At 35.2% G+C, this 72,089-nt stretch overlaps 6 protein-coding genes across 7 annotated transcripts; 4 read left to right on the top strand and 2 right to left on the bottom strand.

The window, feature by feature from the left end:
• Window positions 1-32,310: 32,310 nt before the first annotated feature.
• LOC107609918 (putative glycosyltransferase At5g20260) lies at window positions 32,311-34,017 on the top strand. The gene is made up of 4 exons (XM_016311975.3): window positions 32,311-32,641; window positions 32,766-33,001; window positions 33,238-33,328; window positions 33,432-34,017. The coding sequence occupies exons 1-4, from the start codon at window positions 32,398-32,400 to the stop codon at window positions 33,491-33,493; spliced, it is 633 nt and encodes a 210-aa protein (XP_016167461.1). The 5' UTR covers window positions 32,311-32,397; the 3' UTR covers window positions 33,494-34,017.
• An 847-nt stretch (window positions 34,018-34,864) lies between these two features.
• On the bottom strand, window positions 34,865-35,675 carry LOC148550609 (uncharacterized). The gene is made up of 2 exons (XM_088494279.1): window positions 35,484-35,675; window positions 34,865-35,404 (listed from the first exon to the last, which is right to left on the bottom strand). The coding sequence occupies exons 1-2, from the start codon at window positions 35,568-35,570 to the stop codon at window positions 34,865-34,867; spliced, it is 627 nt and encodes a 208-aa protein (XP_088350405.1). The 5' UTR covers window positions 35,571-35,675.
• A 9,919-nt stretch (window positions 35,676-45,594) lies between these two features.
• Window positions 45,595-47,574, top strand: LOC107608058 (CCT motif family protein). The gene is made up of 3 exons (XM_016309947.3): window positions 45,595-46,370; window positions 46,951-47,100; window positions 47,253-47,574. Exons 1-3 carry the CDS (start codon window positions 45,804-45,806, stop codon window positions 47,274-47,276), a joined length of 741 nt encoding a protein of 246 aa, XP_016165433.3. The 5' UTR covers window positions 45,595-45,803; the 3' UTR covers window positions 47,277-47,574.
• Window positions 47,575-49,765: 2,191 nt separating this feature from the next.
• LOC148550608 (uncharacterized) lies at window positions 49,766-50,461 on the top strand. Its single transcript, XM_088493158.1, has 2 exons — window positions 49,766-49,789; window positions 50,150-50,461. The coding sequence occupies exons 1-2, from the start codon at window positions 49,766-49,768 to the stop codon at window positions 50,459-50,461; spliced, it is 336 nt and encodes a 111-aa protein (XP_088349284.1).
• Window positions 50,462-53,215: 2,754 nt separating this feature from the next.
• LOC107609538 (UDP-glycosyltransferase 87A1) lies at window positions 53,216-56,049 on the top strand. 2 transcript variants are annotated; one of them, XM_088493625.1, is made up of 2 exons: window positions 53,216-54,032; window positions 54,944-56,049. In XM_088493625.1, exons 1-2 carry the CDS (start codon window positions 53,528-53,530, stop codon window positions 55,822-55,824), a joined length of 1,386 nt encoding a protein of 461 aa, XP_088349751.1. In that variant the 5' UTR covers window positions 53,216-53,527; the 3' UTR covers window positions 55,825-56,049. The 2 variants fall into 2 exon arrangements, with proteins under 2 accessions (XP_088349751.1, XP_088349752.1); XM_088493626.1 differs by having other exon boundaries at window positions 53,280-54,032; window positions 54,950-56,049.
• Window positions 56,050-61,130: 5,081 nt separating this feature from the next.
• LOC107607025 (uncharacterized) lies at window positions 61,131-61,763 on the bottom strand. The gene is made up of 2 exons (XM_016309017.2): window positions 61,554-61,763; window positions 61,131-61,436 (listed from the first exon to the last, which is right to left on the bottom strand). Exons 1-2 carry the CDS (start codon window positions 61,761-61,763, stop codon window positions 61,131-61,133), a joined length of 516 nt encoding a protein of 171 aa, XP_016164503.2.
• Window positions 61,764-72,089: the final 10,326 nt, after the last annotated feature.

The raw sequence follows: 72,089 nt of genomic DNA, 5'->3' as shown, positions 1-72,089 counted from the left end.
CCTTCTTGATTATTATGATCTACATTCAAATGCAATGGACTCTTTCCATGTGAATTCCAACACCAGTATCTTGGCATGAAATCATATTTATATAAATCTAGTGAAACCTCATCCGGAGTTGAGAAAACTTTATTTTTATGTTTGTTGCAAGGACATCTAAGTACACCGCCTTCAAGTACAAATTGAGGTTATTTTGTAACTGTATCAATAAAATGTCGAACACCATTGATAAATTCCTGTCGTAATCCTCCTCGGTTTGGCAAATTTCTATTGTACATCCACTTTCGATGTTTTGGAATTTCCATATCTACATATAAAGCATATTAAAAGTTTGATTAATTAAATTATACTTTTATGAGATAACCAACTATGAGTAGAATCAATTTAATTTTACAAAATTATAATATTATATTTTGATAAAAATACATCAATGGATATAAAAAACTTTAAATAAAATATCTATACAATGAACAAGAAAAATAAACTAAAAATTGATAAAAATATATCTTATTATTATTATTATTATTATTATTATTATTATTATTATTATTATTATTATTATTATTATTATTATTATTATTATTATTATTATTATTATTATTATTATTATTATTATTATTATTATTATTATTATTATTATTATTATTATTATTATTATTATTATATATATGATGAATTTTTTATTTACTTTGTCCAAAAAGAGTCTACAATTCATACATAATAATCTTATTATTCAGAGTACTTAAAAAAGTACTAAAATATGTTATTTTTAATTTAATAAATAAATATTAATTTTAAAAAAATCTCGTAATTAAATATTTTATTTACTTTGTCCAAAAAGGTATATTTACCTGAGCCTTTTATAGTACTAACATCTTTTCAGTCATTTTTTTAAATTATTTTGAATGGAATAAAATATTTTCTTGTGGTATAATATAAATAAATTTATTAAAAAATATATTTACTCAAATTTGAAATACAATACTCTTCTAATCAATAATAATTTAAAAATTAAAAAAATTATTTTATTCCATGCATTAAAAAAATAAGCTAACAAAATATTTAATTACGAGACTTTTTTAAAACTAATATTTATTTATTAAATTAAAATTAACATATAAAATAATATATTTTAGTATTTTTTTTAAGTACTCTTAATAATAAGATTATTATGTATGAATTATTGAGCCTTTTTGACAAAGTAAATAAAAAATTGATAATAATAATAATAATAATAATTTATTAATTTATTCTTATTAAAATTAAAAAATTTAATATAACTTTATATATTAATAAATATATAAATTTATTTAAAAGTTATATATTTATATTTATTATAATATTTTAAAATTAAAAAATTATTTATTAAATATAATTATCATTAGTTATGCTTATTAAAAATTATTTAGGAAGATGTTGCTTGTAAATAGAATTTATGAGTTTCGATTTTCATACACCATTAAATCGAAATAATTGGCTTCAATTTACCATGGACTACTGTTCACGTGTCTAAATCGAACTGAATTGCTTCGATTCACATACAAATAAAAATTGAATCTCATTATTTCGATTTAGTGCTTATATAGAATTCGAAGCAAATAGCTTCGATTTATAGACAATTTGTGTTTGCATGAAATTCGAATCTAATGGATTCGATTTAGTACCATTTTGCATAAATCGAATTTAATCAATTTGATTTATATAAAAATGTAACTTGGGACATTCAGATAATTTTTTTGGTTTTAGAGGATTTGGGAAATTTTGGGAGCCATTTGGTTTATTATAGTAATTTATCCTTGATTTTAACTGCATAATTAATAAGTTTTTTTTCAATTAAAAAAATATTATCTACAATACATAGAAAGGAACAATAATTCAATGTGTTGGCCTAATATTTATAGAATTTCAATTATCATAAACTGATCAATTTATTATCGGGATAAAATTTTATTTAGACACATTTGTATTTGACATAAATTTAATGGGGAATGTTAGGAAATTAAGATTTCTATTTAATATAGAAAATATGAAAATTAGATAGTAAATAGTATTAGTTTATATATAAGATTAAAATAATAAAAAAATGTTGGCCACTTAGAAATTTTTTCTTTTCAATTTTTTTATTAAAATTAAAAGTATTTCATCCTTTTAACATTTTAAAAAATATGAAAAAAATAAATATTTTTTTCAAAAGTCAATCCAAACTGACTCTTTATTCTTTTCTTCATAAAAAGGCACAAATAACAATTCATCTTAAAAATTATAAATCCAACTAAACAAGATAAATTAAATAAAGAACTAACCTTAAATTAATAATAAAATTTGTAATAATGAAAAATTATAGTAATGAACATTAAACCACATAATGATAGTTATTAAAAAAAGATTTTATCTATGTAGAATTTTTTTCAAGAGACCCCTTTAGCACACTAATATAGATACAGTAGCTCAAAAGAAGAATTCACTGCAGTCCCTACATTAAGATTTTTTATATATATATGTAAGTGTAGCTTCATATCTTAATTTATCTATTGATCAAATAATTGTGTCACGCATACAAGAATTATATAAACACTGTAAAGAAATTAGAGAAAAAATTACTTAATTAGAAGTCTCTGATACGGTTTGTGAGATGAATTGGGGACTTGTGAGTCAAAACAATTGTTAGATTATCTGACTGGAGCAATGGAGATGGGTACCTGGCAAGGACACTCCAATGCTCAAGTCAGAATAGATTTATGAAGTATATGTGTGTGGAATGAGGAACGTAACTGAGGGGTCCCTAGATTCCCTTTATATAATTCGAGGCAGTTATCTTATCTTATCCATCTTATCTATTAATATAAAAGAGATATTTAATTTCGAATGTTGATTTTACTAAATAATTATCTTTTAATCTTAATATATAACAAAGATTTAAAAACATAATTTAATTTAAATATTTTAAAATTAATATTAGATATAATTTTTTTAAATATCTATCTTTTAGATATCAATATTTCATTTCTTATTGAATATGTTTTCGTTGTAATCTTATCCTTTTTTTAATTTGTTAGTGAAAATTAGATACAATTTTAATTTTAAAATTTGTTATATGTAGTTATTTCAAAGCCACTTATTTACTTTGCGCCAAAAATTAAAACTTTGTTCAAAACCGCCTTTTAGTTGCAGGGGATTTCAGATTTTGAGTGCCTTCTCCCTCGTATCACAGCTCGCTAGGTTACCTTGCAGGGGATTTCATAACCGCGTTTTGATTTCAGGGTTAGTTCTTGATCTCCTTCTCCCTCCTTCTACGTGCTCTGCCTCTTGTCTGTGGTTGCCGCTTGTGCTTCGTACTCAATGCTACAACCCCACTCTCTCAGATCTTCGAACCTCTATTCTCATACATCCACCACTCTATCCTCCAATCTCGCACCTCAGACCACCTCCACCATCGTGACTCGCACTCCAGGTAACAGCTTTCACTTGCGAACAACCGCTCTGCCTCCTGGATGTGGGCGCCTCCACCAGTATCAAAACCCGCACCCCCGCTAGCCTCAAACACCGCACCTGAGGTGACCTCCACCCTCTAGCTTCGCTAGATTGCCCTTGCCTCCTTCTTCTCTTTGTGCGTGCTCTGCCAGGTTCTAACATTGTTACTCAGCTTTATTCATTGTTAATTTCTTTTCTTCATTGTTAATTTGATTGTTACTCAACTTTGTTCATTATTAATTTGCTTGCTAATTTTTGTGCATCCACTGTCAGCTTGAATTGTTTTTTTTCTTTTTATTTATGCATAATTTTCCTGTTTTTAATGTCAATTTCAATAATGTTTAAAAAGTTTAGTATGATAAATCTTATATCCATCAAGATTTTATGATTTTGATTTTGAAAAAGGAGCTAATTAACAACTTTAATTTGTTATTTGCTACAAGTAAAGAACTTTCACCTAGAGAATGTTAACTACTAAAAAAATGAAAATAGCTAACAACTTTGAGTATGCTTTATTTTTGTACCTCTTGGACACTAATAAATTTCCTGAAATTTGCAATAGTGGAAATCTAAGAATAATGGCTTAAAACCACTCGTATTTTCCGGTGTCATCACTCATCACCAAATCTCAATAACATAAGACCCGTGAGGTTTTACTTGTAAAGCAACCATCTTACAAATTCTAAATACTTACCATTTTCTGGCGTTGATTTAAAGCCTGCAGCTTGTGCCTTTTATACTGATAAACCCCAATTTTGTGGTTTATCTTGTGCTTAATTTGGGAGATTTTATCACCTTTTTCCACATTTATTCAATGAAATAGCATGGTTTTGCAATTCTCCCTTGATTTGTACTTAAATATGAAAACATGCTTTTTAGGCCTTAAAATAGCTAAATTCAATCCACTTTAATTCCATTCGATGCCTTGATGTGTTTGTTGAGTGATTTCAGGTTCATAGGGAAAGTATTGGATGGAAGAAGTGAGGAGAAAAGCATGCAAAGTGGGAGAACTCATGAAAAAATGAAGGAACCGCAAAGCTATCAAGCCTGACCTCTTCGCACTTAATCGACCATAACTTGAGCTACAGAGATCCAAATGAGGCGGTTTCAGTTGCATTGGAAAGCTAACATCTAGGGCTTCAAAATATTATAAAATTTGCCATATGTTGCTTCGCGTATAGGGGCGCACACGCGCTATGTACACGTGCGCGCCGATGCTGCTCGTGGCCCACTAAAGTGAAATCGCCCCCAGCGATTTCTGAAGCACTTTGGGCCCAACCCAACTCATTTCTAATGCTATTTCATGCAAAATTCAAGCTTGGGCAAAGGGGGAGCAATTGTTTGAAGTGTTAGCATCATGTAGTTTAGTTTCTAGCGAGAGAAGCTCCCTCTTCTCTCTAGAATTAGGTTAGGTTAGGTTAATCTCTCTATATCTAGGTTCAATTACATGTTTTCATCTTGTTTCTTTTATGATTTCTTACTTCTACTCTTTCATTCTCATGGTTTGTAGTGTTAATTTTACTTGTATGCCTCTTTTACGTTCATACACTCATGATGGATTTGGTTTACTTTTAATGAAATTTAATGTTTGATGTTCTTTTATTGTTGATTTGAGTCATTGATTTACTTTTATTGCACTTGGTAGTTGTTAAATTTTATTATTCTTGCATATTTACCATGCTTTCCTTTATTACCCACCAAGTGTTTGACAAAATGCTTGGTTGGGCTTTAGAGTAGATTTTGAGCATTCTTGGCTTGGAAAGAGTAATTAGGCAATCTTGAGTCATGTAAACCCAACTTATGTTGGTGATCTAGAGTTGTTAGCTAGTATTGTTTCCATTAACTCTAATCTCTTGCTAATTCACTTAGTGAGTTGATTAGGACCTTTGGATTGAGATTAGCTAGTCTTATTAGACTTTCTTCGAGTGTGAAGATAATATGATACCTTCTTCCATCTTCGGAGATGACGTAATGAGATAAATTCTTGTTTATTATTGTGATATGATTGATTAGTCTTGTTTGACTTTCTCTCATGGAAGATAACTTACACCTTCTTCCAATGTTGGAGTTGACTAGATAAGATAAATTAATCATTGTATGACTAGGATAGAAAGCCTATAATCTCAACCCTTGCCATGAATGTCTCTCTTTATTACTTGCTTTCTTTAGTTACTTGCTTGATTTACTCTTCTTGTCATTTAAATTCTTGTCCATTTACTTCCTTGTCCCTTCTTACAAATCAAACCCCCCTTTTTGCATCTTCATAGCCAATAATCATTCACTTCATTGCAATTCCTTGTGAGACGACCCGGAGTCCAAATACTCTGGTTAATTCTTATTCGGGGTTTGTTCTTTGTGACAACCTAAAATTTAATTTGAATTGAGGATTGACTATTGGTTTGGACTATACTAACAACGGGATTATTTTGTGGAATTCCGAACCAGTATAAACCCTCGTGTCACATACTCATCTCTTTTTTCTTCTTTCCTTAACTGCTTTCATAAACGTATAATGAATACAATGTGATCAATTAGCAATTTAGCACACCAATAATAAAGGAAGATAAAGCAAAATAGGCCCTGTCCCGTAACTATCTTTTATGTGTACTTTTTGCAAGCTTTAGAGAACTATAAAGCAACCATAAATTGATGTTTATTATTCTTACAAAGAAACATTCAAATGATAAAGATACAATTGCATGAGCTGATTAACAAAATGAGAATAAGGAGAAGCCTCATACCTATAACAGCTCTTTCTCTCTAGAAGCCTTCCATTGTCAGTGATTTAGTGTGTTCTTTACTTCTAGAAGTTTTTATAGGCAATAAATAACAAATAATTAATAGGAATTGAAGAAGTGGTGCCTGTGGTCTTTTTTTTTTTTTTTTAGTCATATGGTGCGTGTGGTCCTTATACAATCTCAAGAGTTGTGAACCCCTTTGTGAATTGCTTAAGTTTGTTAACCTTTTGATTGTATCCTTTGTATGGCTTCTTTTTAGGAAAGCGGGAGTCAGGAACAAGCTTCACACACACATACTTTGGTGAAGACTACGGCATAATCATGCATTCTTATGAAGAAAAGAGTAAAAAGGTATTTATGATTGGAATTTTGTTACTAAAACACCTAGCGTTGTATTATGTGATTATTTGATGTAATTGAGTTTGGTTTTTGACTATGAATCATAATTGTCTTTGATATTATTGTGTTATGGTTTAATGGTTGGAATTACTTTGATTATGTCTGTGTTGCAATTACTATTTTGGTTAAATTGAGTGCTTGTAAATGAAACATGTTGCTTTGGTTGAATTAAGTGCTTGTAAATGAATTGCCTTCTTGTTAGAATTGGTAAACGAGAAACTAGGAGGAAATTATTGACTTAGAATGATATTTAATCTCCTTCAAACTTTTATAAACCTCATAGAGTTGAATTAGAACGTGATTTAAGAATTGGAATCAATTGGGAGTGAGATTAGTCATGTAGCATACATAGTCTTTTCAACAACAGTTTGATAAGAATCTTTACCTAAACTTGATTTCTTTTGTAACTACATTGATCCCGTAGTAGAGAAGGGTAACCGTAATATAAAGGATTTTAATTTCAAAGTGAGAAAATCATTACACTTGTTACTGCTGCAAACATTTTTATTATTTTCCTTTTAACTCTTATCCGTGTGGAAACTGAAAAGTGTATATATTTGTATCAAGCATCATGATTGATTCATATTTAAAATCAAATTGAAGTACTCCTCCCACAACTGTAATGATTTAATTTTGTCAGTGTTTTTCTCTTCATCAATACAAACGTACAAATTAGGAAGGGAACATTCAATGCTTTCCACTTGCTTCATCACTTATCCTTAATTTTATCTTACTTAGTCTATTTAATTAGTGAATATATAATACAGTCTATTTATTGCTGCCATGATTTCTTTTTAAAATGAAGATTTGGTTTTAGATATATATTTCAGTTGATTGTTATCTGCTAGCTAACTAGCTTCACAGTAGTAGTAGTATAGGATTAGTACAAAATATAGTAGGCTACTAATTCCTTAATGACAAGCTCACCTAATAGTATAAAGGTCTTAACTCTTAATTAATTAATAATCTATAATTTTATATTAATGAGGGTCACGGATAATCATATATTCATTCACATGAGATAGTAATAATGTTTTTAACTAGTAGCTAGCTACTACTAAGTAGTAACATACATAAGTAATAAATTATTTACTAGTATTTTCTGTTTCCACCTTTCATACAATCTGCTCCTTTTACACATATAGTATTATCCTAGCTATGAATGATTCAAAATGCTCGTGTGTGTGTGTGTATATATATATATATATATATATATATATATATATATATATATATATATATATATATATATATATATTAGTAGTTTAGTACTAAAGCACAATAACACTTTATTTTACATCCTAATTAATTATTTTGGTAGCTAAGATTTATTTTACATTGTTAATATTTTAGTTCTTTCGATGACGTACATGTTACTGAATTTTAAATGCAATGTGTTACTAATCTTATAAATCTTTGTTGTTTTAGATGTCAGATTCTAAAAAAATAAAAACACTTGTCAATTAAAGTGCGAAAATCTGTTAATAAGGAGGTGATTAGTACACATAAAACTAAGCTTTCACACCCTAAACCTACAAAATCACAAGCTCCAGTTCCTTCACATGTATCTAAAAAGCCTTCAGCATTACCACCCTCTTCTTCGCAGCCACCACAAAAATTCAAGAGAATGCTATCATCACATGCCAATCATACACCATCACCATCACCAACTGAATCACCATACTATTCACCTATCCAAACTTAATCATTTGATGATGCTCCTAATAATGAACAAAATTTATATCATGCTCACTCATCAGATGAAAATCATCAAGATGAATCTTTTACTCAAGAAGGCGAACCTGTCACTCAAGAAGGACTCTTGAAAATAGTGCCTTTTGGAAATGAGTAAGTACAACAATCACTTTTGTGTTTTAACATCCTCTCTATATTGCTTTTATTGTGAATGCATGTGTAATTACTTATTATTTGACCTATTTATAAGTTTAATCCGTGTACTGCTGTTCGTCATGTAACAACTGCCATTAAAAGCAAATTTTCAGAATTCTGCCCTGCATGGGGACATGCCAGTATTCAAATGCGAGATTTGTGGTTTACTAAATTTAAGGTAAGTATTTATTATCATTTTTTTGCATATTTTGATATTATACATAGTGGGTAATTCATTGTATATTTTGTTTTCTTTTATAGAAATATTGTATGTGGGATCCTCAACACAATGCAAGAGTTTGTCAAATTTTTTAGATTAAAGAGAGTGCTCGATTAAGAGTGTTGATGAAACAAGAGAGAGTCAATTATTCAAAAGACTCTAATTATGTACCAAAATATATTCCTACACCAATTTGGCGTCAAATATTGCATTATTGAGCTTCAGACCCGCATTTTAAGAACTGGTCAGCAGCAAATACTTTGAATCGAGCATCAAATTCTGGAAGTTCCATGCACACTGGTGGTTCCATATCTATGGGTGAACATGCACGCACTACAAGAAAATGGAACATTTGTAACAAAAATTTTCTATCAAATTAAAAATTGTTACAAAAAACCCTTTTTTTTGTATTAATAGTTGCTGATTGTTACAAAAAAAGTATGTTTTGTAACAACATTACAAGTTGTTACAAAACATCCAGATATTTTGTAACAATACATTTTATTTTGTTACAAATGATGGTAGTTTTTGTAACGCGCCGGTGTTTTGTTACAAAATATTGAAATGTTTTGTAACAAAACATAAAGTAGTTGCAAAAATTCGTAGTATTTTGTAACAAAATAGTTTTTTTGTTTCAAAAAATCAAATGTTTTGTAACAAAATTTTTTTTTTGTCTGAAAAACTTAAATTAATTTGTAACAAAAAATTAATTTGTCACGAAATTTAATATTGTTTGTAACAAGTTTTATTTTGTGTCACAAAATATGTGTATAATTTATACATTTTTTTTTTCAAAATGTTAAAAACTTTAAGAATTAAAAAAATTGTATTTATATTTTTTTAAAATAATTTTATTTTGTTTCAGAAATAAAAAAATTTTTTTTATATAATTCTTTTAAAATATATTGTATAGATTATTTTTTACATATTCATTAATTTTTAAATGATGTAAATATTAATTTATATTCCTTTAGAAAATTAGTATATAATTTATAATAATCAGAATTTTAAGATAACTTAAAACTAATTTGTAAAATTTAAATTTTTTTTATTAATTTATAAATATAAATAACAAAGAGTTAAAAATATTCCAAGAAAATGTAAAAAACTAAATGCAATGTTAAAAAAACCAAGGGCTAATAGCTAGTGAATGTAAAATGGTAAAAAAACCCTAAGGTTCCCCCATTCCCCCACCTCACTCGAAGCCTCACACTCAGTAACTCTCAACCCATGGCGCCGTCAACAAACCCTATCTGCGAGGGAAAAAGGAGCAGCTTGCGGGAGAAAGAGTCACCGGCGTAGCCCCTCGGAGACGTCTCTGGCTGCGTCGTGGTCCTCAAGTCGCTGGTCGAATCTGGTTCGTGGGTGCCACTCCTCACCTCCGTCTCTATCGGCGTGGCTGTCTTGGCTCCGCTGCCTTCCGCCTTCTCTGCCTCTGCGTCTAGCCTCTTCTGTTTCTGCTACCACCGTATCTGTGGTCGTCTTGGTGGGTGAGTCCTCTGCTGGATGTGCGCTGTTCCTGCCGAAGCTCTGATCGTGCGGTCACATCTCCTCGCCGGTGGCCTGCGTCTTCGACGGTGGAACGGCCCCAACCCGTCGCTGAGAACTGAACTTGGATCTGCTTCTGCCATTCTTCAGTCTAGAGGTGATGATTTTTTCTAATATGTAGTTGTTGTAAATTAATTTTGTGGACGTAATTCTTGCTGTTTTATTGTAGGTTTAGAAGAGAAAAATTGATGCTAATTATGTAAAAATAAATGATTTAATATGTTGTTCTGTTTGTTCTTTTTTCTTTCTTGAGGGTTGTATACTAAAGTTGGAAAACCTAAGTTACATAATAAAGCAGAAGAAACCTCTATTAGCACTAAAAAGTTTGTCTTCTAGCTTGATAGTGAAATGATGAATTTTTAAAAAAGGGTCTTCTTCTGGTGTTGTGTTGCAGTCTTCAATTTCTTCTGGTTCAGCCGTGTTTCGTTGGTCTGCTGGCGGTCTGCTCTGCTCGTCTCCTCTGCTGAAGATAAGTCCAGTTAAAAGTAGTATTGAACCTTGATTCTGCTGATGTTGTGACTGAAAATATTAGTTTTTATATCTGTTTGACTATATTAGTGTTATTAGCTTATGCTTTCTTTTTATTCTGTTCCAATATTTTTTTTATACTTTTGTGTTTGTGAATTGAGTAAAGTAGGTAACTATTTGATCCTTAGTAACATAGAGATATTGTTTAAATTCTGTTAATAATTTTGTGTATTTTACATTGCATTAATCTAGGATAGTTTATGCTGCTCTGCTCATCCGGCGTTGTCCTTTGCCTCTGCTGGTCTGATTCGGTTGTCCTTCTTCTCCTGCTGGTCGGGTCTGGTCCTATTACGTTTCTGCTAAAGGTAACTTCAGTTTATTTGAGTATTGTTAAATATGCTGTTAGTTGATAATCTTAGCTGAAATATTGAACCTTGATTCTGCTGTTATTGTGGTTGAAAATATTGTTAGTTGATTATGCTGATGTTGTTGTGGTTGAAAGTATTGGTGTGTAACGTGGTTGATTATTTGATTATGCTGTTTGTGTAATTGTATATTAAACGATGTTGCTATTTTTTTATTTCATTTTTCTAATTTTATCTCTGTTAACTTTATTGTAGATTGCGTAACATAATGGCTACACGGAGATTGACAAGGGCTGCTGCATCTGGTTATACACCACGAGCACCTGCCACGGCCCCTGCAGCGCATGCCCCTGCCCCCGCCCCAGCCCCGGCAGCCCCTACAGCACCTATCCCAGCCCCTGCAGCCCCTGTCCCAGCCCCGGCAGCCCCTGCAGCACCTATCCCAGCTCCTGCAGCCCCTGCAGCATCTGTCCCAACCCCGGCAGCCCCTGTAGCCCCGGCAGACCCTGCCCCAGCCCTGGCAGCCCATGCAGCCCCTGCCCCAGCCCCAGCAGCATCTGTCCCAGCCCCGGCAGACACTACTTCAGCACCACCCACTGCCCCTGTTGATAGGCGTATTGGTTAAAGGGGACCTTCGCGTGGGATTGCAACAAATAGGGTTATCAAAACAAAGACAAATGGGAAATTGGAATTGCCGATCTCTTTGGAGAACTTAGCTCCTAATGGCATCCATGCTAATCTGTTTGCATCTGAAGTGGGTATCGTTACAAGACAAAATGCTCCTTTGGATGTAGAGAAATGGAGCCAAGTTGGAGATGATGTCAAGCAAAAAATATGCGACATCGTTTTGGTAATAGATATTTATATTTTCTGTTATTCAGTTTATTATAGAAGTTATTTCTGCTAACTAACTTTGACAAATCATTTGTAGGAAAAGTTTGATATAGCTGATACGCAAGTAATGCGCAATATGATTTTAGCTAAGGCTAACATATGTTATCGAAGTTGGCGCTCAAGATTGCGTGAGCACTATGAGTTGTATCAAACTGATGAGGAGCGCCTTCAAAATCCACCAAACAATGTTCTACCGGAGACATGGGAGACTTTGGTGTCCTACTTTGGAAGTCCTTCTTTTCAGGTTTAAAATTTTCATTGTGACAACCATTGAGGTTTTTTTTATGTTGTTTTGCTATTTTAGGTCAATGCAAATTATTATAGCTGACCTCCTTTTGTCTTTTGTGAGTTTGGTCTTCTATAGGAAAAAAGTTTAAGAAACAAAGATAATAGAAAGCATCATGTTGTACCCCATATTGTTGGTCGAAGGACATTTCAACTTGTTAGACGTGATCGGGTAAATAGTCTTAAAGTTTTAATTTGGTCTTCTATTTTTTGCTATATCATGTTTGCACTTAACTACATGCTATATTTTACACTTCCAAAAAATTTGCAGCGCCATCCTAGAACTGGTGTCGAGCCTGACATTCAAGAATTATGGCAAATTACTCATCAAAAGAGTAATGGAGAATGGGTGAATGAAAAAGCTAAACAAATTGATGTAACATTCTTAAGCTTTTCCTCTTTTTGTTGCATGGAAGTTAAATATTATCTCCATTTTCAAATTACAAATTGGATTGTGTAGGATGACATTAGCACTATGCTTGATGACTCCTATGATTTGGAAAATCCTCTCACTCCAAATGAAGCTTTTCTAATTGTGAGAGGTGACAAAAGTGGTGCAAGTTATGGCATAAAGGCTTCAAAGTCTAAGTTAAGGATTCAAGCACAACTTCAAGAGGCAATGCAAGACCGTGAGGAGCTAACAAAGGAAATAGATGTGCTCAAAGAAAAACTTGAAGAGCAACGAACATGGCAAGAGGAAGAATTAGCTCAAATGAAAGCTCAATTGGAAGCTCAACAAGCTGTTGTCAACTCTCTCATAGCGCGCTTTGACAATGAAACAAACTAGACCCTAAAGGTATTCCTAAAGTTGCTTATGTTTTTAATATATTTTTGTAGATGATTCCCATTTTATATTAGTATACTTTAATTTGTATATGGATCTCTTTATCACATTTTACTTGTGTCATGGTTGAAAAATGACAAATGTCCTATTGATTGCTTTGATAAATTTGGTTGGGTATGGCTGAGACATAAGTTGCATATTGGTTGTGTTTGTTGGAACCGTGAACGGTGGAAATATCCAATTTTTAGGGGAGGTTCTGCCGAATTTTTTATAAACAGTTTGGATAAAACTTAGTGGAAAAATTATAGATAGTGTTATATCTTGTTTCTAACTTTTTGGTTTCGGTTTTTCTTATTTACAGGAGTGCTGAAAGGGTGACCATATGCAACCTTGAGGGCTCAAGAATGTTTTGATGCATAGAGACACTAATCTATATTAGAACTTTTATGTTTTGGTTGAACTTTTATGTTAGAACTTTTATGTTTTGGTTGAACTAATCCATGTACTCACTAGCTAATGTTATTTTGTTTCAAGACAATTTTAGCTAGAAGGATCTTGTTTGACTTATGTATGTTTTTGACTTTTTGCATATTAAATAGATGTAAACTAGCTTATTAAAAGCGTTATTATATTAGTTAATTTAAAAACTAATTTACTAAATTATGCACGTAATTTGTAATAAAAATAAAGTTGTTACAAAATAACTTATTCGCTTTCGTAACTGAAGAAAAAAAAATGTTACCAAATCATGTTACATTTTGTAACAAATTTTTTTGATAGGAAAAAAATTTACTGTCACGAAAAATACCTTCAAGATCAAAATTTGTTACCAGTTTTGTAACGGCTTCTGGTTTTTTGTATCAGAAAAAATTGTTACAAAATATGGTATTGAATTGTAACAGTTCCATTTTTCGTTACAAAAACTTTTTGTAACGGGACTTACTGCAATTGACCCTTTTTTTGTTACAAAAAACTTTTGTGTCAAAATATCGACGTTTTGTAACAATATTTTTTGTTACAAATACGCCTTTTTCTTGTAGTGACGCAGAATGGTAAGATAAAAATAGTTTAATTTTGTCTTGTTCTTATTATTTGCAATATTTTTTTATTCTTTTTTCTTTTCTGTGGATTAAAACTATAATATTATAGGAGAAAGCTACAGGAGTAAAACCTTCTCTAGAGGAGGTTTATACTAAATGCCACACCAAAAATGACAAAAGTTGGATTGATGAAAGATTTGAGAAAGTCAGTGTATGTGATGCTAATTTGTTCTTCTTCTTTTGTCTTTTTCAAAAATAATTTTCACTATATGTTAGTATTTGTTCATGAAATATTTAGCTACGATTAAAATGAATTGATTTTGTAGGGTCAATTCAAAAAGCGAAAGACAGAACTTTCTCAAGTAGCTTTATCCTTGGATAATGAGGGAGATGTTGAGGCATCTAAGGAAGGCCTAGATATACCAGATGATTATACTATTTGGAACGAAGTTGTGACAAAGGAAAAAAAGAAAGCTGCTTTTGGTTTAGGTTCTTTTGGTTTAGATCTCTCTTCAAAGTTGGATTCCAGAAATTGTTCAAAGACATCCAAAGACAATCTAAATATTGAGCTAGAACTTCACATGTGGAAAGAAAAGGCAAAGGAGCAAGAAATGATCAATGAAGAGCAAAAGGTTAAGTTGAATGATGCTGAGCACAAGTTAAAAGATCAAGGACGTCAACTAAAAGTTCAACAGAAAAGAATTGGTTCTACTGAAAAGACAATTCATGCTTTGTATAAAAAGTTGAATCTCCCACTTCCTTCAACCTTGTCTGATCCTGCGGAAGATGAGCTAGGGACAGGCGCGGCTCTAGTGATGATGAGGATGATAACATGAGTAATTGATGTCTGGAGTATATGTTTTTTCTAATTTAGATTAAGGAATTTTTAGGTGAATTAGTTAGTACATTTTATTTTATTCATGATATTTGACCTTTTTAAAGGCTTTCGTTGTTTCAGTTTAAGTATTTTTTTTCTTATTTTTTCTTATTTTTTTCTTATTTTAATAATAAATATTTTTTAACTCTTTTATGGTAATTAACTTTTTCATGACTTTATTATGTGTTTATAATTTTGATGATGTAATATAAAAAAAATTATTATGATGGTCTTAATATAGAAAGCAGACCGAATACAATTTATTTTCTAAAATATTTATATATTAAATAGCAAATTATTTTGTATGAAAATTGTTTGAAATATTATATTAAATTTGTAGAAAATTTTTGCGAAAATAATTTTTTGTTTTGTACGAAATTTGTTTCTAATACGTAAATTCTTTTAAATTAAATTTATTTGAAATTTAATTGAAAAGAAATATTTGATTTGTCTAAAATTTGTTCGAAAAAATTTTGTTATATTTGACTAAATTCGTTAGAAATTTGTCTGAAATAAAGTATATTTTTGTTTGAAATTTGTTTAAAATGAAATATTTTTACGTTTGAAATTTGTCTGAAATACATTGTCTTTATGTTGGCTAATCTGTCTAAAATTCGTCTAAAATACATCATAATAGTTAAAAATCTAACAGATAAATGCCTATTCAAAATATGTCACAAAATCGTCTGAAAAAAAATTCGGACGAAATTTCAGACAAAATGTAAATTAGCAACAAGGCTTTTTGGGACAAAAAAATCCATCCTAATTTTGTTTGAAAGAAAAATTGTCTCTAGTTTGTTCGAAATTTATTTCAATTTCGTCTCAAAATCCGTCCGAAAAAGCCCTATTTCTAGTAGTGAGCTCATTCTCTCTTGTGTTACTGTGTATTTGGCTGTTTTTGATCCATCTATTTATCTCTTCAATTTTTCAATTTCAGGTAATTCTAATATTATATTCCTTTTGAATTTAATATATGCTTTATTATTTTATAATTTTAACATGTTTATTTAGTTATATTAAATTTTCTTGTTTGTTTTAGTTAGTTTGATAATTATTAAGTTTGATAATTAAATGATATAATTAGTTTAGATTACTATCTATTGTTAGTTTAGATAATGTCAAAAGATCATGTAATTATGGTAGGAGATTAATAGATGTTATATAATGAAAAATTTTATTTAGATTATTGTTTCATTTGAACTGATTATGGTTTAAAGTAAAATCATAGTTTATGGTTTAGGTATTTAAATTGTTAATTTTAAATTATTTTATTCTAATTTATTATATTATGGTGTAGTTTGATGGTTCAAAACATGTTAGGCTACGAGGATACCCTTTATAGATGAGATCGGATTGACCATATTGTTGGCAGACTTTGCCAAGTGGTATACTTTATAAGTTATGTCTTTTATATGTTTATAATTTGTCTTATTACTTGTGGCCTCCGTTTTGTTTAACTCATTGGTTTTTTTTGGTAGGGTCCTTGGGTCTTGTGTACGAGAAGGAATTTACTACAATTTCCACCCGAGCATATCAGAACACACCTTAGACGAGCAGAATTTTAGCATGATATGCTAGAGTGGGACCATAATTGGGCATTGGTCTCTGCTTTGATCGAGAGATGGTGTCCTGAGTCCTATACTTTTCACCTATCCTGTAGGATATGACTATCACCCTGCAAGATATGGCATATTAGTTGGGACTCAACATTGATGGAGATCCAATCAGTGATTACATCGGTGGGTGGGAGCAGTTCTATGATGGATGCTTTGTTAAGGAGCTCTGTCAGCAGCTGTTGGGTGTTGTTCTGGACCCTATAATATACAGTCACAGAGTAAGTTGACTATCAATCTTACTTGGTTTTGCAATAATATTTGCAGGCAGTTGAAGGATCATCAGACAAAGGAGTTCCTTCTGCGTTACACCAGAGGACACATCATGCAGATCATCAGGAGCATTCTGTTTTTGGATGCCTTAGACTCTCGCGTGCACATGCGATGATTGCCTCAATTGAATGACCTTGGTCGATGTGGCCAGTTGTCCTGGGGGTCAGCTGTGTTGGCGTGGTTGTACTACCAGATGTGTCACACCACGGATTACCCTCAGCAAAATCTAGGTGGATGTGGTGGATTACTTCTTTCTTGGGCATATCATCATATACCTTTGTATCGATCAGAGGGATTTGATCAGCGTCAGTTTTCCCTGATTAAGAGGTATTGCTATTATTTTTGTATTTTTGCATATTATTTATTAAGTGAATGGAATAATTTTGTCATTTCTAATGTTATAGGTGGGTGGGCTTGGAGCCACTTAATGATAGAGCTAAGATGAGGCTTCAATAGTGGAGGTATGTCTTCAATGGGATCAGTATTTACAATGTAAGTAATAAATATGTAAGACTTAGTTGAATCATAAATAAGTTAATTGTGTATATCATATTTTTTGGTATTTGTCAACAGGTTGACTGAGCGCCATATTCTGACCCACTCATCCAGGATATAGTTTCACATAAGACCGCTAAGGCTGAAGCCTCTACTACAGTAGTATGCCTGCTGTTGTGCTTTGCCATCATCAAGTGGCACCAGGTAGACCACGTGGTACGACAGTTTGGTGGCCTCCACCAGCACATTCCAACCAGGCCACTGAGCATCGACGAGATGAATGGGCACGATGGGAGATTCGGCAGGGGCAAGTGGTACCCTGACTTCTTGGGGGGGTTAGTATAAGATGTGGGAAACTCGAGCAACCATGGACTCCATATACACCATGCGTTTGACTTGCGCCCATCACAGTCATATTTAATATGGTACTTCTAGTGGTCACTCTCTAATATCTTATATTCCACATCCCTCCTAATACTATTCATCTTAATTGCTATCATAACTTCCTCCTTATTTTTATACTATTGACCAATTTCAAACTCATTTCCTCGGGGCCTCCTTGACAAAATAAACAATCTGAAGTCATTTCCTCGAGATTCAATGTTGAAAAGTGATCCGGCCGATCATATGGTTGGGAAATGGAAAGCTATGTCAGCGCGATTTGTGTGTCACTGAAGTAGTTCATCTCTTCCTCTTCCACATCCAAAATTTTCGTTGGTTTAGCGTCAGCATCTACATCGCCATTAGGATTAACTTGTTAGGAATCCATCGTTTGGTCTCTATTAACAGAATTTTCATGACTTTCAACATCAACTTGTATCATACTATCATTAGAATCCTCGACATTTGACCCCTCTTGACTACCTTCGGGTGGTATATTTAGGTCAACCATCATCCTTCTAATATTTGTTCTAATTGCCCCACTTAAATGGGTATCATCAATAGTATCCGCAGAAGTTTCTCCACCCATGTCGACTAGAAAAACAAATAATTCCAACAGATGAACATTTGTCCAACGGTTGTGCCAGACCCTAATAAGACGTATGTCCTCGTCATCACGTAACTGATACCTAATTCACAAAAATATAAAACCTTATCAAAACCATCATCAAATAACAAAATAATAAAATAATAATAAACAATTGTAATATATGATATACCTTTTGTAAAACAAGTTGTTATCAACTTTGGACAGATATCTGTAGTAGATTTTTTTTTTACTCTTTTCGTGTGTTATTGACCAATGGCATACATCATCAAATTCTTCAATGTTGTTAGACATTCGACTTCAGGTGGCATATATGCAAATACTAGTTGAGCAGAACTAAACACGATAGATTTTTCTTGATCATATACTATTTCACCATCATAATAAATGGATAACCATGGAATTTCAGACATTGTATAGAGTAAACAGAAAATAAAATAAAAGGAAATGGATGAGTTACTAGTAGTGATTTTGGTGACCAACCAGCCTCAATGGGATTTTATTGAGGATGCACCTTGAAGTTCGCCCAAGGGGGCGGCGAACCTTGTGAAAATAATATGGTCTGCTGAGGGGTGCAGCAAACTTGGGCCAGATGCCAAAAAAAATTGGATCTTTGAAATTAAAGTTTGTTTTAAAGGTTCTAGAATGCTTAGAGAATGAGGGGTTGAATCTATGCCCTTCTTTAACTTTGACTAATTTACCCTTAAAACCAAAAATTATAACTTGGCTTCTGATTTGTCTGTGTAAGACCCGGTTAATTAATGGCTAATTAACCCATAAATGAGAATTTATTCTAGAAAGCCAAAAATATTATTTTTATGGCTAAATGTGATAGAGGAAATTGAGACGAGAATTTCGGTACCAATTTTATAGAAATCGGACCAAGATTGGACCGAACGGGCCAAACCGGACCAACCGGATCCAAAGTGGGCCCTTGGCCCAACATAACTAAACCAAAACCCTAGTTTTCAGCACTCTCTCTCCTCACACAACACCAAAACACGCTGAAAATTGAGATGGAAGGGGGAAGAACACTCTCTCAACTTCCTTCTCTCACTTGATCTTCAAACCACCATAACTTTTGATCTAGAGCTCCGATTGCCGCTCCGTTTGCGGCCACGCGTTCACCGCGGAGAGCTCTACAAAACCCATACAATCAATCTTGAGGTAAGCCACGTTTTACTGTTCGAAATTCCAGCCCTTGATTTCGAGTTTCATGAGCAAAAATGTTGAGATTTTGGGTTCTTTGATGTTATAGGACCCAACTCTCTTGAAGGAGAAGGTTAATCTTGTCTCCTTAGACCTTGGGTGTGGTAAGATTCTCAACCCTAGTATAATTTGTTGTTCTATGATGTTTGGGTATTGAGATGGTGTATGGGTATGATGATTGTGGCTTAGGTTGTGTATATGTGAATATTGGAGCTTGATCGGTGATTTTGGAAAGCTTGGAAGAGGGTTTTGTGTGATAAAATCTGTTCTTGGAGGTGTTGATACCTTGAGAGCTTGTGGACAAGTGGTTTGGAAGTGCTCCGGTTGAGCTTGGGGAATCGGCTAAGGTATGGTTTTAGTTTCCCGTATCTAATATGTAATGTGGTAGGAAATACTTAGGCTAGAGGCCCTAAGATAGGCATTGAATTGTTGGTGTTGTTGAATGGTTGAAATATATGATGTGTTCATATATGTGATTATGAATATTGATGCCTTGATTGTGTGAAATATGAGAAATGCATGTTGTGATATATGCTTGATGGATGATTGAGGTTGAATTGATGGGTGGTACCATGTTGATGGTGAGTATGATGTTGATTATGTATAATGATGGTTAATTGGAAATGGTATTATTGGAAATTGGGATGAGGAAGGATGTATGACATGATATTGTGTTTGTCCTTTAGCCATTTGATTGAGAAGTGTTAAAATGGTTGGATGTGGTTTTGGAAACCTTGGTAAAGTGTCAATGTGTGAGTTGAGGATGGCTTGTTGTTGATTTTGGTACATTTTGAATGATTTCAAAGAGAAGGATTGAAATTGGCATGTTTGATTGATTTTGAAAAGAGTTGAAAGTGGCTTGTTTTGAAAATGGCACCTTGTGGTTTTGTATAAAAACATGGTTTTTGGGCATACTTTGACGGGACATAACTTGGACTACGGATCTTTGATTTGTGCCAAATCTGTTTAGAAATGAAATTGGATCCGGGATGTCCATGCCGTTCGAAGAACGAGTGAAAAACGATTTAAAATGAGGAAGTTATGTCCGTCGGAAGATTGGGGTTTGAATCTGTAAATTTTGCAGCTTTTAACTTAGAAAATTTTTAGCAGAATGACCCCTCGCGCGTAGGCGCACTTGGTGCGTACGCGCCGTTCTTCGAGAAAGCGCCATCCACGCGTGCGCGTGGAGTGCGCGTACGCGTGGACCTGTTTTCATCCCAAAGTTGATTTTTGAGTTTTAAAAGCCAAATTTCATACTTCTAAGCCTCCGATCTCACCACTTATGTCTTAAATCATTATGATATGCCTAGCATGAGAAAAAGGGCTAGTGAATGTGGTAACTTGCGAGTGAAGCAAGGGAAAAATGAATGATCATTGAGGATCAAAGATGATTATGTGAGATGCGGATAATGGCGGTGGAAGTGCTTGTTGTGCCATGGGCCGAAGGGCCGTAATTGTTAATGAATTGACTGGTTATGGATTTAACCGTGAGCCGGATGGCTAGATTATTGCCGTGTTACGGCGGAGCCATGTTTATGGCCAAGTATAAATGCATATATGATGTTGATTGAATTGTGAAGGTTTGCACTTCCACCATTGGAGATGAGGGTTTCCCTGGGTAGTAGCAATGGCTAGCCACCATGTGCTCCAGGTTGAGACTCGAAGCTCTTTTGACCCTATGTCGTAAGTGTGGCCGGGCACTGTGAAAGGCCCGGATGAGCTCGCCCCCATAAATATTCACCAGTGATGGTGATGGATAAATATTCACCAGTGAGGGTGATGGATATGGATCATGATTATGATCAAGTTTATGATGAGTATAACTCGAGTTGGGGATGCACGACAGAGGGACAGTCCAATGGCTAGCTACCAGGACTTGTCGGGTTGGCTCTATAACCGACAGATGATATCATCAGCCACTAGGGACAGGCATGCATCATAAGCATACTACATGAATTGTTTGAGATTGCCTATTTGACTGCATATTACTTGCTAATTGCCTAAATGCCTTATTTGTTCCTATTTGTAAATCTCTTGTCTGATATAACTGTGTTTGCTATATTATACTCCTGCTGGTTGTTGGGAGGTCTGAAGGAAGTAGAAAGGGAAGTATTAGTTAGACTGAAGGATCTTTAGTTAGTTGCCGCTTACGGTTTAGCTTGTTTATAAGCTTTGATATTTCCTGGAGGAAGTTCTAGGATTGCCTTCGGCTTTCCTCTATTATTATGTATTATATATGTGGAAGCTGTTACCGTACTGGGGACCTCTGGTTCTCACCCATGCGGATTTTGTGGTTTTCAGATGCAGGACGCGAGGCTTCTCGTTGAGGCATGCTGGGGACTTCGGGATTAGCGAAGATTCTTGTTCTCGGGACTCTATCTTGATTTATATATCTTGTTTAGATACTTTTATCTCCATTAAATAATACAAACTGTGATGACTCCTTCTAGAGGGGATTTTGGAGATTAGGTTTTCGGTATTTATGTCCCTTTGGGTTTTCCTTGGGGTTTTCCTTATTTTATTATATGTATATATTGCTATGCTCGAACCGGTTACCTTCGCAGCCGGATTTTGAGTCTTGATATTCCTGTTTTTGATACTCTTTATATATATGATCTTGCGTTAGCTTATCCTTTGCTCGTTGTGTTAGTGATCGGAGTGTTGCGCTTTCGAGTTGCGGTTTTTGTTTATCCCTTTTTTCTACAAGGCTCCTAGTTATAATCAATCATTCATACTACTATACGTACTAAATTTTTGTTTTAGAGGTCGTAATACCTTGCCATCTCTGAATTATGACTTAAGCATAAGTCTCTGTATGGTAGGGTGTTACATTATGGTATCAGAGCAGTTCGTTCCTGTAGAGCCTGAGGAATGGACTGACTATGCTTCTGTGCATTCTCTGTATGTGTGTTATGTGCTGTTAGTATATCTACTTGATATAGTTGGCATAAACATTCATGAGCATGCATTTGGGACTTTAAAGTACTAAACTTCCGATATTGAGACTGATCAACTTAATATCGATTGTTTGGTGTGTATAGGAACCAGATGGCGCCTCGTGGACGCGGTAGAGGCCGTGGGAGAGGTCGTACTAATGCTCGTGCGCCGGACACTAACCCTAATGACCCGTTGAACTTTATGACTGCGTTGGAGAATATGGCTGCTGCTATGCAAGCCACTGCTGAGGCTCTTGGTCAACAGATGAACAACCATGGTAATGACGGAGGTGGAGTTCAAGGCCCGATGACACTGGCGAACTTTTTGAAGGTTAATCCACCTAAGTTCAAGGGAACTACTAGCCCGACTGAGGCCGATACAGGGTTTCAGGCTATAGAGCGAGCACTGCAAGCACAAGTGGTACCTGAAGGACAGCGTGTCGAGTTCGCTACCTATATGCTCACAGGTGAAGCGTCGCATTGGTGGCAAGGTATCCGTCGTCTTCTGCAGCAGGGTGATGATTATATCACCTGGGATGTCTTCCAAGAGAAGTTCTATAAGAAGTACTTTCCGACTTCTGCTAGGACGGCCAAGGAGCTTGAATTGTTGCAGCTGAAGCAGGGTACTATGTCCGTATCTGAGTATACTGACAAGTTTGAGGAGTTGTTCAGATTCTCTCGTATGTGTCAAGGGACTCCGGTGGAATATGAGGAATGGAAGTGTGTTAAGTACGAGGGAGGACTCCGGAGTGATATTTTCGGTTCGGTGGGGCCAATGGAGATTAGGACTTTCTCCGAATTGGCGAACAAGTGTAGGGTTGCTGAAGAGTGTGTGAAGAGGGCAGCCGCTGAGAAAGGAAGTCACAAAGGATCATTTCCACAGAACCGAGGGAAGAGCTTTGCACCTAGAGGTCTGTCTTTCAAGAGGGGAGGTTCTTTTAGGAGGCCCAACAACAACTACTCCCAAGGGAAAAGGTTTGGGAAGCAGCCTCAGAATGATCAAGCTTGTACTAGGTGTGGGAGTCACCATCCGGGAGTACCATGCAAGGCCGGATGGGGTTTGTGCTACAATTGTGGAAAGGCGGGGCATAAAGCCGCAAGTTGTCCAGAGAAGCAAAAGCAAGGTGCTAGGAAAGCACAACAGACTGGTCGGGTGTTCACCACCTCAGCTGTGGGTGCAGAAGGATCTGAGACACTCATTCGAGGTAATTGTGAAATGGCTGGTCAAACTTTAAATGCTTTATTTGATTCGGGAGCATCGCATTCATTTATTGCATTTGAGAAAGCCCATGAGTTAGGATTGAAGATCGTAACCTTAGGTTATGACCTAAAGGTACATAATGCTACCCATGAAGCCATGGTAACTAGGCTAGGATGCCCGAAAGTTTTGTTCAGGTTCAAGCAGCGTGATTTTGTCCATAATTTAATCTGCTTGCCGATGATCGGTCTTGATCTTATCTTGGGATTGGACTGGTTATCTGAGAACCATGTCCTGCTTGATTGTTCTACAAAGTCGGTGTACTTTATGCCGGAAGATACAGAAGGGCCGGTCGTGGTGAATAATTATTACTTGAATTCGATGATGGTGAACTGTTCTGGAATCGAATGTCAGGGTATCCTGTTGTTAACCGCTGGTGTTTCGGGTGATGATCAAAAGTTGGATCAGATTCCGGTAGTGTGTGAGTTTCCGGAAGTGTTTCCCGATGATATTGAGGAATTTCCACCTAACCGAGAGGTCGAGTTTGCTATTGAGTTGGTGCCTGGGGCGGGACCAATCTCAAGTGCTCCTTATAGGATGTCACCGTTAGAGATGGCCGAGCTAAAGTCTCAGTTAGAGGAATTGTTGGGTAAGAACTTTATCCGACCAAGTGTTTCCCCGTGGGGTGCTCCAGTATTACTGGTAAAGAAGAAAGATGGAAGTATGCGGCTCTGTGTGGATTACAGGCAGCTGAACAAGGTCACCATAAAGAATAAATACCCATTGCCGAGGATTGATGATCTCATGGATCAATTACAAGGAGCTGGGGTTTTCTCCAAGATCGATTTGCGATCCGGTTATCACCAGATAAGGGTGAGGGGTGAGGATATCCCTAAGACTGCTTTCAGGACTCGTTATGGTCATTTCGAGTATACTGTAATGTCTTTTGGGTTGACGAACGCTCCTGCAGTGTTTATGGATTACATGAATAGAGTGTTCCGTCCGTTTCTGGATAAATTCGTTGTTGTCTTCATTGACGACATACTAATTTACTCCAAGACCGAAGAAGAGCATGCGGAACACTTGCGGACCGTGTTGCAAATTTTAAAGGAGAAGAAACTCTATGCGAAATTGTCTAAGTGTGAGTTTTGGAAGGATGAGGTAAAGTTTTTGGGTCACGTGGTGAGTAAGAGGGGAATAGCCGTAGATCCAACTAAGGTGGAGGCTGTGATGGAATGGAAGCAACCAACCACAGTAACTGAGATAAGGAGTTTTCTGGGTTTAGCTGGCTATTACCGAAGGTTCATCAAAGGCTTTTCGCAATTAGCTTTGCCGTTGACAAAGTTAACTCGCAAAGACACTCTGTTTGTTTGGACTCCTGAGTGTGAGGAGAGCTTTCAGGCATTGAAGAAAAAGTTGACCACTGCACCTGTGTTAGTGTTACCTGAGCCGAACGAGTCTTTTGAGGTGTACTGTGATGCATCGTTGAAGGGTCTAGGGTGCGTGCTGATGCAGCATCATAATGTGGTGGCGTATGCCTCACGACAGTTGAGACCTCATGAAGTTAGTTACCCTACGCACGATCTGGAACTCGCTGCGGTCGTATTTGCCTTGAAGGTGTGGAGGCATTATCTCTATGGGGTTAAGTTCCAAGTCTTTTCCGATCACAAGAGTTTGAAATACCTCTTTGATCAGAAAGAGCTTAATATGAGGCAAAGGAGGTGGATGGAATTATTGAAGGACTACGACTTTGAGTTGAATTACCATCCGGGAAAAGCGAATATAGTGGCGGATGCGTTAAGTCGGAAGTCGTTATATGCGTCTTGGATGATGCTTCAAGAGGAGAAGTTGCTCAAGGGATTCGAGAGTCTAAAAATTGGTGCTCGAGAAGTATCTGGAAACTTGTGTTTGAGCCGATTAGAAATCTCAAGTGACTTTAAGTCCGAACTCCTAAAGGCTCATGAAAATGATGAAGCATTATGGAAGGTGTTACCGGCTATCGAGCAAGGAAAACAGTGGAGAGTGTCGGAAGAAAAAGATGGGTTATGGAGATTCAAGGGTAGGATCATTGTGCCGGATGTTGGTACTTTGAGACAAGATATCTTAAGGGAGGCACACAAAAGTGGATTCTCCATTCACCCGGGAAGTACTAAGATGTACCATGATTTAAAGGTGATGTTTTGGTGGCCGGGTATGAAGAATGATGTGGCGGAATATGTTTCAAAGTGCTTAACTTGTCAAAAGGTAAAGATTGAACATCAAAGACCTTCCGGGATGTTGCAACCTTTAGAGGTTCCGCAATGGAAGTGGGAAAGTATTGCAATGGACTTTGTGTCGGGATTGCCAAGGACTAGGACTGGTTTTGATGCTATCTGGGTGATTGTGGACCGACTGACGAAGTCAGCTCACTTTTTGCCCATTCGGATGGCTTACACCCTTGAGGAGCTAGCTCGGTTATACATAAAGGAGATTGTGAGACTCCATGGTGTACCTGCTACTATAATCTCTGATAAAGATCCTCGTTTCACTTCGAGGTTCTGGGGTGCATTTCAGAAAGCTTTTGGAACCCGATTAAGCTTGAGTACAGCTTACCATCCTCAAACAGATGGTCAATCTGAGAGGACGATCCAAACACTAGAGGATATGTTGAGAGCTTGTGTTTTGGACCAACCGACGAGTTGGGATCGGTATATGCCGTTAGTGGAGTTTGCATACAATAATAGTTACCATGCGAGCATCGGAATGGCTCCGTATGAGGCATTGTATGGGAGGAAATGTCAATCTCCACTATGTTGGTATGAAGCTGGAGAGAAAGGCTTGTTGGGGCCAGAAATGATAGCTGAAACCACTGAACAAGTCAAGAAAATCCGAGACAGGATGCTTACGGCGCAGAGTCGCCAAAAGAGTTACGCCGATCAGAGGCGGAAGCCCTTGGAATTTGAGGAAGGAGATCATGTTTTCCTGAAGGTTACTCCGACCACAGGAGTAGGTAGAGCGATTAAAGCAAAGAAGTTGAATCCTCGATACATTGGTCCATTTCAGATCCTGGAGAGGATTGGGCCGGTGGCGTATCGGGTGGCTCTACCACCTCATCTTTCGAACCTGCACGATGTGTTTCACGTGTCACAGCTTCGGAAGTACACTCCTGATGCTAGCCATGTGTTAGAAACTGAATCAGTTCAGTTAAGAGAAGATTTGACGCTTCCAGTGGCTCCAGTTAGAATTGACGATACTAGTATCAAACGATTGCGTGGAAAAGAGGTTTCATTAGTCAAAGTGGCTTGGAGTCGAGGCGGTGTTGAAGAACACACTTGGGAACTTGAGTCGGAGATACGAACGGATTACCCGCACTTATTCTCAGGTAATTGAATTTGAATTTTGTGGGCAAAATTTCCAATTAGGTGGGTAGAATGTAAGACCCGGTTAATTAATGGCTAATTAACCCATAAATGAGAATTTATTCTAGAAAGCCAAAAATATTATTTTTATGGCTAAATGTGATAGAGGAAATTGAGACGAGAATTTCGGTACCAATTTTATAGAAATCGGACCAAGATTGGACCGAACGGGCCAAACCGGACCAACCGGACCCAAAGTGGGCCCTTGGCCCAACATAACTAAACCAAAACCCTAGTTTTCAGCACTCTCTCTCCTCACACAACACCAAAACACGCTGAAAATTGAGATGGAAGGGGGAAGAACACTCTCTCAACTTCCTTCTCTCACTTGATCTTCAAACCACCATAACTTTTGATCTAGAGCTCCGATTGCCGCTCCGTTTACGGCCACGCGTTCACCGCGGAGAGCTCTACAAAACCCATACAATCAATCTTGAGGTAAGCCACGTTTTACTGTTCGAAATTCCAGCCCTTGATTTCGAGTTTCATGAGCAAAAATGTTGAGATTTTGGGTTCTTTGATGTTATAGGACCCAACTCTCTTGAAGGAGAAGGTTAATCTTGTCTCCTTGGACCTTGGGTGTGGTAAGATTCTCAACCCTAGTATAATTTGTTGTTCTATGATGTTTGGGTATTGAGATGGTGTATGGGTATGATGATTGCGGCTTAGGTTGTGTATATGTGAATATTGGAGCTTGATCGGTGATTTTGGAAAGCTTGGAAGAGGGTTTTGTGTGATAAAATCTGTTCTTGGAGGTGTTGATACCTTGAGAGCTTGTGGACAAGTGGTTTGGAAGTGCTCCGGTTGAGCTTGGGGAATCGGCTAAGGTATGGTTTTAGTTTCCCGTATCTAATATGTAATGTGGTAGGAAATACTTAGGCTAGAGGCCCTAAGATAGGCATTGAATTGTTGGTGTTGTTGAATGGTTGAAATATATGATGTGTTCATATATGTGATTATGAATATTGATGCCTTGATTGTGTGAAATATGAGAAATGCATGTTGTGATATATGCTTGATGGATGATTGAGGTTGAATTGATGGGTGGTACCATGTTGATGGTGAGTATGATGTTGATTATGTATAATGATGGTTAATTGGAAATGGTATTATTGGAAATTGGGATGAGGAAGGATGTATGACATGATATTGTGTTTGTCCTTTAGCCATTTGATTGAGAAGTGTTAAAATGGTTGGATGTGGTTTTGGAAACCTTGGTAAAGTGTCAATGTGTGAGTTGAGGATGGCTTGTTGTTGATTTTGGTACATTTTGAATGATTTCAAAGAGAAGGATTGAAATTGGCATGTTTGATTGATTTTGAAAAGAGTTGAAAGTGGCTTGTTTTGAAAATGGCACCTTGTGGTTTTGTATAAAAACATGGTTTTTGGGCATACTTTGACGGGACATAACTTGGACTACGGATCTTTGATTTGTGCCAAATCTGTTTAGAAATGAAATTGGATCCGGGATGTCCATGCCGTTCGAAGAACGAGTGAAAAACGATTTAAAATGAGGAAGTTATGTCCGTCGGAAGATTGGGGTTTGAATCTGTAAATTCTGCAGCTTTTAACTTAGAAAATTTTTAGCAGAATGACCCCTCGCGCGTAGGCGCACTTGGTGCGTACGCGCCGTTCTTCGAGAAAGCGCCATCCACGCGTGCGCGTGGAGTGCGCGTACGCGTGGACCTGTTTTCATCCCAAAGTTGATTTTTGAGTTTTAAAAGCCAAATTTCATACTTCTAAGCCTCCGATCTCACCACTTATGTCTTAAATCATTATGATATGCCTAGCATGAGAAAAAGGGCTAGTGAATGTGGTAACTTGCGAGTGAAGCAAGGGAAAAATGAATGATCATTGAGGATCAAAGATGATTATGTGAGATGCGGATAATGGCGGTGGAAGTGCTTGTTGTGCCATGGGCCGAAGGGCCGTAATTGTTAATGAATTGGCTGGTTATGGATTTAACCGTGAGCCGGATGGCTAGATTATTGCCGTGTTACGGCGGAGCCATGTTTATGGCCAAGTATAAATGCATATATGATGTTGATTGAATTGTGAAGGTTTGCACTTCCACCATTGGAGATGAGGGTTTCCCTGGGTAGTAGCAATGGCTAGCCACCATGTGCTCCAGGTTGAGACTCGAAGCTCTTTTGACCCTATGTCGTAAGTGTGGCCGGGCACTGTGAAAGGCCCGGATGAGCTCGCCCCCATAAATATTCACCAGTGATGGTGATGGATAAATATTCACCAGTGAGGGTGATGGATATGGATCATGATTATGATCAAGTTTATGATGAGTATAACTCGAGTTGGGGATGCACGACAGAGGGACAGTCCAATGGCTAGCTACCAGGACTTGTCGGGTTGGCTCTATAACCGACAGATGATATCATCAGCCACTAGGGACAGGCATGCATCATAAGCATACTACATGAATTGTTTGAGATTGCCTATTTGACTGCATATTACTTGCTAATTGCCTAAATGCCTTATTTGTTCCTATTTGTAAATCTCTTGTCTGATATAACTGTGTTTGCTATATTATACTCCTGCTGGTTGTTGGGAGGTCTGAAGGAAGTAGAAAGGGAAGTATTAGTTAGACTGAAGGATCTTTAGTTAGTTGCCGCTTACGGTTTAGCTTGTTTATAAGCTTTGATATTTCCTGGAGGAAGTTCTAGGATTGCCTTCGGCTTTCCTCTATTATTATGTATTATATATGTGGAAGCTGTTACCGTACTGGGGACCTCTGGTTCTCACCCATGCGGATTTTGTGGTTTTCAGATGCAGGACGCGAGGCTTCTCGTTGAGGCATGCTGGGGACTTCGGGATTAGCGAAGATTCTTGTTCTCGGGACTCTATCTTGATTTATATATCTTGTTTAGATACTTTTATCTCCATTAAATAATACAAACTGTGATGACTCCTTCTAGAGGGGATTTTGGAGATTAGGTTTTCGGTATTTATGTCCCTTTGGGTTTTCCTTGGGGTTTTCCTTATTTTATTATATGTATATATTGCTATGCTCGAACCGGTTACCTTCGCAGCCGGATTTTGAGTCTTGATATTCCTGTTTTTGATACTCTTTATATATATGATCTTGCGTTAGCTTATCCTTTGCTCGTTGTGTTAGTGATCGGAGTGTTGCGCTTTCGAGTTGCGGTTTTTGTTTATCCCTTTTTTCTACAAGGCTCCTAGTTATAATCAATCATTCATACTACTATACGTACTAAATTTTTGTTTTAGAGGTCGTAATACCTTGCCATCTCTGAATTATGACTTAAGCATAAGTCTCTGTATGGTAGGGTGTTACAGTCTGCGCAGCGGATAATGCAGGAGACAATTTTGTTTTGTCTCATAAAACCAGAAAAACAAAATAGAGCAGGGAAGAAGAATGTGACACAGTCATATATCCTAGTTCAGTTTTCTTATGCAATGCAACCTACATCCAGTCTCCACCACAACGTTGGTGGAATTTTCACTATCATTTAAGTATTATATAAACCAATTCTCTAGGACTCAACATAATCTTATCTGAGACTCATCAAGCTTCAACGTAAACTTGATTTGGTAATGCAACTATCTAAACTGGACACACTAAGTGATTACCCAACTTAGCAAGGGGTACCTCACAGGAACTTGATACAAAACAGAAAAACAACCAAAAGAAATCTGAAATCACTCTTGCCTTTTCTCTCAAGTGTTTCTCTCAGCCTTTTTTACTATATGGTTTTTTCTCAATGCCTCTCTTTCTTTCCTTTTATCTCAAACAGAATACAAAGAAAGATATACATTGAAACAGAAATACAAACAGTAAACAATGAAGGAGATGATGATTCACAGCTTTTGTGCTATAAGTTAAACTAGATTCAACTCTTTCTAAAGAAGCTCTTCATCTTGGCAGAATGTTTCTTTGATGTAGAAATACTATCCAAAATGTTGAACTCTCTCAGTGAAGCTTTCAAAACAAACTCATATTCTGGTTCTCTCTCCTTAATTCTCTAATTAGAATCATTTTTCCCTTTTGTACCTTATTATGAACTAAGGCTAAGGTTCCTTCAAAGGTCAACTTCTTGGTTTTTGAATCACATGTCATCTTTTCCTTCTCTTTCTTCAATCAACCCCAAAAATTAGGGATTTTGACTCTAGTTATTTACTTGACCGAGGAGGACAGAGTAGCATAAATTTGTTTCTAAGTGATAAACCCAAACACAAACCTTTGAAATTGTGCTTGGCTCCAAGTAACAATGTAAACCATTGATTTATAGTAGAGAAAACTCAGCCACCACTTATTTTTTGTTGTTACCCAAAATGGTGGTGCAGAAAGTTGGAGAAGAAGTGAAGAAATTAACTTGTATGCAAACGGAAACAAATTACCTTTAACCTCTGAATTAGTTTAACATGCTTTTGATTTGCTTGATTGGACATTGCTTTCTTGTTTTACTTTCTCTTTCCTTCTTTTTTAGTGTTTAAGTTCAAAGGTGAAGCTATCTCTCTCTATGGTGTTTGCCTAAACTAAACTTGTGAAGTTTAGCTTCGGGTAGCTTTTCTTTTGCTTGATTGATATTGGACTTAGTTTTGATTTCACTTGGATCACTTTGCTTTATTGGTTTGGACTGCAACAAAAACCAAATGGGCCTGCACACTTGAACCAATTCATCAAAAACCATTTGGGTTAATAACCCAACTTAATCATGTTTGTCATCATCAAAGTGTTAATTATTTTTCTAACTCAACATGTTTAATTTTTATTTGGAAATAAAAAATATTTTGATTTTATAATAGAAAAAATTCCCCTTAATTATGGTTAAAAAAGAACACATCACTTCGGATGTTTTTTTATACCTAGATTTTGAATGTTGACATTTAAAGGTTTCATATTTTTTTTGGGAATATACAATAAAAAATAAATGAAAGGAAACAATACCTCTGTTAAGTTTTTGATATTTTTTAAATGATTTTGGATATTTTTTCTCATTCAACATTTTGTTATAAAGTTAGTTAGTTTCTTAAAATGTTAACTAAGGTAGCGTTTGGTTGAGAGACAGAGATAGAAAGATTGAGACTGAGAGACAGAGACTCAGAGACAGAGGCTAAAATAATTTAAATAAGTCTCAGTATTATGTTTGGTAAAAAAATATACAGGACTGAGTTATGTCTCAGTATTCTGTTTGGTTTGATATAGAAATTGAGACTAAAGTGTTCCAAATTACAAAAACACCCCTAATTGTAAAATGAAACCCTAACCTAAATCCCGTTTCAATTTCCATCCCCTTTCTCCTGAGCTCCAACCGAGAAGTGAAGGAATCACATGTCAATCTCGCCGCCGGAAGCAGCGCCAACGATCCCGTCGGGTAAGGTACGCCACAGCTTCTCTGATGCTTGTCAATTGCGCCGTCAGTTACTGGTGAGGCTCAGGTTGTTGTGTCGTTCCCCGCCTCTACCTCTACGTCTGCCTCGCCAGCGTTGCCGCCGTTCTGCTCTACGCTTTCCTCGGAGCTGTGTCTCTTCTCTCCTCTCCTTCTCTCTCGATTGTCGCCGTTATACTCATGTAGGTACAAAATCTTATTATTTTTCCTTGTTTGCTAGTTAATTTTTCTGAAGATCAAAGTTGATAATTTTTCTTAAGATTATCTAGGTTTGAAACTGATTTTAAAGCTTACGTTGGTGTTTGGAAAGGGATATATGCCCTGGAGGGAAATAAACGGTTCATAGTGAAGGATCCTCGCAGAGCTCATTTGTTTTACCTGCCATTCAGTTCACAAAAGCTAAGAATTACTCTTGCTGAACAAAAGCTTAATGGTAAGCAGATGGAGCAATACCTAGAGAGGTATGTGCATTTAATCGCAAGAAGATATCGATTCTGGAATAGAACTAGGGGAGCAGACCATTTTCTTGTTGCTTGTCATGACTGGGTGAGCTTCTCTTTCAGACTGTCATTTCTTTGATTAGTATTTATGTAATGTTTTTCAACAAGTTAATGTCGATAAGCTCATTCTTTTAACTGACCTCCTTTTAGAAAATGTTTTAAGCAACAAGCATTTGTCAATTCAAAATTTTGACCGAGATAATTAGTTAGGATTGTCCAACCTTTTCCTTTCATTACCGTTCAATTTTATAAATTCCGTGGCTCTATATGAGATTTTGTCAGGTGAATGAAGAAGAAGCCTCCCTCTTTGATGTGCTACAGTTATTACTTGCAAGTGTTATATTTGTATCATTATTTCAAAAACTTCCCAAAGGTAATGTATATGTTTATTGTTGATTGGATTCCATGTTTGTTCTTAATTTAAAAACAAGAAGGAGCGAATTATATATATATGAATTCTTCTCACCTTCATGCAGTGAGTTTTGGAACCATTGGAGACTATGTTCTTTTTCTTGCACGTAGTAGTATAAAGATTTGAAGAGTTGGCCTTTAAACCAATATAGCCAGCCCCAGAAACCGAAGCTGCAAAACTTCCAGCATACATATTTCTCAAACTGAAGGTTGATCTGATCTTGAAGGAGGCATTGATGAACTTGTGAACAAAAGAATAATATAATGGAATGAAGGGAGATGCTGAAAGATGATAGTATTTACTATTTAGTAAACTATGGGCACTTGAAAGTGGAGAGTTGCATATAAAGCTACAAAGCCTTGATCTCATCGACGCTCAATAGTAAAAATGTAAAATTACATTATTGTTAGCATCATGTTTTTAAAGTAATTATAATTATTTGTTAGAGTTTCTGCTATGCTACTCTAGCAATGCAAGTTGTAAGATAGTATAGTTTTATTTTACAAGTTTGGCTGGATGTGACATTATTGTGGACATGTCGAAAACCTTATTTACAAGTACTACAAAGTGCTAGGTGTTCATTCAATTACATCTGAAATCTCTGGCATTTTGGAACTTATTGGCAATGAAAATAACGTACCGTTTGCTTATTTGCTTATGCTAAATGAAAGAACTGTGACATTGTCTTTCATCAATTTTACCATATGAGATGCCTTCAGACTTTAGAAATACATACCCACATGCTTTAAAAATCTCTTTAACATGAATAAATATCTTGGAAAACCATCAAGCATTCTTCCTTCGGTTCCCATTTATAAGTTACTTTTAGAAAAGGTTGCACAAGAAATTACTAAAAGAATATTTAACACCAAACATGCTTTCAATATATTTAAAAAAGAAAAATCATTTTGTACAATGAATTGAGTCAAATGAAGAGGCAAAAAATACTAATCCTTTTAATAAGCAGAAGTCTATTGTCATTCCATTTCCCAGAGGCAATTATATTGTGGATTGATCGAGTTCCCAAATTGAAAAAAATTATCAATTTGAAACTGTATAATTAAAGTAAATCTAAAATCCACACATCATCATGTGAATGACAATGTTGCTGAATATATATGTTCATTAAGAATGGATAAATTGTATAGTTAATATATATTTATCATCCAGGACAATGCTGCTGGTATATATTTATCATCCAAGATACATTAAATTGTATTTCTAACAAATAAAATCGATGGAGTAACACTTGAGATATAATTGTAAATTCTTGTTGCTAAGAAACAGAATCAGGGAGCATGACTTTGAGAAATAAAGTACGTCATCATCATAGATTCTTATTGCCAATTCAAAAGACAAGTAATACCGTTTTGACTATCTAATTAATACCAAAACATTGTTAATCCTAAATCATGCTAACTAAGTTCTAAAATATTATACTAAACCACGTAACAAGTTTCCTATAGAAATCACAACTTCAGACAATAAGTACTCATCCTAAAAGATAATGGATCGCACAAGAGCACTCTTCTGAGAATCTATCAAACCCCAGAAGTGAGCACATAGATGCGGATTTTCAGAAAACTTCAATACGACCTGCACCACCTCATCCTCTCTGAACCCAAGCTGTTCAAGCTTCTCACCGATCTTAAACTTCCCATTCACACCGACGAGAGCATCAGCAATTAATTGGGCATTCTGTGATTGGGTAACACTGGATTGCTGGATATGCTCAGCCATCCTCTCTAGGAGATCAGTTTGCCTCCTCTTCCTACTAGAATGCCTTGTGTTACCTGGACCTGCACCAACATTAGAGTGTGACGCTTGTCCTTGCCCTCTGTCAATTGTTGGATTTGCAGACATGTCAGAGTCGTAAAATCCTTGAGTCTGGTCTTCAATTTCTTCATCGACTTGTTCCTCTGCGTCAAAACCACTGACTGCACCTGCCCCCGTGGCTCTGTCCTTTCCGAATATACCTTCCAACTGATGAAACAAAGGGAATGGCTTCCCAGGAGTATAGAATTTGGTCGGGTGTGCCTGCAACAAAAAAAAGGTTGTCCTGAATATACAGTCTACAGTGACAAATCATTCAACTTGAGTTAAATTGAAACAGGACCTTCATCCATGCATCAAGGACATCTTTGCTGTCAACCACGACACATTGTTTTTTGGAATTCCAGCCAAATCCACTGCATGCAAGCATCTCGGAAGCATACTAATACTTCTCCTTTAGCCGCTTATGCTTATTCTTGCAATGTTTGGTGGTTAGGGTATAATTTGGGAAGGCCTCCAGCATCTTCAAAGCTAGTTTTTCAAAAGTTTCGGGTTTGAGTTGACGATAATCAGCCTTCTGACCATCAACAACAAACTCCTCCATGAAGCCAACAAATGCTTCAGTTTCTTCATCACGCCATATGCGTTTGTCCATCATCACCTAAGAAAAAGTAAACATGAAGATATTGTACAATCCAATACTATCACAACAGTCAACAATAACCATCAACAAAAATTCTTATAAATACAGAATAAATGTCAATTACAGTATCCATGTATCGATTCACAACAACTCTTAAAATTCCATTAATAAGTCTTACACTACTATCACAACAAGTCTTTCAAACACAAATTAAGCTATTAAAACATAAATTCGATGCAAACATAAACAACGGGAATGCAAACTAGGCCTAGAAGCTACTCCTATTCCATGCAACTCGCTTGCCACTCTTCATACATCTCAATTGCCATGTTGTCACGCCATTGTGTCCATTCATTCGTATTTTCAACAACATTAATCATACCATTCGGCGTATCCTCTCCATCAGGTAAAAATTCATCTAATAGTCTAGTTTGTTCTTCCGAATCCGTATCCATATTCTTCCGAATAAAATTTTGCAACAAACAACAAGCAATTATAATCTGACTTTATGTCTTTAGAGGGTAAAAGCTAGGATTTCTTAAGATTGACCATCTCTTCTTGAGCAACCCAAAGCATCGCTCAATAATATTCCTAGCAGAAGAATGTTTCCTATTAAAATACTCCTATAATTGCGAGGTGCACGTGCTCCTTGGGCCCACTCTCTAACATGATAGCGAGTGCCTCTATACGGTGCTAGAAACCCAGGACCATTAGTGTAACCAGCATCAACTAAATAGTAATTACCTATAAACAATTAATACAAACATCGTAAGCTTAACTACCGTAAACAAAAGCTATATGTCTAAATCTAATAGTGGCTTAATTACTGTGTGGTATCCTGAGACTGTTACGACGAGTAACTGCATCTCGAAGTATTCTTGAATCATATTCCGATCCCTCTCATCCACTAAGTACATAAACAAAGCTCATTTCCCGGTTACACACTCCTAAGACGTTGGTACAGATTTTACCCTTTCTTGTTCGATATCTTGACTTTTCAGACTCAGGGACTGTCGTCTCTATATAAGTGTCATCTAATGCTCCCAAGCAACCCTATAATCCATAGAAAATTATGATACTTAGATACACAATCCTTCCAGCCGAACAAGAAATTATATACATAATCTAGTAGTTATACCTTAAACCTCCTCCGGGTGGGGTCTACACAATCCTCTTCAACCGGAGAAGCCTTGGCGAACAAAATGCTTTGGATACGTATAACAGCCTTTAAAAAATTATTGAAATACTTACTAACTGTTTCTCCGAACCTACAAAATCTAACTTGTAGACTACGATTTTTTTTTGTGATGCGCTAAGATAATTAAAAAAGTTGCAACTTGCTTCGACAAGCTTACTTGACCATCCTCTCGAAGTCATCCTTGAACTTGGAGCAACTCACACAAATTAGCAAAGGCATTTGTGTTCATTCTCAACTCCCAAATATAATTTCTATCACCCTTGCCAATAATACGCTCTAAAGCATCACGTCTAATTTTATTATTCATTCTTCCGCCTAACGACACTTGCCCACTACTACTATCCTTAAAGTACACAAACAATGTAAGAACAAAGAACATCATCAAATTATCATGCTCCCCTCTCATGTCTTCATAAAAAGATACGCATCGCTTAAAAATTTTCGATCACTCCATTCCCTCCTAGCAAAGTCATTTCATTCAAAAAAGGCATAAATATTCAACTTTATCTAATAAAAAATGAAATTAGAGATACTCATTCAAATAACAAATTCATCAATACGTCTCACTCTTTAGTAACAACTAACAAATCAGTAACAAATTAAAGATATAACAAATTTAGAAAGAATATAATTACTCTCCAAAAATTAAATACAGAGAAGACAAACTTCATACAAATAATTAATCATGTTCATATATAAAATTAATCAAGAAAATTGAACCCAAAGATGACAAGCTTCATGCAAAACAAATTATTCAAAAAAAATAAGAAGCTAAAGAAAGATTCATGTAAAATTAGAAGAAGATTCAAGCATATATAATAAAAGGTTCAAGTAAAACTATTGCCAATAAGATAAATGCACTAAACTGACCAAGTTTTAATAGGACAGAAATTCATCAAGATAACTTCTTCTTCATGAGTACTCTCATTTTAATAACAAATTGATCAATGCATCTCCCTCTTTAGTAACAACTAACAAATTAGTAACAAATTAAAGATATAATAAATTTAGAAAGACTATAATTAATCTCAAAAAAATTGAATATAGAGAAGACAAGTTTCATACAAATAATTAATCACGTTCATATATAAAATTAATCACAAAAAAATTGAACTCAGAGAAGACAAGCTTCATGTAAAACAAATTCTTCAAAAAAAAATCAAGAAGCTAAAGAAAGATTCATGTAAAATTAGAAGAAGATTCAGGCATATATAATAAAAGGTTCAATTAAAACTATTGCCAATAAGCTAGATGCACCAAACTGGCCAAGTTTTAATAGGACAGAAATTCATCAAGATAACTTCTTCTACATGAGTACTCTCATTTTAATAACAAATTTATCAATGCATCTCCCTCTTTAGTAACAACTAACAAATCAGTAACAAATTGAAGATATAATAAATTTAGAAAGTCTAGAATTAATCTCAAAAAATTGAATACAGAGAAGACAAGTTTCATACAAATAATTAATCACAAAAAAATTGAATTCAGAGAAGACAAGCTTCATGTAAAACAAATTCTTCAAAACAAAAACAACAAGCTAAAGGAAGATTCATGTAAAATTAAAGGAAGATTCATGCATATATAATAAAAAGTTCAATTAAAACTATTGCAAACAAGCTAGATGCACCAAACTGACCAAGTTTTAATAGGGCAGAAATTCATCAAGATAATTTATTCTTCATGAGTACTCTCATTTTAATAACAAATTCATCAATGCATCTCACTCTTTAGCAACAACTAACAAATCACTAACAAATTAAAGATATAATAAATTTGGAAACACTAGAATTAATCTCAACAAATTTAATACAGAGAAAACAAACTTCATATAAATAATTAATCACATTCATATATATAATTAATCACAGAAAAATTGAACCCAGAGAAGACAAGCTTCATGTAAAACAAATTATTCAAAACAAAAACAAGCTGAAGAAAGATTCATGTAAAATTAAAGGAAGATTCAGGCATAATTATAATAGATAGAAATTCATCAAGGTAACTTCTTCTTCATGAGTACTCTGATTTTACTAATAAATTCATCACTGCATCTCACTCTTTAGTAACAAATCGGTAACAAATTGAAGATATAACAAATTCACAATGAATAAAATTAATCCCAAAAAATTGAATACAGAGAAGACAACCTTCATACAAATAATTAATCACACTGAAATATAGAATTAATCACAAAAAATTGAACCCAGAAAAGATAAGCTTCATGTAAAACAAATTCTTCAAAAACAAAAGCAACAATAAATTCTGCAACAAATTATGTACGGTCTGCAACCTCATGTAAAAAGAATTTTGCAACAAAAAGAAAAACCCAGAAAAGACAAGCTTCATACATAGAGAGTATAAGAAGAAAGTGCTCCCATAAAACCCAAGAGAAAAGAAGCCATTCACGACAAAAATACGAACAAAGAAGAGAAGACAAGCAAAGAGAGGATAGAAGATGAGAATATGAACAAACGCAAACACAGTGACTACGAAGATGAAGATGCGATGGCGACTAACCATGATCACAGTGGCTACGATGAGGAGTAGGAAATGGTAGTCCTGAAGGCAACGATATGGCAGAGGCTTTACAAATGTCTCTTCGATGGTGGTCCAGCATTTAATAATACGAACACATGAGAAGGATACCTAATTAGATTTGTGAAGATGGTGAATTTGGAATTATAAAATTGGATTGAGGGTGTTTTTGGAAAAAAAATTATTAGTTAAATTTCAGTCTTTGTCTCAGTCTCAAGTGTCCTTACTTTTTGGAGGTACTGAAATACTGAAATTTTAGAGACAGAGACTGAACTTTTAGTATCAGTCTCTGGGCTAACAAACAGGATACTGAGTCCTAGTCTCTCAGTCACCGTCCCAGTACTTCAAAACAAATGCTACCTAAAGAAAGTGATGGTTACCTAGATTTCTTATGTTAAGTATTTCAAGTGTTATTTTGAAGACAAACTATAACATACAACTCCGATAACTCAGCCCATCTCATGGTTTTAAATGTTTCTTCCATTAAGTTGAATGTTTGTTGTTGGGAATTAAAAAAACAAAAAGAAATGACAAAAAAGTGCTACATATATTACGAATGTTCTGTACTTGTTATTTTAAATACATCATATGCAACTAAACATGAAAAAAAAAAATCAAAGAACAACATGCACAACCCCTACTTACAATATACTAAGAATTTCCAAAAGAGTTTTAATAAAGACATGAATCCACCATATTGTTAGGGTCATTTAGTGCAATAGGTCCACTTAAGCATTCATTTACAATAGCTTGTGGAATGTTATTTTCTTCCATGTCAACTGCGTCCTGAAAAAAAATATGGAAAATTGAAAGAACATCCACAAGTTACATCAAGTAAGATTCAAAAACTGTAGAAAACAGAATCATTTGAAATAACTAAGGTAGACACAAACCACAGATCCATTTTTCTTCTTTTTTTTCCATGGCTTTCTTGATTGATTAGTCCAAACCTGAAGGTCGTTGTAAGTCATCTACCTGGCAAGGATGCATTTTTCTTCTTTTTTGCTGCATTCATACCGAATATTATGAGTCAGAGAATCAAACACAACTCCGTAAGTACTGCACACAACCTCATTAGAAATTAGTTTCTGCTCATCCATTTTCAAACAAAATGCATCACCCTCTTGTAACACAACACGGAACCTGCAATCACCCTTCTTTATAAATTCCACTTGGTGAGTCTAATCATTTTGCAGGTGTACTCTTGTTGAAATTATTGCTCAATGGTAGAGTTAGATACACAAAGAATAACCCTTTTAGAGTCTGCAACGTCGTCTTCCAATTTTTTTTGCTCTTTGTTTCCAAGAACATTATCATACTTATGGACAAACTGAATCAAGCTACTCTTGCCATGTAAAAACCCACCATAAAATGCGTGCATACTTTCACTCCTTTGAGTACTCCTTATACCAGCCTAGAAATCGCCTTGGAAGAAGATTGGAATCCACACCCCTCGATTATCATAAAGGTCTACACCTATAATGATAAAAGAGACACCAAAAATATAATTGAAAGAAACATTGTCAACTGTGCAAACAGAAACATCCAAAAAATACAGGAAAAAGAACATCTAAAATATGCAAAAAGAAACATCCAGAAGTAATTAGCAAATAAGTTTAATCAAGGTGACTAGCAATGAACCTGAAATCCATTTGTTGTGACCTAAGTCATAGGTTTCTATGAATTTGGGTCACTCACTCTCGAATGAGGCCACAGAACCAGAGTTCCATATGATATCACTCATGTCAGCATGCAAATCTTTGTAGCAAGAGTAACCTAGGTGCTTCTGGGGTATCTTCTTCATGATGTGCCATATGCACCGTCTGTGATGAGTATATGGTAAGACCTTTTTTAATTGCACCAAACATGGCCTTGCATTGGTTCGTGATGATGCCCTGTGGCACAATTCCCATACATTTCACCCAATGCGTAGGTATCCATTCAAAGCTTGGGATATCCTCATTTCCTAAAAGAGCACAACCAAAAAGAGTAGACTTTCCATGGTGGTTAACACCGACAAAAGATGTAAATGGTAGTGCATGCCTACAACAAAGCCAACCACCAATAATGAAATAACACATTTAAGAAACCAAAGTGTGTTAATGAATAAAATTAAAATATAAACAAAAGTACAGATACTTATTTTTCTTGTATATGGTATGAAAAGATACCATATCACCAAAGTATTCATACGATGCTTTGCACTTTTCATCTACCCAGAGTGCACTTTTCAACTTGTAACTCTCATCAATGTCTATTGCATAAAGAAGTTTGGATTGATATCTTTCATCCACAAGAAATACTTTAACATTTCTTTCAAGTCAACATTATCATCAGTAGAATGGAGTTTTCTTATAATGTAATTTCTCATATCCTTTTTTGAGAAACACAAGTTTGAAGAACCATCCACTTCATTAGCGAGTGCAAGGTAGGTTTTGTTGGGTTGTATGTCAGTCTCATCATTATCATCAATGACACACTTTGCATGGATGGTAAGCTATCTGTATTCATGGTATTTAATTGATTTTTTAGAAGAACAATGATGCGAATGCCTAACCTCGACACCATCTAATTCCATTTTTCCCTATCGAACATGACACACATCCTTGCTTTGTATTTCGTAGTAGTTATTATATTTGCTTGAGCTGCTGCCCTCACACGAGACGTGCGATAACCTTCTCGACTACAACTAATGGATTGGTTAATTGGTACCTTTTGTTTCTTATTCATCTTGTCAAAATTTGTGTTTTTGACTTTAATAACAAACCCTACTTTCTTTTCACAATTCGCATAAAATTCATGTTCCCACTCTAGCAAATCAAAACACATTCCTATAGTTGGGATTTCCTTTTAACGAATGTCAGTGTGATCAGGCACCTGTAAAATAATTTAAACACAAAAAGAGTGCTTATGAGACTTTAGGCTGATTTTTAAGTGTTTTTTTTTGTGTAATCACAACCTAAACATATATTCGGATAACATAAAGAAAAAATAACCCAAACATTAAAAACCAACTTTTGAAAGATGAGTAAAAAGAAACATCTGAAATCTAATAACTAATAAACATTCAAAATCATACTAAAAACATCCACTATATAACAAAAATAAACATCCAAAATGAATGCTAAATAAATATACGAAATATACTACTAGAAAAAAAAAAGAACAAAACTACAACCAAAACATTGAAAAAGAAACTTCGAACATGACATAAGAGAAACATCCGAAATCTAACCATCAATAAACATATAATATCATATTTAAAACATTCAATATATAACAAAAAGAAACATCCAAAATGCTTGAAAAATGAAGATACAAAAACTGGAACAAAAAATGTCCAAACCCAACCGAAATGTGAACCATTAGATAAGACAGAAAAAGAACATCCAAAAAAAGAACCAAAAAAATCCAAAATCAACTAACCAATAAACATGTAAAAATCATACTAAAAATATCCATTATATAACAAAAAAAAATCCAAAATGCATGCCTACTATATAAACATACAAAACCTTATTAACAAATCATACAAAACGAAGTACATGAGACTACTAGAAAAAAAAAACTGAGTAAACTACTATTTCTATCTATGAAAGTTCAGAATGCTGACAAATCTACCCATAAAAAAATAAAATTGACTTTATACCCACAAAAGATAGACTTTTGCAGACAAAATTATCCGTCCTAAAATTTAAATAAAATTTTTAAACTACTCTCTAATATAACTTAACTCTGTCTTCTAATTTTATTCTACACCACCACTCCCTCTCAAACCCTTCCACAATTTTCATCTCCAACTACCACCATCACTTTCGCCATCACCATCACCAACAACATCTCCACTGCTCCTGGACCGGTCCCAAAGCACCAATTTCTTCCCGATCCGGTTCGCCAAGAAGGAAACCCTGTCTCCGCCTCCAAAAATCTTGAACTTGATAGACTCCCTAAAGCATCGGAATATCTCCGGTGGAATCCTCCCTGTCTCCTCCCACTCCATCGTCGTCAAATCAAACCATGAAATCAAGATCGTTGAGAACAGCGCGTTCAGCAAAAATGTCGACTTCAATCCACCAACCATCAGCACCGTCGTGCGACCTCCATTAGCCACTACAAGTCAAACTTGTAAAGCATGAGGACACGGTCTCTAATTAGGACTGAACTCCACAGTTTCACGGGAAGATTGGAGGAGAATTTCATCCATTGGTGGTTGTTGTTGCCGGAGAAATAGAGGGCGACGAGTTCAATGAGGACCATCACCAATGGCTTCAATGCTTGGTTTTACAATGATGCCTTTTAAACCCTTCACTCTTCTCTCATTTTTCGTTACCCATTTCTGATTTAACGCTAAAACCATAAACAAGTTCTGAGCTTTTGAAGCTTCGGAGGAGGATAGGAACTCTAGTGTGTTTTGGGTTAGTTATTTACTTTTCCATTTGAAATTTTTGGAATGGATATTTGTGCTTTGAAGGATGAAACAGAAGGGGAGGATGCGACGGAGTTGGAGTTTTGGAAGGAGAGGAAGGCGAGGGGGAAGCGGAGCTTGCAGTTGAGGTCAGAGTCGAAGAGGTGGAGGGAGGAGAAAGGGTGGTGATGGTGATGGCAGTAGTTGGGGAGGAGAGTGGTGGTAGGGTTTGAGATTGGGGTAGTGGCGCGTGAAGTTAAATTAGAAGTTAGAGTTAAGTTATATTAGAAGGTAATTTGGGAATTATATTTAATTTTTTAGGGTTCGGATAATTTTATCTGCAAAAGTCCATCTTTCATGGATATAAAATCAATTCATGAATAAATTTGTCAGCGTTCTGAACTTTTATTGGTAGAAATAGTAGTTTACTCAAAAAAAATAAAGAAAAGAACAACCAAAATGTTTTAAAAAAATATGAACATGACTTGAAAGAAGCATCTGCTATCTAACATCCAATAAATATCCAAATTTAGGATAAAAACATACATTATACTACAGAAAGAAACATCCAAAATGCGTGCAAAATAAACATGAGATCTGGAAAACAAAATCCACAATTAATAACTATCTACATTTATGTTGAAAACTAACAACCAATAACTATATATCCACATTCATATTGAAACATCCAAAATATAATGAAAAAAATCCAACTTACTCGCTACATAAACATACAAAACCTGACAAAAAAACATTCAAATTCAAACAATACAAACATTTAAACTAACTTACATGATCATTATGTTGACAAAGAATAAGATTAACGCCATCAACATTGTCTTCAACAGAAGGATAATTCACAAAGAGACTAATTTCGAGTCTCCATCAATTGATGAAGTTATTGACGCTGCAAAATTGATTGTGATCCAAATCCACATATGAGAACACAGGAGAGTTCTGGGTTGCGTTCAACGTGACTAATTTTGATGGAGAGTTGCCACTAACCACTCATCCATGAGAAACAACAAGTAGTGGAGGCGACACATCTGGAATCAAGGAATACGCAACTCGGCGACAAAGAAGCTCCAAAACATGGTTGGGGAAGCACAAACGCAGCGACCGCCACATTTATGGGAGTTACGAAAAGACCGGCCCACCAAGGTTGCAGTGACAACAGCAGGGAAGCATTCCACTATGACTATGAGAAGAAAGGTGAAGAAGAAGCGTATTTTAGATTTTAAAATTTTAAAATCAGGACTTTTTGAATAGTTGGTGCATATTTAGGTGTTTTAAATTTTAAAATTAGGATTTTTTAAAAAATTAACTGCTATATTAAGTTGGCTATATATAGAGTTAGTTTATACTTTTCCATATGTCTATTTATCCTTCCATACATATACATATGTGGATTATCTATTTCCTCCACTAATTGACCATGTTTATTCTTCTTGTTAGAGGTTATATTATTATTATTATTATTATTATTATTATTATTATTATTATTATTAGGAAAAGTTTAGGGACCAGCAACTTTGATAAGCTATTTGATGAAATCTCACACCATTAAAACTATTATTAATAGCTATTTGATGATTACAAATCACAAAAGTTGCTGGTCCCTAGTATTCCTCGTATTATTATTAATGTAACATTCCTCTGGCTGACAGCATATTGATAAATTTGCCAAATATTGAGATAGTGTGTTATCATTTGACCCCCCTAAAAAGATAGTTTTTATAATTATAGTAGTCATATATATATAGATATAGATATAGACAAACATCAGTGTAATGCATTATTATGCAAATAGAAATTGAAGAGGAGACACACAAAAACACGGAAGGATAGAGAAAGAGAAACAGCCGTTTTCAGAGATAAGATGAGATACACTTCACTGCTTAGAAGTCCAAAGAAAGAGGAAGAACAAGAAGTGCCAGAAGCTACTTTCTCCTCCTCCATATTACCCTTTTCCAATAACCACCAACTACTATACCATGATAATGATGATGAAGAATTCAGTATCTTGGAGCAACTTGAAGGAGTCTTGGACGTTGAAGAAGAAGAAGAAGAAGAACAAAAGTTGTTACCATCTCCACAGCAGGGAATGGTAACTAGTTGTAGTGGCGATGATGAAGAGCTTCGTTGGGATTTCATGGAATGGGAGGAGGATCATCATCGATTCCCAGAAGCAGAAAATGAATTGAAGGTAGTAAGCAATAATAACAAGTGCCTAATGGAGGAGGAGGTGAAGAAAATGGTAGTAAAGAGGGAAGAAGAAAGTAATAACAATAATGTTGGGTTTTGGGAAGTGGAAGATGAAAAGATGGTGGCTTTGAATTTGAATTTGAACTATCAAGAGGTTTTGGATGCTTGGTCTGACCGTGGCTCTCTTTGGGCTGATGACTACTCACTTTCATTGGCAACCACCAACAATGGCTACTACTATGTTAGTCTTCTCATCTTCTTCACTCCCTTAAGCTTCTCCTTAATCTTCATATTTGTTTTTCACTGTTTTTTCGTGAAGGTATGTTTGCAAGTTTATGTGTAGAATATGTTTGGATTCACTCATAATTTTGAGTTCAAACATATCTTGTCATTATTGATGTTTTCCTAAGATAACTTTAGAATATAATTACTGTGAGTATTTCTCTGAAATAATCATAATTATTATAGTTCATGTTCAGATTTCTATATTGTAACTCTCTAATGATATATGATTATTAGCGTTTCTTTTTTGGTTGAAATTTAATTTGATCTTCTTTCTTTGATAAAACATTTTATGTTGTTTCAAAATTTTGGGCTGTTTCACTTGATTTTAGCAATTAAGATGTTGTTATTCACTTATTTGATCTAAATGTTTTAATTAAGAGTGATACAATTATTATTATTATTATTATTATTATTATTATTATTATTATTATTAAATTCTCACTTGCAAATGAATTCTTAGAACATATTTTCATAATTATTATACTCTTATTATTTTGTTAATTAGATAGTATTAGCCTCATGAATATTGTGCTTAGATGGGAGAAGTGCCAGTATTAGAAGAAGAAAGAACAAGAAGGGAAGCAAGTGTTCTAAGGTACAAAGAGAAGCGCCAGAACAGATTGTTCTCCAAGAAGATAAGATACCAAGTTCGGAAACTAAACGCAGATAAAAGACCAAGAATCAAGGTCACTTTTTGAATTTCAATTTTTTTTTCCCATGTTATTTATTTGCTTCTCTTCTATTGGTTATAAATTTGCAATTTGGGCACTTTTTTGTTTTCTGATGAGGAACAGGTTTTTTTTTTTTTCTTTTTTTTCTTGATATTTTTGGTTTGTAGGGTCGCTTTGTGAAGAGACATTGACATAGAAGATCCCACTTTGGCAACTCCAAAAATATCTTTCATAAATATCTAAGATGACAAGTCGTACAATTATTTTAATTGGTTCTAAATGAAATATTCTTGTATTTATCCATTCTAATTATTATCATCTTCTTTGCAATTCATATTAATTTGGAAAAAGAAAAATATAAAATATATATGCTCCTAATTTCTGGTCCAAATACTTTGTTGTCCTTTTTCAACTAATGAAAATTATTTAGTTTGGGGAAATTTTAATGTTTGGTGGACTTTGTATTGGTGAGGTCCACCAGTTTCGTCATTAACTTCCATTTTGTGTTCCTTTTGGTGTCTCTTTACCCTTTTGTGCATTTTTTAAAGCATGGCCTGAAATTGTCACTTAGTGATGGACTTTACATCAAAAGGTTCGCTAAATGGGCACATTGCATGGCTCTTATGTAGAAAATCGAATTGACCTCCGATTTTTATTCCCCCCACCCCCCCCCCCCTATTTTACATGAAAAGCATATATTTAATTTCGAAATCGACAAGAAAAAAAAGAGGGGGGCGGGGTGGGCTTGATATTTTCTGAGTTAATTTAATAAGCATGAATACTGTAAATACAAAACCCAACAAGAAAACTAGAAAAGCTTACACTATAAATGTATAATAATAGAACAGTTTGGTTTTGCTGATATCTTATGTTTAGGAAAATATTACTTGTTCAGTTTTTCGTCAGCTTTTAATATTATTTAATTATTTTTTAATTAAAATATATTTTTAATTTTTAGATATATATTTATAATTAAGATTAATTTAAATTTTAAAAATTAAAATTTTTCTAATTTTCTACCCACTTCATAGTTAGTTATTGTTTCCTTTTTTTACGTTCTTTTTCTCTCTCTAACACGATTTTCTTCTTTCTTCTATTCTTCTATCTCGTCCTCCGCTTTTTTTTTAGAGTGACCATAATTTCTTTTTCAATTGTAACACATCTAAAATTATTAACTTATACAGAAAATGTTTTTGAAACACATCTAAAATTATAAATCTAAACTTTAAATTTAATCATTAAAAAATAATTGTAACACATTTAAAATTATGAAGTGATACACAAAATATTTCTAAAACACATTCAAAATCATAAATAAAAAATTTAAACTCTTGCAGTGGCCGTAATTGCAGATATAACAGTGTTGACAATTCAAAAGTCAAGATGACGACGAAGAAAGATCATGGCTTTGGCTTTATCCTTCTGGGATCTATTATTTTCAGCTTTAATGATATTTCTAAGATCCATTGAATCAAGATGGATTTTAGCATTTAATATCCATGATAAATAGTTGTTTCCAGATATATCAAGAACATTAAATTCAAGATGAGAAAGCTTCGATATAATGAAAATTTATTACCTGAGTCTTCCTAAAATTTGATCAGAGTCTCGTGCTGATAACGTATTGTAAAATAAATAAATAAATAAGATATAATAAATATAAAAAGTGTAAATAGAAGACTCTAGTATTAATATTTACTAATATAATTATCTCACTATAATAATAGAAGTAATTAATATATTTACTAGAAGTAATTATATATATATATATATATATATATATATATATATATATATATATTTCAACTTAAGACTCAGAGAGATATAGAAAGAGAGAATTTTTATTTGTTATTGTAGTGTACTAATGTACAATTATGCTTCACTATTTATATAAGTGAAATGTTTACATTTTTAAATCTCTTTAATATAATTCATTTTTGAGAATGTGTGAGCCGCCCATAATAAATGGACATTCATAGGGATATTCAAAATCGATCTGGACCGAACTAAACCGACGAACCGAACCAAAATAACCAAAAATCGAATAAATCGAAAACTGAAAAAATCGAAAAAAAAAAAACTTGTTTTGTTGTTTCTTTACGGTTCGGTTCGGTTTTCAGTTCTGACCATGAAAACCCTAACCGAATCGAACCAAACCAATTTGAAAAAAAACCCTAAAAAATACCAACCACCCCCCAGGCCCCCACCCCCCCCCCCCCCCCGATCCCCAAACGAATGCTACTACTACGCGTCCCTAACCCTTAATCAAAACCTAACCTAGCTCTCTCTTCTCACAATCTCACCCTATGCGCACCCATCCACCCACGTCCTTGAGTTTCGAGGCCGGCGGCACCCACATTCCTCCCACAACCTCGAAGTCTTCCTCCCAAGTCCCAACACCGAAGCCTTCCTCTTCACAGATAGAGCAGAGATCCCCATCGCCGGTGCACCACGAACACGAAGCCCTAGCCAGGTAGCCACAACCAGCTCGCACAACAGGTGCGCAGCACCCACTGACCCATCAGGCCAGCACCACGCCACCACCCACTGACCCAACAGGCCAGCACAGCACCACGCCAGTGAGACGCCACCACCCAGCAACGTTTCTGGGTTCTGGCCACGATCAACAGTTCAACACAGCACCTCCCAGTCTCCCACCCAGCCACCGATTCAAGTCAATATGGAACCCGAGCCACCGATTCAGGTAATGTTTACCAATTGCTATTTATTGATGCATTGTTGCTACTTGCTGTTTGTCAGGTAATGTTGGTAACTTGGTATTGTTGAATTATTTTATTGTTGCTGGTTATTGATTTATTGTTCAGTTTATTGAAATCAGTTTATTGTTCAGTTTATTTTTCATATTATTATTCAGTTTATTGTTGGTAATTTGGTATTGCTGGTTATTGATTTATTGTTCAGTTTATTGAGATCAGTTTATTGTTCAGTTTATTGTTGGTAATTTGGTATTGCTGGTTATTGATTTATTGTTCAGTTTATTGCTGGGTTTTAATTTATTTGTTGTTGTATTTCTGTTCTTGATTTATTGTATTTGTTTATGTAGTTTGACGTCAGTTCAAGTGAGAATATGGGCAACACCGGATTGCCGCCAGTTCATCTTCTGAATGAATCAACAAGCATCAGATCTCCGAGTGCATTGCCTGCTGTGCCAGCTCCTCATAGAAACACAAGGAAGCTTGCTAGTAGAGGCCGAGGGAAAAGGCGGCCTGTTGAAGAAGCTCCCGTTGATGACTCCGTTGAAACTGAGACCGATGAAGGTAAGAGAAAACCTTGTAGACCCAAGTCTTGGACATGGGATCACTTTACTAAAGATGAAACTAGTAATCCACAGTACCCTAGAGATGAATGTAATTGATGTGGGGCTAGTTATGCTTCTGATACACATAAAAATGGCACTAGTAACATGAAAAATCACTTGTTGTCGCAATGCAAAAAATTTCCGAAGGAGGCATTAGATCCTACCCAAAAGATTCTTTGTTTTCAAGATGTGATAAAAGATGATAGGAAAGGGATAGGTAGTTCACTTTCTGCCGTGTCATTTGATGTTGATCGTTGTAGACAAGCGCTTGCTAGAATGATTATTGTTGATGAATTGCCTTTTTCGCATGTTGACGGAAGGGTTTTCGTTATTATACGAGTTGTTTGCAACCCAAGTTTCCAATTCCTGGAAGGCTCACAGTTGCTAGGGATTGTTGGAAGCTTTATTTGAATGAAAAAATTAAGTTTAAGTCTGTTTTCTCTCAACCAAATCAAAATGTTTGTTTGACAACTGATTGTTGGTCATCTGTGCAAAACTTGAACTATCTTTGCCTTACTGCTCATTACATTGATGCTAATTGAAAACTGCAAAAAAAGAGTCTTGAATTTTTGTGCTATCAAGAATCACATGGGGAAACAATTGGTAGGAAGATTGAAAGATATTTGTTGAGCTGGGAGATATTTCGGGTTTTTTCTATCACTGTTGATAATGCTAGTTCAAATGATATTGCACTTTCTTACTTGAAAAATAGAATGGAGGATTGGAACTCACATCCATGAAGGGGAGAGTTTTTACATGTTAGATGTTGTGCTCATATTTTAAATCTCGTTGTGAATGATGGGTTAAGAGAAATGCATGAGTCAATTTTAAAGATTAGAAATGCAGTTTGGCATGTCCGTGCATCACCAAGTCGTACTGAGAGGTTTAAAACTATGATTAAGGAAGTTAGAATTCTAGAAAAAGGCACTATCCATTTAGATGTTCCTACCAAGTGAAACTATACCTTTTTAATGCTTGAAAGTGCTTGAAGTTTCAAAAATCGTTTAAACGATTGAGGGAGAGAGATTCTGAATATGCTATGATGGCTGGTGGGATCCTTAAGTTTGAGGATTGGGAAAATGCAAGACATTTTGTCAAGTTTTTAAAAATATTTTATGATGTAAGCAATAAAGTTTCTGGTTCAACGTTTGTGACATCTTTTCAACACTTTAATGACTTTTGTAAAATATTGTCTACACTTAAGCATTGGATGGGAAGCTTAGATACGGTGCTTTCAGGCATGGTTGAGAAAATGCGCTTTTCAAGATGTTTGATAGCTATAGGCTGTTTGGTGGTAACTATCAAAGATCTAGTCGGCAATATCCTCCTGAAATTGGCACACAAGAGCTTGAGGCACATGAAACTTCTTTTGCTATGGAATTTGAGAAGGAAATGGAATTCAATGAGAGTGTTAACAAGAATGAGGTGGAGTTATATTTTATGGAGGCATTAGAGAAAAGTGGCGTGCAATTTGACATTCTAAATTGGTGGAAAGTGAATTCCACTAAATATCCAATTCTTGGGTAGATTGCAAGAGACGTCTTAGCCATGCCAGTTTCCACAGTTGCTTCAGAATCGGCATTTAGTACTGGAGGGAGGGTGTTGAATAATTATAGGAGTTCTCTAACTCCGATGACAACTGAAGCGTTAATTTGTACACAAAATTGGCTCCGAAATTCTCCAAAACTTGTCCTTGATGAATTCATCGAGGAATTAGAGAAGTTGGAATTAGGTATGGTTAAGTTTCGACTTATAATTTTCTTTATTTTAATCTAGTTTTATTAATATATATTATTTGTTATGATTGTTTCTTGTTTTATATATTTTGTAGAAGTTGCACCCACTCCTGATCCTAATGAAAAAGATTCTGGTGTTGAGTCTGATTGAGTATATCTTGTTATGGTATGAATTGTTCTCTTTATATTATTATTGTTGTTGTTGTTGTTGTTGTTGTTGTTGTTGTTGTTGTTGTTAACTATTAAGTAACTGCTTTTTTATTTCAAGTTGGTTTGCATTAAGAAGTTAAGCTGTTTTGTTGGAGAAGACACCATAACTTTGCCATCTTTTAATGACAATTTATTTTTTATTTTCAGTTGTGTTGACTGTTGAACTATTAAACTTCTTTAATTGTCATATTTGAATTTCTTTTGTCGATAAATTTCATTAGATCAAGACTTTGTTAGCTATTGTGTATTTGTGTTTGTCGATTTCAATGTTATGACTTTGTGAAATAGTATGGTAGTATTTTTTTTTAATTGATTGAAAAAACCGAACAAACCGAATCAAACCAAATCGATTTTAATTGGTTTGGTTTGATTCGAATAGCCTTGATAAAAAACCGAACCAAACCGAACCGTAATTTAATTAGATGATCGAATTGGATGACTTTTCTCTGAAAAATCGAACCAAACTGCACCGCAGACACCCCTAAACATTCACATCATAATCCTTATCACAACAATTAAAAATGATACGAGAATTTCCCTCCTCCTCCTTTTTATCTTTTTTTTGTTTTGCATTTTTATCGATACAACGATAATATAAAATATTTTATACAATTATATAATTATAACTGTTTTTTTAATGATCATTCATGTAATTAATATAAAATAATTATTACATATAAAAGGATTTTACATTAATAATGCATCAAAATTAAGTTTTTTATTAATTTTTTTATTTTATTTTTTTAATAAAAATAAAATAAAAAATCAAACCAAAAAAAATAAAAATTACTGCAATAATTACTCGAAAAAAAATAAAAAAATACAGCAGCACAACATCAATAAAAGAACAATGCTGAAGAAGAACGGGAAGAAAAAAAAAAGTGCGTGAAATACTGAAATAAAAAGCGAAAAAGAAAAATGTATGATTCACACGAACATGAATATTGTTGTTTGAGTTCGGTCAACTTGGACTTGGTTTTGACAAAATCAGTTCGATGTATAGCCGGACCATAATTGTTTCTTCTAAATGGAAGTAAAGTAATCTCCCAACTCAGATTAAAATATAAACCAAACAGATCAATCATTCATTAAACCATCTTTGAACCAAACTATGCTGCACTCTTTACTGGCTACACAAATAACACGCTCACTTACCTACTTCTCTGGTTAACCGGCGATGCACACCTCCGGAGCCGGTGGTGATGGCCGAACGAACACGTGCCACGTGGTGGCGATGCCGTTTCCGGGAAGGGGCCACATCAATCCCATGATGAACCTCTGCAAAACCCTAGCATCACGACAACCGAAAAGCATCCTCATCACCTTCGTCGTCACTGAAGAGTGGCTCGGATACATCGCCAGCGAGCCCAAGCCCGACTCGGTTCGCTTCGCCACCATACCCAACGTGGTGCCGCCGGAGCGCCTGAAAGCCGTTGATTTTCCGGCGTTCTATGAAGCCACGATGACCAAGATGGAAGCGCCATTTGAGGAGCTTCTGGACCGGCTTGAGCCGCCGGTGAGCGCAATCGTCGGGTGTGTGGAGCTGCGGTGGCCCGTAGCCGTTGCGAAGCGAAGGAATATTCCGGTGGCTGCGTTTTGGACTATGTCAGCGTCGTTTTACTCGATGCTGCATCACCTTGATGTGTTTGCACGACAGCAGAATTTGGTGGCTACTTCTCTAGGTAATGAGAATGGTTTACAGACGTTCTTAATTTAATTTTTTTTTTTTTTTGCGCTAGTTATATTAATAATTTTTGGGCTAGGTATATTAATGATCGCAATAGACTAGTATATTTTTACAAAGTGGAATATTGAATCAGAAATTAAACTGCCGCTATTTTTATTCATGATTTGATTGTTTTACTAGTGAGATTTTTCTGTTGAATCGGGATTAAATCGCAACTGAACTATAGAATATTCAAATTAGATGATTAATGGTTGAACTTGAATATAATTTTTAGAACATTGAGAAAACTTGCAATTTTGAGTAGTGCTATATAATCAAAAGATTATAAGAATTTTCGTTAGAAATTATGGTGATGATTAAATTGATAAGAAGCGACGAAATCGTGAAGCTCGCTTTTTATCAAGTTTTTGTGATGTTGTCACTTTATTCTAGCATCAAATTTTCAGCAAAAATTCTGGTTATTTAGTATTTTTTTCTTTGAAGTACAATGACTGTATTTTAAAAATTTTCTCAATTTTGAAATTTTTGTTTTCTCCTTTCATTTTTTTCCAATGGAAAGAATAACGCTAATGTTTTCCTTGAGAAAAAAAATAAACAAGAAATATTGAGCGAGGTAAAATTAGATGAATTGTAAGTTGCCTTCCTATATTTTGCTGTACAGATGTTAGACACGTTCTCAGAACACCTTAATAAATTAGATCATGCAAAACTTCTGTATTTTATTGGAGACTACTAGCAACAATCTAATCTATTACCAATTATAGAAAGAATGGGAGATCTATATCAACGTGAGATTTTCTCCTTACATATAGTTCAAAGACTGTGCAAGTGGAATGTGATATTCATGCACCTATTTATGATTGCTGTATGTCTAATCTGTGTGGTTTCAATTCATGATTCATGAAGATGCAGAAGCTGAGAACATCCCAGGAATTTCTTCAGCTCATTTGGCAGACATTGAAACGGTGTTACATCAGAATGATGACCAAGTCATGCAGCTTGCAATGGAGTGTATCTCAAAGGTTCCAATAGCAAATTACCTTCTACTCACCACAGTCCAAGAGTTAGAACCAGAAATAATTGATTCTCTGAAAGCTATATACTCTTTTCCAGTCTATCCTATTGGCCCTGCCATACCTTATTTGGAGCTAAGAGAAGATTATAACATTGGTGATCATAGCCCTGACTATGCAAATTGGCTAGATTCTCAACCACCTCAATCAGTGTTATACATTTCTCTGGGCAGTTTCCTCTTATTGTCTAGTACCCAAATGGATGAAATCGCCGAAGCGCTAAACAGCAGTGGAATTCGCTACCTCTGGGTGGCTCGGGCAGAAGCTTCTCGGATGAAAGACAAGTGTGGAGAAAAGGGTATGGTGGTGCCATGGTGTGACCAATTGAAGGTGTTGACTCATCCTTCCATAGGTGGATTCTGGAGCCATTGTGGATGGAATTCCACACTAGAAGCCCTGTATGCCGGCGTGCCGATGCTTACATTCCCTCTTTTCTTGGATCAAGTTCCCAACAGCAGCCAAATTGTAGATGAGTGGAAGAATGGGTGGAAGGTAGAGACATCAAATTTGGGGAGTGATAAGCTGTTGGCAAAGGAAAAGATAGAGGAACTGGTTAAGAGGTTTATGGATCTTGAGAGCAGAGAGGGAATTAAAATCAGAGAGAGGGCAAGAGAACTTAAGGGTATGTGTCACAGAGCAGTTGCGAATGGTGGATCATCTGATGGGAACCTAGATGCATTTCTAAGAGACATTTCAAGGCCATTAGTGGATTGAAAAATGAAAATGCATCTCTGCCTCCGTAGTCACATAAAGCAATGGTGTTAAACTAAGGTCTGAATTGGAGACTCTATTCTTATACCAATTGCAAATTTGGATGTATTTGACATTGTAAAATGCCACACAAGTGAACTTGGATATTCTGTTAGCTGTATTTGTCATTCTGCATTAGCAGTTTGAAGTTTGCAGATATAGTACAGCATTATGATTTCTGTGTGTCAATGAGGCTAATATCTAGACTTTATGCATATACTGATGTGAAGTAGCACTTGTACCTACATATCCTGATTAAGTTTGAAGTAGTAATCATACCATATCAAATGTACAAGTTATTTAGTTAAAAAGTAAAACTTCTACTCTAACTTTGAAATGAAAAAATACAGAAATATGCGATACTACATCTACCCAATTGGGTTTGCTTAGCCTAGTTTTTGCCTTAATTTTGATGCTATTTTCTGTTTCTTGCTCTTTTCTCCCCTTTTACTGAGGACTTTCTCACTCGAGTCTTTTCAACTCTTCTAAATGTGATAAAAATGAAACTTGCTTAGTCCTTTGCGAATTGTTTCATGTATAATCACTTAATCAGGCCAGTGGATAATAAAATTCCCACTTATTTCGCACCCTCCACTTGGCGTCACACACAAAGACTCCCCTAATTTGCAATCCTTCATTACAGTTTGAGACACACAAACATTCTACTCATTTTGCAACCTCTTGTGAAATGAGACAATGTTTCACAAAAATAGGTTCATTTCGCAGGAGCTATATCTATAACGAAATACTTTGTATTGTGTTTACGCATCAAGGTATTGCAAAATAACATTAGCTGCCTAATTAACAACTTTTTCTTTTACGCATGTGTGGAAATATTTACTTTTTATTGATTTAAATTAAAAACCTGTTTAACTAAATAGAGTCAACCGAATGGATATCAAAATATACATTTAGCTTATAAATCCAAGATCCTAATAAATTATTTTAGCATAAAGTTCTGACTTCTCAACTAAAACATACCCAAAAATAATTCTCTTCTATAATAAATCAATAGGTATATATTTTTACAATAAACGATTCTGGAGTGCTTATGGCCTCTCCATTTGACAATGAGAAGTTGTATCTGCACATCAATATGAACTTGTAAACCATTCAGGGTAACATCTCACATGTAGCACCCATAGCAATTGCAAGAAACTAAATCAAGAACGAAAACTGCTTATATTAGACAGTTACGAATATGAACCAACATTGAACTGCTTGTTGAATTAGCATAGGTGCTGCCTTTCACTTCTTCTTGGCAAGCGGAATATATTTGGTATAGGTGAAAAATAAAAACTCACATGCATTTATCTTTTATCTTTAGGTGAAGTTGAGAGTTAAAAAACTATTAAATGATTTGATAAGTTTAACTAAATAATCATTTAACAATTTTCAACAAAATTTCACGTAAAGACAATTGCACGTGAGATTATGAGTCATAATGAAGACAAATGCGGGTCTCCCAAATTTTGTTGTTTGACCAGAGATCAGACTTAATAAACTTTTAGCAACGACCAACTTCATGGTAGTGCAATCTATCAATACACTCGATGAATAACAATCAAATAAGACAAACTCCACGAAAATTAAGAGCAATATTATTGAGATGCAAGTTCAGAAGAGGGTGACAAACGTAAGGACTACATCCCTGGGATTTCCTTCACATGGCATGCTGATTTTCCTTTAAACGATGGCAGCCATAGATGCAACCAAACAATGGAATTGTCCTTGAAAGGTGTCAAATGGGTCCACACAGTACAGTACCTTTTGTTCACTTTCATTTACGGGCTCGAGCCTCAGACCATTGATGCTCTAAAAGCAGAATTCCCACTGTCAGTTTACACTAGTGGCCCTACCATACCTTATTTCAGCCATTAAGACATAAACAAGGACAATTATAATAGCCACACACACACTTGGCGTGGCTAGATTTCCAACCGAATGGTTCTGTACTTTAAATCTCACAAGGGAGTGCTTTTTCGGTTTCAGGTGCTCAAATTGAAGAGATTGGATTTGGAATGAGTGAAAGTAATGGTGTTAGATTTCCTTTGGTTTGGACGTGGTGAGGCTTCAAGCCTTCAAGGTTGGACCAAATTTATGGGAAAATAAATGGGACTAGTGGTGCCATGGTGTGACCAATTGACAGTGTTGTATCATAATGCTATTGTTGGGTTTTGGTCACATGTGGGTAGAATTATTCAACAAAGAAGGTGTCTTTTGTGGAATTCCTTTTCTAACCTTCCCTATTGTTTTTGACCAGCCATTGGATAGTAAGATTATAGTGGAGGATTGGAAGCTTAGCACGAGGGTGAAGGAGGATGTTAAGGTAAATTCATTTGCTAATAGAGATGAAATTGCAAGGTTGGAGTAGAGGTTTACAGACCGAGACATGTTATAGTAACTAAATAGTCAAATAGACGATTTTCTTTAATAGACAATTAGAAAAAAAAATATTTTTTCAATAAAAAAAGATTTTTTTTATTTTTTAATGTATTTGAAAAATTTTTAGGGTTAACCACCAATTATACCCCCGAATTTTGTAAACGCTAACAATAATGCCCCTCACTTTTATTATCGACAAAAATATCGTTGGATAATTTAAAAACGTGCACCAAATGCACGTCTGGCAAGTGATGCCTTCTCCGTTGACGGAAGTGTGTGATGTGACAAACGGAAAAGCTTGTGTGGCAAATGGAAAGCTTACCTGGACCCGTTCCCAAATTTCCTAATTCAATTACCCTAATTCCTAATTAATAACCTAATTTCAACTAATGCTTTAAGAAGTTAAAAGATTTTAACACTGTGAAAGAGTAAAATAGTTAACACTGGAGTCATAGTAGCCTCTCCATCTTCTCCTCTTCAAGTCACTGTCGAAGACCATCGTCAGCCCATCGTCGCCGCAACGCTGGTTTGGAGAGACATTGTCGCATGTTGGTGGTTGTTCATCTAACAAGGTACCCGTAATATCTCTGCCTCTTTGCCATTAGGAACTTTGTCTTCGTTCATGTTTCTGTGGCTATATAGTCTTTGATGGGAAAAAAATGGCAACTAAATATGTGACAATTTGGATTTTCGGGCATTAAAATTTTGTCACTTGATGCATGCCTTGTTTGCTGTATTGCATTGGTTTAGGGTTTAGTCAGGTTAATTTTTTTCTGTTTTGGATGAACAATTTTAGTAGTTGATTGGTGTTGTACTAGTATTAAAATGTGTATTTTTTCTGCTTGAAATTTCAGATGTCAGCACTCATAACATTTGTGATGCACCACATGGGTAGGTTAAAAAGCAATCAAAAGGATGGTTTGCAATATTCTGGGGATACTGTTAGCAACATTGACAGGATATGTATGGATACTTGTAATTTATTTCTGGCAGAAGGTAATTACTGGGAGGCCCAGTGGGTTGGGGATGATGAGCATAACTTATTTGAGGTGAGGAGACATGGACACAGGGTTACTGTTAACACACCAGAAAGAACATGTACCTGCAGAAAGTGGCAACTGACTGGATTGTCCTGTTGTCATGGAGTGGCTGCTATCCAAAGGAAGAATCACCGGCCTGAGGACTATGTGCATCACTGGTTGTGCATGGAGCACTACAACAGGGCATATCAGTTTCACATTAACTCTGTACCCAGTGAAGAGTATTGGGGTGACTATGAAGGTTATCCTTGTCTACCTCCTTCGTACAAAAGACCAATCGGAAGACCTACAAAAAAGAGAGCACGTCATGAATCTGAGCGTCCGGGTAATAGCCAATACAAAATGCCGCGAAAGTATGGTCAAACTACTTGTAAGTGGTGCAAAAAGGTAAACACCTCACTTGATAGTAACCCATTAGTTTTGTACTTGAAATCAGTGTATACATGACTTGTTAATTTGTATTCTAAATATGTGCTAACCTATTGTATATGCTGCAGCAAGGACATAATGCAAGGACATGTAAAGAGAAGAAAAAAAGTCTTAGGAGAGATACTAGTCAAGCAGCCGAAACTGCATCAGAAGCAGCAAATGAACAAGAAGATGCTGCTGATATATCAGATAGAGAGCAAGAAATGTACTATGAGGAGACTCTTGAGGCAGCTGATGAACAACAAGTTACACAAGGGCACCCCCAATCTCAAACTGATATGGAGGTTAGCTTCAATGTTAACACCTTTGTACTTGTTTTTTCTGCAACATACACAGACTTCTGGAATTTATGTGTTGAATTTGTAGCAAGCCCAAGGGTTGGAATCAGATCCTGTAGCAGCATCTGCTTCAACCACCACTATCAACAAGTCAGCTCCACCAAAGGTTGCTGGTGCTGTAGCTGCTGCTCCAAGACTTGTGAGGAGGGGTGCATCTAGTGCTAGGGCAAAGATCCCCATTATGAGACCACCATCTACTATTGCACTAGCACATGATCCAATTAGGCTACCATAGGTCAGGTCCAGTGTGGCTGCTGCTCCCACTCCAAAGGCTACCTCAGTAAGGCCCAATGTACCTTTTAGACCACCACAGGTCAGGCCCAATGTGGCTGGAAGGTCCAATATTCATGTGAAGCCCAATACTTCAGCCCAAGTGCATGTGCCAAATTCTAGCTCCAGTGCTCCCTCATTGGTTTCTCACCAAACAATGAGTGCAGCAAGCAAGGGTACCACAAAGAGATTCATGGAATTCATGCCTACACCTGCACCTTTAAAGCTTTCACAAAAACAAAAGAAGAAGCCATGATGAATGTGTTGTATTAGTGTCTTTTGACATTGTAGAACTGATTTAGGAATCCTTTGTTTTGAGTGTTAATGAGCTTTTCAGCTGACTTGTTTAAGTTGTTTTCAGATATATTGAACTAAGTTGTGTTTGACTCTGTTAAGTACTTTTTGTGGTAGATTTTCCTTATGTCATTGCAACATTGTCACTTGATCACAGGTTATGCTTGAATTACAGAGAATGTTTATTTACTTTTTGGGGATTGTTATAAACGTTATGTAACCTGTTATGGTCAATGTGATCAGATATAGTACATTTAAATGTTAATTACCAAGTTTGTACTACAAGTATTCTATTTGGTTTTACTGCACTTTGCAAAACACAACTGACATCAGGTTCTCATCAAATTTATAGTTGAATAATTTGCTACACTCTTAATACACATCAGGTTCCATGAAAACACAATACAAGAGTTGTCATTCCCTATTTCAACCAAATTTGGCACATTCACAGTTATCAAAATACACACTAATCATTCACATTTACTCTTCATCCACTATTTAACATTAGTTCAACTCAGTTCTTAAACAGAGCAAAGAAATTGATGAAGACACCAATTGCAACCCCAATGCACATCATGATTAGAAGAATTTCAATCCTCCTTAATTTCTCCTTCAATTCTTTTGTAAGAACAGGTAGCACCAGGGGATCTATGTCCTCATACTCCACTGATTCGGACAGCTTCCTAGTGCTCTTCTGTTTGAGTTTTCCACCTGAAGATAACCTGGGTTTGTGGTTCCAAGAATATTCCACCTCTTCAACCATGTCTTGCTCTTTCAATTCATCAATCCATTGAAAATATTTGCAATCCTGATTTTTATTCTGTCAAGAACACAAATTGAAAACCCATGAAGAACAAATCAATCATAACGTGCAAAATACATTAAAACAGGAATAACTACAAAGACCCATTAGAGGCCAAAACCTAGTCATGCTTACCTTCCATAGTGGGCACCGAAGGAACCACCTCCCTGGGTTAGCATTCGTCTTCGATCTCAGAGCAACAACAGCAAGAGAACAACGACACATACCGTCATACTGCTTCGAACCAGAGTCTTCGCACCTATCGTTGCCGCCTTCTACCATTGATGCAGACCTTCGCTTCATCATACCTGCTGCATCCATGGTTGAACGGCTATTCAGATGCATCACGTTCTCATTTTGCAATTGGGAATTAGGGTAATTGAATTAGGAAATTTGGGAACGGGTCCAGGTAAGCTTTTCGTTTGCCACACAAGCTTTTCCATTTGCCACATCACACACTTCCGTCAACGGAGAAGGCATCACTTGCCGGACGGGCATTTGGTGCACGTTTTTAAATTATCCAACGATATTTTTGTCGATAATAAAAGTGAAGGGCATTATTGTCAGCGTTTAGAAAATCCGGGGGAATAATTGGTGGTTAACCCCAAATTTTTAATAGTAAAAGTAAAAATACTAAAAAAATAAAAATATAAAACATCTTTTTCGAAAAGCTCTAATTTGCATCTTTTTTTTTAAAGATTTTTTTCTTAAAAAAAGATGTTTTTCACATAATAAATAAACAAAAAAATAATTTTATCTTATTTTATCTAAACATAATTGATAAATAAAATAATATTTTTACATGAAATATTCAAATATAAAATCACTTCTATTTTTGTAAAAAAACTTTTAAAAAATCATTAAAAAAAAGATCTTTTTCGAAAATAATGCTCAAATCAATATTATTTTTTGTTCATAGATCTTTTTATTTTCTGAACGTAAAAAGGTCTTTATCATAGAATTATCCTTAGGAATTTGATCAGTGACATTGGAAGGGAAATGAAGACCAAGAAAGCTTCAACATAATGGTGGATATGCTCTAACTGATTTGGATGACTTTTTTTAGGGACTACTAATTTAAGGAAATAAGCATTATTGTCCTTGAAATTAAATTAGGACAATATTTCCTTTTTTGTTAGGCAATTAGGATAATTTTTGCTTGTGGTAGTAAAACTATCCAAAGTAAGTTAAACTATTGCAGTGACGAAATTTAAATATGCAAGAACTTAAAAATATCAATTTCGAGTGTCTTTTACAGTACCAATATCTAATAGTCCAATGGCCTTTTCGTCAATTTCTTCTTGGTCACCATGAATCTACTGTGAAATTATGAATGGTAACTTGTAACTTGAAGTAATAGAAACTTAGAAAGTACAAGTATGTCTGGATAGCGGCGTTTTGTTATGGACAGTTTAGGATACTAAGAGCAAGATTTAAAAGACAAAAATATAAAAATTAGAATTTTTATATTTTATTTAATAATAACTTAAATATAAAAAATAAATTATAAAAAAATTTAATTTATTATTATTTTTTATACAAAAATTTAAAAAATATAATTACAAAAAATAAATAAGAATAATAAAAAAATTATATCTTTTGTTAATATTTCTATATTTTTTTGGATTTCTATATTACCGTTAAAAAATTTTAGAGTTAAAATTAAGAAATTTCTTATGTTATAGTTAAAAAATTTAGTGTTATTTTTTTAGATAAATTATGCACATTTCAAAATTCTTCATTCTCCCTTTCTTTTTCATCATCATCATGGTTCTAAAAATCGGACCGAACCGACTAATTGGACTGGTCCAACGGTGAATTGGACGTCTCTGTGGTTCGGTCTAGTCCTTGAAACCGCAAAAAAAAAAAAACTATTTACAAGCGAATTGAATCAAAACCCGACCGGTTTCAAGAAACAGCGTCGTTTTGTAAGCAGGTTCACTCCTTAAGTCTTCAATCTTCATTCTCTGATTCTCCTCAAACGAACTTTTTTGGATTTTTCCCAAAACAAAAAAGAAACCCTAACCAAGTTGGGTTGGTCTAGTGATTAGCTCACTAGTCTGCTTAAACAAGTGTCGAGGGTTCGAACCCCGCCTTGTGCATGCAGCTATCCATTGGCCAGCGGCAAACTCTTAAATGGAGCTCAGTACCGCGGCGGATTAGTCCTTGGCTTACCGGACTGAGGGATACCATGAAAAACCAAAAAAAAAGAAACCCTAGTAGTAGCCTCCCCCACTACCGCAAGGAGTGAGACTTACTGCCGCTGCCCGTCGTGCTCATCCATCTTCGTCCGGTCGTCCGCGCTTCTTCCTCATTCAACAATCGAATCTTCTTCCTTGAGCTCGCCATCAGTCGTTAATCTTCGTCTGCTCAGCCTCTCTTCTGCCGCTGTTCGTCATGCTCATCACCACCGTCTTTGTCTGGGCGTCGAGCTCGAAGTCTCCAACTCATCTCCTCGTTCACCAAGTGCAGCTTCTTCCTCGAGCTCGATGTCCGCGGTCTTCTCTTGGTTTGCTCAACCACGCTTCTGCTGCCTCCGTCATGGTGCTTGTTGCTTGGTTTTCGTCGCGCTTCTGACCTTCCGCTCCGAACGAAGGGCTTTATTTTTTTTCGTTCTTTGTTCTTTGCCTTGGTTTCTTGCATTTAATTGAATTATTGAATGGTTAGTTCACTGCTGTGCTTTTTTTCTTGTTAATCTTTGGAAAAAGCTTGTTAATCATTGTATAAATTGTGCTGAAATCTTGCTAAAATTGTGATCAACTGAAAATCTTGTTAATCATTATTAAATTTATGCTGAAATCTTGCTGCTGAAGCATGAGTTTCTACTTATTCATTATGATCAGCCTTTTGTGAGGGAAGAAATAATGGGTCATCTTTGTTTTTGATGTTTTCCTTTTCAAATTGATTGCTGCTTCAATTTGAGGGGATTGTGAATTTTAGTTTAAGCTGTGATTGAAGGTTCGTTTATTTGTGTGTTCTTTCCTTTCTCAGTGTGTTTGTCAAAGCTTAGTCTTTGATTCTTTGAGCATACACGTATTAAGTTATTATTTTCTGCAATGGTGATTCTTGGGTATTTTTTTGTGGTTTTTGTTTAAGAATTTGGATCCTCTAAATTTTAAATTTTTACTTTAGAGGGTAAAGTGTGATCTTATACCCTTGAATAGTTTCTCTCTCATATATATTCTTGGTCCCATGATGAGCGGATATTTTATACGCTTTTTGGCATCATTTTCATATAGTTTTTAGTATATTTTATTTAGTTTTTATTAAGTTTTTATAGGTTTTAGTGTTAAATTCACATTTTTGAATTTTACTGTGAGTTTTTGTGTTTTTGTGCAATTTCAGGTATTTTCTTGCTGAAATGGAGGAGCTGGAGCAGAAGTATGATTCAGAGACAGAGAAAGCACTACAGATGCTGTCCGGATCTGACCTCCTTGCATTTAGAAGAGCTTTTTTGGAGCTACAGAAGTCCAAATGGAGCGCTCTCAATGGCTATGGAAAGCTGACTTCCAGAGCTTTCCAGAAATATATAATAGCCCATACTTTGCTTCGGATTAGAAGGCCCAAAACTGGCGTCCAACGCCAGCTTCCTGCCCCCTTCTAGGTGTCCAGCGCCCAAAAGAGCAGAGACCAATGTACAAACGCCCAAAGAGGACCCCCTAGCTGGCATTCCATGCCCAGAGACCTCATAGCACGTGGATCTCATCAAAGCTCGGCCCAAATACTCACCAAGTGGACCCCAGATGTGGATTTTAGCACTAAATAGACTATTTTACCCTTACTAGTCATTTATTTAGTATTTAAGGGATTATATTTATGTAATTCAAACCTTTTTATGCTATTTTTGAGTTTTACCTTGTGTTTTACATCAGTATAAGTTTCTAAACCTCCTAGGTTGAGGGGAGGAGCCCTGCTGAGTCCTATGAATTAATAAAAGTGTTACTGTTTCTCTTCGATCTGTGTTTGATTAATTCTAAGATGTATATTCATTCTTCATCAATATGAATGCGTTGAACTGACATAAGGTTATCACATTCTACATGGGTTCAAAGTGCGTCTTTCATCGGACAATGATGAACCACCAGCTTGAATATACGTCTCTCAGACGGCTAATCAACGACTTCGTTGGGGACTTCTCGAGATATCAATTCAGCCGATTTTCGGGGAGATCAGGGTCTCTGTGGTAGAGGCTAGAACCCAAGGTGCAGCATTCTCTGATCCGGAAGATCTGACCTTGTCTGTGGCGTTTTGAGTAAGATCATTAAGGAGAATGAACTGTATGAGCTTCACCCTCAATCAGAATGGATCCGCACTAAACCTGGGGTTTAGATCTGGAGGAGTATTGGCAGCTGCTCAAACCAGTGTCAATCACATACAGCCTGCCATTGAAGAAATCACTTACAAACAAAGAGAGCAGTAATACCGGAGTTAATTCAGAAAGGCAAAGCAACTCCAATCCTCAACTCTATCTTTAAAGTATTAGCACCCTATTATAATAATCTCATAAATATTTATCTATCAACCTTCTGATCTGCCTGACTAAGACCTGCAAGATAACCATAGCTTGCTTCAAACCACAATCCTAGTGGGATCGACCTTGACTCGCTCAGGTATTACTTGGACGACCCAGTGCACTTGTTGGTACTGTTGTACGAAGGTGTGGAGATTCGTACGCACCATCCCACCTATAAAATAAATGGTGAGAGATCACACTTTACTCTCTAAAGTAAAATTCAAACTTTAGAGGATCTAAATCCTTTGTTTAAATGTTCCTATTGGTGTTGTGTTGTTGCTATGTTTTAAATGTTCCTTTATTACTTTCTTTTTCTTGAATGCTCAATGAGTACTTAGTGTTTGTTCTTTGTTGATTGATTTTGCATATTACTTGTGCTTGATGATCACTTTTAAATTAATAACTCTATTATTGGCTTGTTGTTTGGTAAAAATTGCACTATTTGTATTACTGAAACACTGTTCATAACTTTAAATTTTGTTAAAGTTTCTTGATGATAAATTGCCTATGTTTTCTTATTCATTGCTTTTTTTTCTGTTGTTAATCATTGTGCTAATTTTGTTAAAATTGGATTGAAAACTTTATTAATCTTTGTTGAAGCATGTTATTATTGTGCTGACTTGTTAAAATTATATTGAAAATTTTGTTAATCTTAGTTAAATCTTGTTCATTTTTGTTAATCTTAGTATATTTATTTATATTTTATTTATTATTTTATCATAAAATAGTTATTCCGATTAAATCACGGTTAAACCAGTTAGACTAGTAAACCAATGAACTAGTCACTAGAGCAGTTCAATGATTGGTCTAATTTTCAGAACCTTAATCATCATCATCTTCTTTTTTTCTTTATCTTCTCCTTTCTATTTCACCTATTCATAATTCTTCTTATTTCATATTTTTAACAAGAAAAAAACAAAGAAAAAATAAAAAAATATTGCAACAACTAAAAGGAAGAGGAGGAGGAGGAGGAAAAAAATGCAACAAGAAAAGAACGATGATAGGAGAAATGCACGAAGAATGTAAAACCCTGTAAATTAATAAATAATTAACTAATAAGTTAATCATGAGCCAAAGGGAGTAGAAAATTAAATTTTATAATCTAGAGAAGTAAAACTATTTAAAATACGAATTAAAACACTAATTTTAAAGATTTTGGCCCGAAATTGGACCAAAGACTAAACCAATTGAACCAGGTCCAAGTGGGCCTAAGCCCACTTACATAAACCCACTTATAAGCTTGCAAATCAACCATCTCCCCCTTCCCCATTTCATTTCAATGCTGATGAGGAAGAGAACCAAAACAAAACCAGTGAATAGAGGTGCTTAACAGAGATGTTATAGCAAACTTTTCTTTAGCAAAGAACTTTCTCTTTGTTTTAATTAAGGCTTACTTTATTGTTACACTGTAACTAGGTCAGATTGTAACTGTAACTCTTGCTTGAGTCGACCCTAATGCTGCTTTCTTATATGGAGATTTCAGTCGAGAAAGTGACATGGAGCAGCCACAAGGACAAGGCAAAGCTCACGCTGATTACGATTATGTGTCAGAATTGAGAAAAGCTATGTACGGGTTAAAGCAAGTCATCAAAAAGAAGGAATGCCCCAACCACAATTAAGCGCTACTTTGGCCAAACCCTTATCACTCTCAAATTTCATTTGCCCATAACTTTCAATTCGTAGCTCCGATTGGCAAGTTGTTTGCGACCATGCATTCGTCTTGGAACCCTCTTTGTTTCTGTCTGAACAAAGTGGTAAAAAAAACTTTGTATTTCTTGCACAGTTTTTCTTTCTCTTTGAATTTGCATTTTGGCTTGGGGTTATTTAGTTTTTCATGGTTTTGATAGTTTAGGTGTCATCTAGCTTGAGTAATTGTTAGGTTTCACCCTAAGGATCAATAGGTAAAGATAAGGGCTACGTTCTCCCTGTGTTTATGAAGTTTTATGAAGCCCTAGTTTTTTAGTATTGTGTATATTATGTGAAATCAGTGTAGATTGCGTATTCGAGGCATTGTATTGAGCTTTGGTGGTGCTTGAGTTTGGTGGAAGTAAAGGTTGGAATTTAATATTGGTGAAATCTGCAAATTGAAGGTTGATCTTAACTTCCTAGAGGTACAATTTAAGTTTCATTTAAATACCATGTAATGTGGCATAAAATCTTAGGCTAGATGCCCCTAGGAATAAGTTTGAATTGTGTAATTGAATGGAATTGGTACGTGTAATTGATGCATTGTTGAAATTGACATTTGGATGTTAAATGTGTGTTCGTATAAAGTTGCATTGAATTGATAAATGCTAAGCCTGAGACCTTGAAAGTTAAGTTTGGTAAGTTGATGAAATGTGTTGAATGACTAAGCATGAGTTTGAGATGATAATTATGTGATTGAGCATGTAATATTTGGTAATGAATGAATTAGAATTTGGTTTGGTTATGTTTGGAATAGTTTGAAGTTGATGATTGAAAGTTTGGAAGGCTTAGGAATGGTAAGAAAGTGGTTGGAATTGAATTAAATTGAAGAATTGGTCAAAATGAGTCTTTATGCAAATTTGATAAAAATAGAATTTTAACCAACTTCAGCGGGTCATAACTTGGCCCTCAGAGTTTGGATTTGAGGTGAACTTTGTCTTGAATTAAAGATGATTATGAGAACTTTAAAACGGTTTAAAGATGAAGGAAAAGGAGTTTCATAGAGAAAGCTATAAATGTTGGAAATTAGGTATAAAAAATTGAACTTTGTGATGTTGCAGAAAACTAGAATTTCTGGTTGTGTGCCCATGCACACTATCGTGCGTACGCACAGAGTAGAGTGTGTGTTGAGACTTGTGCATATGCACGAGGGGTGTGCACACACACACCCTATGATCTTTACAAGTTGTGCGTACGCACACGCTGGGAATTCGTTCTGGTGCGGGCGTACGCACAGCAATGATGCGTACGCACAAGCTCTATTTTTCACACAAAATTTTGTTTTTTAACTATTTGACCTTTTTGGCAAACTTGTAAACTTTCGTAACCCCTATTTAAGGTCCAATATCTAGTGTTAAGTTTAAGAAGAAGAGCAAACCTATTGAGGGAGTTAGTTTGGTATTAAGGAGAGATGTATTAAATATAATGAGAGGAATAATAATGATTGAATTTGATTGAGGATGATGAGGTTGGCTATGAGAATGAAGAATGATGAGGATTGATTTTAATTATGAATTTTAAGTGAAGTGGAATGATATTGAAAATGGATTTGATAATAAGAATGGATTTGATTGAGAAATACCACCGGGTAAGATGCAATAACTTTGTCCACTTGCTCCGGGTAAAGGGTTAAAACACCGGATAAGATGTAATGGCGTCGTCCACTTTCTCCAGGTAAAGGTTTGAGACATCGGGTAAGATGCAAGGGTTGAGTTTAATCACACTTGCTCTGGGTTGAGAATTGTAACACCGCCTGGGTAAAAGACAAGGGTTGAAGTTGTCCCCCTTGCTCCGGATTACGTGGGTAAGATACAAGGATTGCGGTTTGGTCTCACTTGCTCTGTGTTGTGGTGTTCCTGTCCAGGATTCGCTACCGGACATGTCGGATTTGGCTGTATAACTGACAGATGATATCATCGGCCATAGAACAGGCATACATCATTTTGCATTTGACTGAATTGTTTGGGCTTACTATTCTTGTCTTGGCTTGTTTAATTGTGCATAATTAAATGTCTATGTGCTAAATGCCTTATTTGAATCTACTTATGTATTATTCGTTTGCTTTGCTTATGTTTGCATATCTGAGAGGTCCCTCATGCTGGTGTTGGTTGACACTAAGGGCTGTTTTTTTTTTTTTTTGGAGTTTGGAGGATGGTGGAAAACTTTAATAAAAGTGAACTAGACTAGCATTCCCTAGGAGAGTTGCTTGATTAGGGATTCGTGAGAATTTATGATGAAAATATTAATGCATGAAGTTTAAGATTGCTTAGTGAATTTCCTGTTACCTAATATTGTATTTATTTGCCATTTTTACCATATTGGGAACCCATGATCTTGGGGGTTCTCATTCCATATATATATATATATATATATATTATTTTTCAGATACAAATCCTGGGGGCTCCATGGTGAGCTGGAGTTCGTCTGGAAGATAGCAAAGTTATCTTGAGTTCTGTATTTTATTTTGTTTAGATTTTCTCTCTCTTTTATTTTGAAAAATTTTAATGATTTACATGTAAATATGTCTTTTGAAGACTTGCCTATAGAGGCTCTGATGTATTCTTGGAAGAGATAGAAATTGTTATCAACTGTTTTTACTTCTGTAGCCCTATCTGACCTAAACTTCGCGGGTCGTGACTATTGGTTATTATACCTATATATATATATATATATATATATATATATATATATATATATATATATATATATAATTTTCCCCTACCATATTCTTCCTTTTTTATCTTGAGTTTTTTTTATTCCATTTATTCAAGCGCGTTGTTATGTGATACGTGTGTTTGCGATCGTTATTTTCTTTTACTCCCTTTTCAGGCTTCTTGTTTTAATAATTTATTCTAATAATATATGTATTACAACTTCACCTTGAGTCGTACCACCTTAGTATCATTGAATTATGACTCGAGCATTAGGATTTGAATGTTAGGGTATTACAAAGAAGAGGAAGGAATGCGAAGAAGAAGTGAGTGATTTACGCATTAGTTTTTGTTGAGTTTAGGCCAATTTGGCTAGACTTGGTTGACAAAAATGCTTGGATGTATAGTGGAACCGTATTTTAACTATACTAGGTGCATATTAAAATTACTCACCAAAATTAGTTACACTAGTATACAATAATATATATTAAAATATAAAAATATACATTAAAAATAAATTAAATTACATATATATTTATACACAAATATGTGTTGATTTATTTATTAGTGGTTAATTTTTAATATGTATATAATATGTTTTTAGGGCAAAATACACATATAAAACAATTGGAGAGAAAATTTACAGAAATACAACATTCTGAAAGGCTTATATTCGGATTCTAACCCCTAATCCATGTAAACCGCAACACCCTACAAGGTTTTACACATTTTCATATAAAATACCATACTTTGTCGCGGATTACGTGCAAATATTCCTAAACCCTAAACCGTGACAACCTATCACGGATTATAGTCAATTCACTAAATGCTCATAAACCACCATTTCCAGCAGCGGTTTACAAGCAAACAAAACCATGCATAATCCGCTATTGGCGGTCCCGAATTATAAAGAAACTAGCAACGTAATTTTGCTGCTGACTGTTACGATTTATGTTTGTAGTATTATAAAATTGCAATGGTTAGTCACTGGATTATTTATTCAGGTGAGCTGGGATATTTCTGGTTGAGAGATTTTGAGAGAGAATCATGCAAGCACCATATTCTCATGGGGTCATGAAAGAAGAAAATTGTTTGTACCGATTAAATAGTCTTGCTAACGTTGCTGAAAACATTAATGAGGTTAGTTGCTTTTTTTAATATAAGACTTATCGTTTGAGTGAAATATTGGTGATAGTTTGTTATATGTTAGACCTTTATATTTTTTATCACCTTTTATCAGTGCAATTTTTTGTTGTAGTGAAAGATTAGATAGATTATTCCTTGTAAGAATTTGTATATTTGAAATATAAATAGGGCATTTGTATAAATGTTATATGTTAGTCTTTTATCTTTTTTATCACCTTACATTAGTGTAATTTTTGGCGGCAGTGAAAGATTAGATAGATTATTCCCTGTAAGCATTTGCATACTTGAAATCTAATTAGGACATTTGTATAAAAAATTATGTGTAAGTCATTTATCTTTTAAAATCTAATTAGTGTATGTGTATTTATTTTTTTCATTTGATGCAACCAACTAGGTATATTTATAGTGGTTAAAGGCAACAAAATATGCCTCTACATGACCGGATCATACCTTATTTGGAGTTCACTGGTTTGTATCACTTAGCTAGACTGAACAGCCATTGGTTCTGGGTGGATGAGCCTATGGTGAATGCATTTATTGAGAGGTGGCGTCCTAAGATTCAAACCTTCCATATGTCGTTTGAAAAGTGCACAATCACGCTGCAAGATGTGGTATATCAGTTGAGGCTGCCTGTTGATGGGAAGGCCGTTAGTGGGTGCTTCATTGACTTCAAAC

The sequence above is a fragment of the Arachis ipaensis genome, chromosome B7 (genome assembly GCF_059453495.1).
Source record: "Arachis ipaensis isolate K30076 ecotype BB chromosome B7, ASM5945349v1, whole genome shotgun sequence".
In the NCBI taxonomy this organism is placed as follows: Eukaryota; Viridiplantae; Streptophyta; class Magnoliopsida; order Fabales; family Fabaceae; genus Arachis; species Arachis ipaensis.
Note: the sequence above shows the minus strand (reverse complement) of the source record. Positions and strands in the feature narration are given on the sequence as shown.

Excerpts from the sequence above, each read along its gene's own strand:
- LOC107609918 (XM_016311975.3), top strand. The coding sequence starts at position 32,398 with ATGTCAATCTCGCCGCCGGAAGCAGCGCCAACGATCCCGTCGGGTAAG. Across the intron at positions 32,642-32,765 it reads TCGCCGTTATACTCATGTAG|GGATATATGCCCTGGAGGGA; the intron begins GTACAAAATCTT and ends GTGTTTGGAAAG. Across the intron at positions 33,329-33,431 it reads ATTTCAAAAACTTCCCAAAG|TGAGTTTTGGAACCATTGGA; the intron begins GTAATGTATATG and ends ACCTTCATGCAG.
- LOC148550609 (XM_088494279.1), bottom strand. The coding sequence starts at position 35,570 with ATGCTTGCATGCAGTGGATTTGGCTGGAATTCCAAAAAACAATGTGTC. Across the intron at positions 35,405-35,483 it reads TCCTTGATGCATGGATGAAG|GCACACCCGACCAAATTCTA; the intron begins GTCCTGTTTCAA and ends TTTTTGTTGCAG.
- LOC107608058 (XM_016309947.3), top strand. The coding sequence starts at position 45,804 with ATGAGATACACTTCACTGCTTAGAAGTCCAAAGAAAGAGGAAGAACAA. Across the intron at positions 46,371-46,950 it reads CCAACAATGGCTACTACTAT|ATGGGAGAAGTGCCAGTATT; the intron begins GTTAGTCTTCTC and ends TATTGTGCTTAG. Across the intron at positions 47,101-47,252 it reads ATAAAAGACCAAGAATCAAG|GGTCGCTTTGTGAAGAGACA; the intron begins GTCACTTTTTGA and ends TTTGGTTTGTAG.
- LOC148550608 (XM_088493158.1), top strand. The coding sequence starts at position 49,766 with ATGGAACCCGAGCCACCGATTCAG. Across the intron at positions 49,790-50,149 it reads AACCCGAGCCACCGATTCAG|TTTGACGTCAGTTCAAGTGA; the intron begins GTAATGTTTACC and ends TTGTTTATGTAG.
- LOC107609538 (XM_088493625.1), top strand. The coding sequence starts at position 53,528 with ATGCACACCTCCGGAGCCGGTGGTGATGGCCGAACGAACACGTGCCAC. Across the intron at positions 54,033-54,943 it reads TTTGGTGGCTACTTCTCTAG|ATGCAGAAGCTGAGAACATC; the intron begins GTAATGAGAATG and ends TGATTCATGAAG.
- LOC107607025 (XM_016309017.2), bottom strand. The coding sequence starts at position 61,763 with ATGCATCTGAATAGCCGTTCAACCATGGATGCAGCAGGTATGATGAAG. Across the intron at positions 61,437-61,553 it reads TTCGGTGCCCACTATGGAAG|AATAAAAATCAGGATTGCAA; the intron begins GTAAGCATGACT and ends TGTTCTTGACAG.